Source organism: Cupressus sempervirens, chromosome 5 (assembly GCF_028749045.1).
Source record: "Cupressus sempervirens isolate cs-2001-9-10 chromosome 5, ASM2874904v1, whole genome shotgun sequence".
In the NCBI taxonomy this organism is placed as follows: Eukaryota; Viridiplantae; Streptophyta; class Pinopsida; order Cupressales; family Cupressaceae; genus Cupressus; species Cupressus sempervirens.
The window spans coordinates 692,400,005-692,472,093 of record NC_143122.1 but is presented as its reverse complement, the minus strand read 5'-3'; positions in this window follow the sequence as shown (position 1 = coordinate 692,472,093).

The window sequence follows — 72,089 nt, the reverse complement described above, 5'->3', positions numbered from 1 at the left end:
TTGTCCAAGCTTTACTTCTTCAACTCCTCCTTCTTCCTCCTTCATTGAAGAGAGTCAAAGATGTTTGTCCATGACCCAAATAGAGGCAACAGATAGATGAGATTGAGGAAATACCTTCTAATTCTACATCTTCTTCAACTAGACCAAAATGGGCTCAATAGACATTAGATGCAATAGGATCATTGATAGGGAATCCTTCAGATATTAGGAGGACAAGATCCCAACACAACTCACTCCCTCATGCTTATATTGCAGTTGCTTTCGATCCTCAATCATTCAAAGAAGATTCTATAATTCTAGCATGGGATTAAGCAATGGAGCAAGAATACAATTCTCTTATGAGAAACAACACATGGGACTTAGTCTCTCTTCCTAAGAGAAGAAAATTAGTTTGGTTTAAGTCGATCTATTGGACCAAGTTTGTAGTGAATGGAAGTATTGATAAGTATAAGGCAAGACTTGTTGCAAAAAGTTTCTCTTAGGCGCCTAGTATTGACTACACTGAGACCTTTGCCCCAGTTACAAAAATGAACTCCATTCATTTGACACTAGCTATAGTTGCAGCTCAGAGATGGATTGTTCATCAAATGGATGTGAAGAGTGCATTCTTTAATAGTGATCTTTATGAGAAGATTGATATGGAGTAGCCATAGGGTTTCGTTCAGGATTCTACTTTGGTTTGCAAGTTGAAAAAGTTTATCTATGGATTAAAACAAGGTCCAAGAGCTTGGTATGCCAAGATGAATTCTTTCCTTCTCTCAGCAGGGTTCACTAGACGTCATTTAGATTTGAATATCTACATTCTTCATAGGGATGATTCTCACTGGCTACTTGTGCTTTATGTTGATGAATTAATCATTACAAGGCATACAACATCCATCATTGATAGTGTCAAGTCTACTTTTCAGGACAAATTTTCCATGACAAACTTGGGTCTACTTCATTATTTCCTTGGTATTGAGATACAACAATCTTCATCAGGGATCACATTATATCAACCCAAGTAGGTTCTTGATCTACTTGCTCAATTTCGCATGAGTGAATGCAAGGCTGCATCTACTCCATTTCTTTTAGGTGTTAAGTTAGAAAAAAAGTGTTCCACTCCACTTGTTGATGCTACTATAAATAGTTGGTTGGAAGTCTCATCTAGTTGACACATGCATTGACATATCCTTTGCAGTTGGCATGGTCTCTCACTTCATGCAAGAGCCACATGAACTTTACTCGAAGGCAACCAAACACATCTTACACTATATCCAAGGTACACAGACATATGGGATATGTTATGCAGTGGGTATAGGACTACAGTTAGTGGGTTATACAAACTTAGACTATGCAAGAGATCTTGATTCTCATAAAAGCACTTCATGATACATGTTTTATCTTGGTTCTGACCTCATTTGTTGGCAAAGTAAAAAGCAGAACACTATTGCTCTTTCATCTATTGAGGCCAAGTATCAAGGAGTTATCATTGTTGCTACAAAAGCTATTTGGTTACAACATATTCTAAATGAGTTTGGTTTTGACATACCTAGACACACAATCATACATTGTGATAATCAGAGTGCCATTAAAGTCTCAAAACATCTAGTGCAACATCAACACACAAAACACATAGAGGTTCATATGCACTACATTAGAGAGTTGATTCATGAGTAGGTCATTGTGTTCCAGTATTGTCCTATAGAACAACAAATTTCAGATATCTTCACCAAGCCCTTCACTGAGATCAAGTATCTTCATTTGCGAGATCTCTTGGGGGTGCGAGATTTTTCACTAGGGGGGTCACATGACCCTTCTCTTCTTTATTGTACTTATCTCTCTTTTTGGAGGAGGTTTTCCCTCTTTCTCCATTTTTAGAGAGATTGCATTGCATGTAGAGCATTGCATTTGTACATGGGTACCTAACATGGCCTAGTAGCTGGGACGCACATTGCATCTTGCATTTACCTTTGTGAGCTTAAGTGCATTTCCCTAAGTTGCACTTAAGGGGGGGGGGGGGGGGGTGTTAGTGTAAATAATTAATTATTATTACACTTTACTTAAGTTTACTTAGGAATATGCAGTCATATGAGTTGTCTTATTGACAACACAGGAATTAACAATTTATTTGAGCACATGGTGTCTACAACATCTCTTTATGAGATACACCTATGTAAACTTATCCTCTCATCATCGCACAAACTCTTGTGCTCAATGGAGGATTATCCATCTTTGGTGGACATGTGTTGAGTTGTAATCCTTATCTCTTGTGTGACTTCTAGACATATCGGTTGCCCTTATATACAGACACCCTCTATGATGTATTTATCCATTATCAAATATTCTCATTATAGTTATCATCTATTATTGGTCCATATTGTGCTTGTGCTTGAGCTTCTTAGTCTTGGCATCATTTTTCCCCAAGGAAAATTCTTACAAGTTTGTTGATGACACTATGCTTTATGGACAAAGTAGCGTTGAGGAGGCAAAATCATAAAAAATATTATTAAGTGAATATGCCAATGCATCAAACCAAGAGATTAACCTTGAGAAGTCAAAAATATTTTTCTTGAATACCCATCCTAATCTAGAGCAATAAATTTACCAAATTTTGAATTTCAAAAGAGGAAGTTTACCTTGTAAATACCTGGGTCTCCCTTTAGACAAAGAAGCATCTTCGACAAAATAACAAAAAATATCAAAACAAAAAATGGATTCCTATTAAGGAAAATAGCTCTCGTATGTGAGTAGAGCAATGATGATACAATCTATCCTTTTAGCACAACCTATTTATTAATTGTCTTGTATTGATCTCTAGCAAAAAAATAGGGAAGAAATCAATAGACTCCTTAGAACTTTCTTTTGGCAGGGAACATGGGAAAAAAATGGTAGCTTGGAACAAGGTATGCAAACCAAAAGATGAGGGAGGTGTAAGGATCAAGGACATCAAAATCTAAGGTAAAAATTTAGGAGCTAAACTAGTATGGAGAATGTACATGAATCCACACCTCAAGTGGGAAAAGATCTTAATAAAAAAATAACTGAGCAATACTTATCTGATCAACATATTTAGGCAGAAATCACAACCTAGAGGATCAAGAATTTGGAACTTCATGATGGATTCTAGATCATCCATCCAAGATAGACTAACATGGAACTTGGGGAAGGGGGAAGAAGCACTCTTATGGCAAGATTCTTGGGGATGATAAGGCACTTTAGAAAAGGATGGTAAACTAGCCCAATTAAGACTGGCACTTGAAGTTAGATAGGGTAAAAGAGTTATAAATTATGTGATCTTGGAGGAAGGAGGAAAAGGTTGGAAATGGAAGAATATTAAGGATATGAACCTCCCACCTAAGGAAGCATGAGATCTAAAAAGAACCTTCTCAATCAGGAAACTAACTTCAATTTTGGCAAAGGAAAAATTGATGTGGAATGGAAGCAAGAGTGGGGAATACAACTTGAAGGAAATGTATGAAGTCCACAAGTCTTTCTAGATGAGCACAAAGGATTCCCTCCCTACAAAATTATGTTAGAATAAATATTGTCTACCTAAGGTGGGTTTTTTCACCTAGTTAGTTTTAAATAGAAAGGTCTTGACCTCAAAAACATTTAAGAAAATGGGATACCAAGGCCCAAGTAGATGTCCTTTATGCAAAAATGAGGAAGAATCCTTTGACCACCTTTTTTTGCATTGCCCTTATTTGAATCAATGTTGGAAATGGTTTTGTTCATAATTAGGGTGGGTATCAACATTTCCAAGTACTATGATGAATATGCTACAGGCTTGACCCCTCCTTAGAAAGAATAGTATTTATAGCATTTTATGGATATCTACACCTTCCATAGTCCTATGGGAATTATGGAAGAAACACAATCAAATAATTTTTCAATATAAGAAGATGAATGTAGAACAACTTCTAATTAAAAAATTGAGACTTATTTCATTGAACTTGCCAATAGTCGCATATTGAATCAATAAAAGAAGGATGTTTTTATGTCTCATTGGGATAACAAAATGAGAGGCCTAAAATCAACCACCCCCCTCCTCTCCTTTATAGGATTAGGGGGAACTTCAAAAAGAATACTAGAGACGTGTCAATGACAACCACCCAAGGAGGGATTATTTAAGCACACTTTTGAAGGAGCTTCAAGAGGAAATCTAGGCAAAGTAGGCATTGGATGCAATATCCATAACTTAAAATGCATGGAAATAGCAATATTAGCAAGATATATAGGAATGGAAACTAATAACTAAGCAAAATCGACAACTTTAGTTAAAGGATTAAAACTGTGTAAACCTTTAGTAAGTATGTAGAGATTGAAGGATATTCTTCAATTCTAATAAATGTTATAAGGAAAGGATCCATTATTAATTGAAGACTAGACTCAATTTTATTGAGAGCCCTCTCACTATATTATACCTTTGACAAGATCACAATCAATCATATATATCGAGAGGGAAATCAAAGAGCATAGGAATTAGCTAATATAGGTATAGAAGAAGGTCAGACACAAGAAGTCAAAAATTCAATATAGGGACTCCTTCTAAATTAAGGATGGTTCAGAGTTTTTATAATTTCATCCATATTTTACATCTCACTATCTCGAGGAAGATTATGGGGTCTTTTCTTTAGCTTTTACCCACTGCATATATCTCACATTCCAAGAAGTTATGATTGGATAGAAAAATTTGTTAAAGAGGGTAGTGGTGGACCTAGGAAATGAGTTTGAGACAAAGTCAAAGGTTGTAGAATCATCTAGTTTGGATTTGATGGACATTCAAAATATCGTGGAACCTCATTTCTCCCTTTTTGAGACAATAGAGTAACATAGGTTTATTACTATTATATTTAATGTAAGTAAGCCAACATGATACCCTTTGGAGTAACCAAATGATGATCGTGTTGCTTAAGATATGCTTTCTCAGATGAGGGATGACTACTTCACTCTACTAGATGTATTTTTTGATGATTTAGATCAGTATTTTATTTTTGTTTAAGAAAATATTTTTATCACTTCACATTTCATTTCTATGTCCTTTTTGTATTCATATCCCTTGACTTTTTAGATATTTATCCCTAACATAAGTGGACGATGTAGAGATTAGAGTATACAGATCCTAATTGAAGGCAAAAGAAGAAGGGGAGGATGAAGAACAACCTAGAAGGAAGGTGGAAAAATGTAACTTGGGACTAAAATTTGATTGCCCAAACGTATCTATCTTATGATGTATCAAGGCTTGGGCCATTTATCTATCAAAAAAAACATTAAGAAATACAAATGTTCGATACATTAATTAATATGACCAATGGAAACTTGTGAAATGAATTTTAGTGCCAAAAATTAAATTTTCTCCATAAAATTCTCTCTTAAATCAAAAAGTTAAAAATCTATGTGTTTTACATTATGAAATATCATAATGTGATATTATAATTAAATAATACATTTTGATAGACTAATATTGAAAATTTTAATCACCAGTTAAGTTTGTGTCATTGTCTATAGCTCTAGGCCTGTCGTAGGAATCAAAATAATGCAAGGTTACCACATTATAAAGGATAAGACGAATTCATGGAATGGATATCCTTGGGTTCTTAGTTATTAGTATTTTTTGTAGGAATATACTATTATAATCAATTAAGTTAACTAGTTATTAATAAAACTTATTTTCAGCCAATCATCATTAATTATTTTTCTTTTTAAGAACTTAAAAAAAAAATTAAACATGTACAATATTTAAGTGTAAATTAATCAAAATCATTTTTTAGGATTGTGATTGGCTAATCAATTTGGGGTCTTAATAATGGATTTTACAGAAGCACTATCCCTATTGCATATTTTAAGGAAAAAAATTCAGGCACCATTTCTTCCACTTGTTTTCTTTTTAAAATTTTAAAATTTAATTTTACCAGGTCATGAGATTAATGGTTGATATATAATACATTGTAAAGCTCATTTGTTATTTTTGTATCATTGTAAAGTTGATTTCTTTTTATTAATTTGATAAATAAATGACCCAAGCCTTGATACATCATAAAGTACATAGATACATCTAGATTATCAACTATTAAATTTTATTATTCTCCACATTCCTTCTAGGTTGTTTCGCATCCTTTCCTTCTTCTAGCTCTAACCAGGATCTACATATAATCTAAGCATTATATCTTGTATTTATGTTAAGGGTAAAGCTCTAAAAATTCATAGAACATGAATAAAAAAGGGCATAAAAATAAAATGTAAAGTTATAAAAGCATTTAGAAAAATAAAATATACATCAAAATCATTAGAAAATACATATAATACAGTGAAGTATTCATTTCTTGGCTAACAAAACATATCTTAAGTAGTGTAATTATTAGTTTGTTACATCAAAGGGTGTTTTGTTGGTTAAGTTATATAAAACACAATGGTAACAAACCTATGTTACTCTACTAGCATAAAATGCAAGCAAAGAGACTTGTATCTTTCTGAATGTCCATCATGTCCAAATTAGATGATTCCAAAACCTCCAAATTCACCTCAAACTTATTTTCCAAGGCTCCACCACCATCTTTCTCAATGAATATGTATCTTGTCTTGGGATGTGAAATGTAGGTAGTGGGTAAAAGCTAAATAAATGCCCTAAATCCTCCCCAAGATAATGAGATGTAAACTATGGTTGAAATTATTAAAAACCTAAACCATCCCTAATTTAAATGGATTCCCTATATTGAAATTTTGACTCTTATGTCTGACCTGCTTCTATACCTATATTAGTTAATTCATCCACTCTTTGATTGCCCTCCTAGTATTTGTGATTAATTGTGATTTTGTCAAAGGTCTAATATAGTGAGGGAGCTCTTAATAAAATTGAGTACAGTCTCCAATTAATGAGGGATTTTTTCCTTATTGAATTTATTATAATTGAAGAATCTCCTTCAATCTCCACATTCTTGCAACCAAGAGTTTTTCATTATTCTAGTCCTTCAACTGAAGTCATTAAATTTGCCTAATTATTAGTTTATATTCCTCTGTATCTTGTTAACTTTGCTGTCTTTTTTGTCTTCTAAGTTATGGATATTACACCCAATGCACACTCTGCCCAGATTCCCTCTTGAAGCTCTGTAAAAATTGAGTTTAAACCAACCCTTCTTGGGTGGTTGTCATTGACACATCTCCCATTTTCTTTTTTAAGTTCCCCCTACTCCTATAAATGATAATAATTTTAGACCTATCCACTTATGTCTTATTTTCTCATCCCAATGAGACATTATATCTTCCTTCTTTTATTTATTCAAAACCTTACTATTGGTAAGTTCAATGACAATAGTCTCAATTTTGATTAGAATTTGCTTCACATTCATCTTCTTATCTTAGAAAATTCTTTAGTTGCATTCCTTCCATAATTCCCATAGGACTATGGAAGGTGTAGATATCCATAAAGAGATATGAATATTATCCTTTCTAAGGAGGGGCCAATCATGTAGCATATCCATTATAGTTCTTGGAAATGTTGATATCCACCCCAATTGTGAATATAGGCATTTTCAACAAAGGTGGTTGATAAATTCTTCCTCATTTTCACATAAAGGACATCTACCTAGGCATTGATGTCTCATTTTCTTAAATCACTCTAAGATTGAGACCTTCCTATTTAAAATCACAAAGGTAAAAAAACCCACCCTGAGCAAATAAGCTTTATTCTAGCATAATGTTGTAGGGAGGGAGTCCTTCGTACTCATTTAGAAATACCTGAGGAGTTTATACCACTTCTTCAAGTTGCATTCTCCACTCTTTCTTCCATCTCCAATCAATTTGTACTTGCCAAAATTGAAAGTTACTTTCTTGTTCAAGAAGGTTCTTTTTAGACCTTCCACTTCCTTAGATGGGAGGTTCATGTCCTTGAAATCCTTCCATTTCCAACTTTTTCCTCCATCCTCAAAGGTTACATAATCTATATCTCTTTTTTCCATCTAGCTTCAAGTGTCATTCTTAATTGGGCTTGTTTTCCATCCTTTTCCAAAGCACGATATCCTCCTTAAGAGACTTTCCAAAAGAGAGCTTCTTCCCTCTTCCCTTGGTTCCATGTTAGTCTATCCTGGATGGAGGATGTTCAATCCATCATGAAGTTCCAAATTCCTTATCTTCTAGGTGGCGATTTCTCCCTAAATATGTTGATCAAACCATAATTGCTCAGTTTTTTTTAATTAGAATCTTTTCCCACTTTAGGTATGGATTCATGTACATTATCAATACTAGTTTAGCTCATAAAGCTTTACCTTGGATTTTAATGTCTCTGATCCCTACACCTCCTTAATCTTTTGGTCTGCATACCAAAGAATTTCTTTCCTTTTCTCCTATTCTCTACCAAAAGAAAGTCCTAAGGAACCTATTGATTTCATCCCAATTTCTTTTGGGGAGCTCAATACAAGATAAGGGAGAAGCCATAGTAATCGTTCCCACTTTTCATCATGAAGAAATTGAATGAAAAGTGAGAAATCCTTATTTTAGAGGCTTCATTTGAAGCCAAGGTTTTGAATGGAGCCTCCCAATGGCTTTGAACAAAGCCATGTGTAGGGACGCGGGAAACTTGTTGGCCCACACAACCACTAGGGTTTTGAGAGAAGCCTTACAACTTCGAATGAAGCTCCCAAGGCTAATGAGAGGCTAAAACATGGACCAAGGGGCTTCATTCAAAGGCCCCCTAGGGCCACAAAAATTACCCCTAGGGGGATTTGAATGAATCCCCTTTGTTCGAAGCCTCTCCAAGGGATTCATTTGAATCCCTCTTCATTCAAAGGTCCCAAAATAGGATTTTTTACAAACTTCTTAAAATTTCTATCAAAATATACCCTTTTGAGGGCACAAAAAGGGGCTAAATAGGTCCATATTTTGATACTAAATATAGAAAATTGTTGTACTCTAAATAAGCTTTCCAATGACTATATTTTTAGTATATATTGTGTTTATCACTGTAATCACCCAAAAATGGTCATCTAAACTATGAGCCCCCTTTCTAGCATTTTTGCTTAATTTATCCATTGGTTATTCTTGATCAAATCATCAATTTTCTATTTATTCAATTATAACCTATGATTTGACCACCTTATCCTACGTCTTTTATTAAATTGAACAAGCTTGCTCCCTTTTGATTAAATAAAGTCCCCAAAATCCCACTTATCATAAGTGTGCACACATAAAGCATTATTCCTATTTTTAAAAATAAGAGGAAAATGTATTTTTGTCTACACATGAATGCACAATTTTCTATGTTAGAGGAATCTTCTATTTTTAAAATAACTTTTATTCTCATCAACACATTTTTTGCTTCTAAAATTTTATAGTCAATTTTGATTAAGTGAGATACTTGTGCACATGGATCACTCAAGATGTATTCTCCACCCTTGATTAGCCCTCTCTTTCCTCTTAATCTCAACCATCCATTTATCTTTAAAAGGGTGGGCTCTCTCCTCATTCTCCATTCTTACACTCTCATGCTAGCATTATGATGTAGGATTTTTAGGTACTTTTGGAGCTTTGAGGACTTGGAGCATTCTTGTATTTTGGAATTTTAACTTATCTCTCATTCTAGTTGAATTATGTCATTCTGAGCTTAGTTTTCTTTATGCTCTAGAGTAGCCCAAATAGTTTATGTAGGAAGGCTTGTAACTCTTCATATTTGATCAGCTTAGCATGCATCTTGCATTTCATGTTAGTATAGCTTACATTGCATTGCACTTGCATTGTGATTCTTGGATGCTAGCAATCTTTCTCCCATATTTGAATCTCTTGTTCTATAGTGCACCTTGCAAGGGTTGCATAGCTAGGCTCATTTATGAGCCACCATACTTCTATTTGCATCTTTGCAAATCATAGATAGAGAGCCATAAGTCATATCTTGAGATGATTTCTTTCATCTGTACTCTCAATAATAAGGGTTTGTAGAAGTATGCCTCATTTTTGGAACCCATTGTGGGGCTGGACAACCATGTCTAGTTCTTTATTTTGTATTTTTGTCATTTTTAAAGTTAATTTTTGTTTGTTTTTGTTTTACAAATAAAAATATCATGTGATACTTTACTAGTATCATGTGATATTTTCTATAATAGTGATAGAATACATTGCCAATTTTGTTATCATACTGGTTTTTCCACTTTGTCACACTGTTGTTCTACAAACTATCGCACTATCTTATATAGGGTATTACACCAGACAAAATTATCATCTAGGTATTCAGGGAAGTATCATACAATAGTGTTGCAGATAGAAGTATCATCCAGTGTGTTACACTTGGCTAATTTGGTTTTTATTTTGCATTTTTGTCTTTAAAGTTTTGTGTTTCAGATTTCTAATTTTCTAACAGCTCCTAACAAGTGGTTTTGTAGGGTATTTTTTAGACTTTACAAATTCTTTTGTGCCCTAACCCTTGTTGTTTGTGGGTGCTCTTGTTTGCTCATTTTCTAAGGAAACATTAATAAATCAAAAGGGCCACACATTGTTGCAAGGCTACCCAAGAAAAAAGAAATAAAAAAGTGTTTTCATTGTGTCTTCTTTTCATTCCAAGTGGGACATATTACTAGTTTTTCATTTCATAGGGACATAAAACTCACAAGTAAGGGTTCATTATTGGTAGGAGAGTATGCTTTTCACCTTTTAGGTGGATCAAATTCTTGACCCTTTATTGAATCAATAAAGTGGGTGAGATACTCCACTCTTTAGTGGTTTTCATTAACTTGTTTGACGTGTTTGGGGGAAACATTAAGGAGTAGGAGAGTATGCTCTTCACCTTTTAGGTGAATCATAAATCTTGACCTCCTTGGTGCGGATCCATTTTGATAATCTCCTAGTGAGATTCATACCTTTAGAGGGCCTGCTATTGGTGGAAAGATACCAATAGGAATTACCTGAAGTTGGAACAAGCAAAACCTAGCTATCCCAACCCACTATAATCAAAAACCCCTTGACAAAGGCCAAAGCTTTGGGGGGCATAACACATGACTTCACTTAGTCAGATTACTTGTGGGATTGGGAGCATGATGAAATCACTAGGTGGGTATTCTTAAGGTACCCTTGTGGCCACAAGGTCTATTATTAAGTCCTACATTGGGAACAAGGGGGGTGTTGCGAATGAGATCCTTACTAGCCACTCTAAGATTTAGAGGCCACCCTTTTTAGCTTCTCAATATCTTGGTGCAAGGATCGGTCTTAGTGGACTACCCAGACCACCCCAAGATTTACACTCACCATATGTGTCTATTTGTTTGTGTTAATAACACTTCCACGATAAAGCCAATAACTATTGTGGGAAACCACTTTGTGTAAGGCGAGAGGGCATAAATTTGTGGGCTAAGGTATTGAGTAATGAATTGTTACCTTTAGGTAGATATTTCTTGGCATGTCTTCAATTTGTGCTAGACCCATGGAAATGTATTGAACATACACATGACGGTAGTTTTCATAGAATTTTTTCTTTTAAAAATCTCCCAAGTGTTTGTATTGGCAAGATTGCTTTGTCCCTTGTACAATTGCTTGAAAATATGTGTTTGTGCCACAGATTGCTTTCATAATGTTATATTGTTATTATAAATTGGAAAAACACTCTACTATAACTGTCACATTACTCAAACTAGTGAAAAATTGAAGTCAAACATAGTTCTCATAGGAAAAAGTAACAAAAAATAGTTGTTGTTGAATTTGTATCACACTGCTTATTTGAAAAGTATCATACTATACTTCTAGACCACAAAAAGTATCACATTGTCATTCTATCGTACTATTAGTCTACATTCTTTCGTACAACCTATTGGAAATTGTCGCCTTGGTATTCTAAGAAATATCATATGAAATTCTTTGTTCAACTTGTATTGCCTTAGCTTCTAAACTCTATAGCCTAGGTCTGCTATTTACAAAACCTAATCTTTGATTGCATTGTAGTTGAATAGTGGTTGTCCACACTTGATCTTATTGTGTCCCTGATCTAAAACTTACATGTTTGGCTATGTTCTAGGCTTAAAATATTAGTTTGGCTTCTTGGATACAAACTTGATTTCATAGACTGTTCACTTGTCAAACTTGTTTATTCCACCTCTTTGGCCATTTTCTATTGGGCTTCTTGCCTAGCTCCTAGCTTGAGTCACTAGTGTCGTAAGTTTCTTGGACACTTTTGACAAGCTATTATCATTGCTACATTTATTAACAAGTGAACATCTTAACTTTTCAAGTTATTGATACTAAATGCTTTATGTCATCTTATTTAGCTAAAAACTTGCTATCACATGTCGGTTACAACTAGGATACAATTTGGTCAAGGATGTTGTCCTTCAATTTTCTTTGAATAATTAGCTTCTCCAACTAGGCATCCATGTAAGCAAAATTTTGAGGGTGAGGAGAGACTCCACCAACTAGATGAGTTCTTTCACATTAGGAGAGAGGAAATTGAAAGAGGGAAAAAGGTTGCTCAAGATGAATAAGCTAGGCTAGAACAAGAGAGACTTGAACAAGCATAACACATAGCATCTAGAATAGCTACACATACTCATGAAGAAAATGATGCTCATAAGAACAAAACTCAAGGCTTTGGGAACACTTACACATATACCTTTGAGAATAAGAATACTAATGTTGTCTTTTGCAACCCCTTTGCAAATCATGCACACTTTGGAAACAACGGTAATAATGCCCCTCCAAGATCTTCAAGATCACATGTTGAGGGATACACATCACCACATCAATTCCCATAATCTTTGCATCATAAGAGTGAAGTGTACAATAAAGTTAGTAGTGAAGACCTCATTGGGATCCAACAAGATGAACATCTATGAAGAATAATGCTTAAGGCATTAGAACAAAATGGAGACCAATATTTTGTCAACATGACAAATAGAGGTTGGAGAATACACCATGACTTTGACATCTAAAGAATTATCCAAAAGAGAGAACCAACCAAAAGAGAACTCATAAAGAAAGAATTCCAAGAGTTATGAAACCAACTTGGACAAATGAAAATGGAAAAAGAAAAATCTAAGACCTCATTTGTTCAGACCATATGTGCTCTTCCTCTTGAAAAAAGTCTTTACATGATACCATTTCCAAGGGATATAGAGGTTCCTAAATATGAAAAATATGATGGTAATGGTGACCCACATGGTCATGTTAGACAATTTTTATGCTCTTAGCATGGATTTTATGCATGAAGACAAATATCTCATGAGGCTCTTTCCTTGAAGCTTCAATGGACAAGCCATGGAGTAGTTTACTTAACTCTCCCCTCCTCTTAAGACATTTGATGAGCTTGCACAAAGGTTTATCCATAATTACTCATACAACATACTGTAGACACCTAAAAACCTTTAGAAAATAAAGTATTTTTATTTTCTGAAAAAGTTCTGATGACATCATCATTAATTAATTAATTAATTAATTAATTTTTATGCCATTAAATCCCTTTATCTTAATTAAAAATATTTAATTAAGGAATCCCTCCCAAAAATGTTTAAATCTTATTTAAACATTATTTCCTTATTTATTAATTATTTAATTAATAAATTGACCAAAAATCCTAAAATAAATAAAAAATTTATTTTTTGCCCAAAACTTGGCCAATTTCCTTATGACCAATAACCTCTTCCAAAATTTTCTAATCCTTCTTTAATTTCGATTAAAGGCTAATCTCATCATTTCCTACCCCTAACCCCAACTCAAAATATTTAATTAAAATTAAATATTAACCCTCATGTTTATTAAAAAAGTTTTAATAAATATCTCCTCAACCCAAACCCTTGAAATAAATAAAACTTTATTTATTTCCTAAAAATCTAATTTATCCTCATCCTAAGAAGTTCTAGACTCTTCTAGAAAGTCTTCATCCTCATCCTAAGAAATTCTAGACTATTCTAGAAAGTCTTTATCCTCATCCAAAATCTAGACTCTTCTAGAAGATGTCTTTAAACCTAATCCTAATCCCCTCCTAACCTTGTCACATTCCCTAAACATGGGTTAAAACTTACTAACCCAAGCCAAAGTTAACAAATATCTCCACCTTCACCCACCCTCATTAAATGCCATCCACTTGCCTATCCCTAAGCTAATCCTAAACCATCCTAATCCATCCTCTAATCATTTGCACAAGCCTAAACAAGCTTAAAACCTTCCTAATCAAGTCCAAGTTGAAATTGCTCTCATCACCCTCAAAATATCTCAACCATAAAACTTTATGAAGTCCACTAGGTCATAAATGACTCTTACAAGCCCTTTTATTGCTCTTACAAGTCATTATGAGGGTCTTTATGAGAATTATATCCCTTGAGCCTCCTTTGTTGACTCATCCTTCCCCTTTCCTCCATCCTCTCACCATGTGACATGTGTCACTCCTTGATTGGCTATAAGGAAGCACAATCCATGTGCTCTCCTCTCATGCAATCTGAGCCCTCCATAAGCTTTTTCCCATCCTTGCATCTTAGCCCTCAAACCCTCAAGCCTCTTGCCTATAAATTGGATCCTTCCCCTTTGCAAAATAACACAATCCATGAAGTAAAGTTATAATGCTATTTTGAGAGCCAAATCCATACTAAAGCCATCTATCCACACCAAAAATCCACAATCATCCATTGAAGCCTTTGGAAGCATATTGAGCATACATCCTATCCATTTAGATAAAGCTACTCAACAAGAGAGCTTCTTATTGAGAGAGTCCATTAATGGCTCATATTCTCAATTGAGAGCTCATCTTAGTCTATCTTGAAATTTATGAATTTTGTTTAGTTTGTAGAAGCTTTATTTAAATTTGGTTTCTATTAGCATACTAACATTGCTCATATACATTTTGGCACGCCCGGTGGGACCCCGCATGGGTCATCTTCATTAGCTTTTTTAGTCAAGTTTTGTATGTCATTTGCTGATTTTGGCTAATTTTGCTTATTTTTGTGATTGGTAGGATTGTATAAATTGGTTTTGTAGGTCCACATGAGCATGAAGAAGACAAAGAAACTCATAGTCTATCTCATAGTATTTGCAGATTTTTCAAGCTTATAGGTGGACAAAGAACTTGAAATTATTCTTCCTCTTCTTGTCTATATTCTTCTTATTCCATCTACTTATTCTTCTTCTTCTTGTGGGAGATCTTGGCCATTTTTTTTTAAGGAAGCAAAATCATACACACTTCTTTTTAGTGCTTAAAATGAACCCCCAAATCATACTTAAATCCATTGAAAAATTAAAAATTTGCAAGAAAGAAAAAATCTTTTAACAAGTGAAACTAAACCAATCTAATCATTTGCATCCTTGCAACATCAAGGTTTTAGATGCATTCATGCAAAATTAGGAACACTTCATTTTTGGGAATTTAAAAAGAACTTCAAGTTTCCATTTCAAAAGGTTCAAAATCAACACTAAGTGCACACTAAAGTTCTTTTAAAAAATCTCATGAAAACTAAGAGTCCTAAATGGTTGCCAAAAATTGTCCTAAAAGCTTTGTTATTTGTTCCAAACAAATGTCTTATTGCAAAATCTTGAATGTTTCTTAGGATTTTCATGCATCAAAACAATCTAAGAATATCATTTTTGGGCTTAAAATATGCAAACTAGAACACAAAATCTTGAATGAAAATCAAAGTCCAAAGAGTCATTTTCACTTTTGAGTCCAAAATAATCTTGAATGATCTAAGGTTAAAACAAAGCACTTCAAAGTTCTTAAAACAACACACAAAATCTCAATCTTGAATGCTCAAAAGAAAACACTTGAATGTTTAACCACTTTTCTTTGAATGCATGTTGCTAAAATCACTCTTGAATGCCATGGATTAAAATCAAATTTTTTTTGAATGCATGATTAAAAAAACAAATCCAATCTTGAATTCTAAGGATCAATTAACCATTGCAATATCAAACACTTCATTTGGAGCTTCTAAAAATTGAACAAAACAAATCTCTTTTTCACATGCAATCTAGGTAAAGTTTGATTTTTGGACATTTAAGAAACCTTGTTAAGTTAAAATACAAATTTGCAAAAATCAATTTGAGTAGTTCCTTGGACTCACCTCTTTTCTAATCACCCATCAAATATTAACCATTGGTTGCAATTTCAGCACCATTTATGGGGATGGGTCTACTTGAAAAAGGTGTTAAATGTTCCACAATCTAACTCACTCACTTGGTCTTTGAACGTTTGCTTTAACTTTATCAAAATTCTTAAATGATAAAAACTCTAGATTAAATCAATCACACTTCAAGTTTGGGCACTAAAATTGAACAACAACTGACGTGGAGAGCTTCCGAGCACGCGCTTGAAATCGAATCTCACACACTTTTGTTTTGGGCTTAAAACAAACTCACACTCAATCTTGAATGCCTTAAAGAAAATTAATCGATACTTGACGTGGAGGGCCTCTGGGCATGCGAGTTTGCTTTTGTTAACCCTAACTCTTCTTATTGTTTGCATTCTTCGATCGATTTACTTTTGTTGGCGCTTCAAGTTGGAATTGAACATTGTCTCTTAAACATGAGTGCTTGCAAAGTCTAGATTAGCACACATAAGAGTCAGTTGGTAAAAGAACAAGCGTGTTTTTTAGCCCAAGGTCATCCAAGTCTTCTCTCCCCTTGTCGTCTTTCGAGGCCATCTTGGGTGCATAAGATTAGGATCCAAAACCTTGTTTCTTTTTAGGAGGCCTGCTTGGGGATTTCATCACCCCTTGGACGACCTCAACTCCAGCGTTCTGGTGGAGTATAAGAATTGGGAGGTGAATCGAAAGACACCTCTCTTGGGATCAAGATTTTGTCACTCAGGCTAAGCCTCAAGGAACTTTATACCCTTGAGAAGTGAAAGAGGAGAAGTGGGTTACCGCTCCTCTCAGCTGTGTGACATCTTTTTGGTCTCATCTACGGATTCGGGCCTCACGTACCTTGGGTATATCGAGGACTCCTTAGCTAAACCAACTGTCAACCTTATAGACAACCATCCAGGATGTTAATGTGTTTGAGGTGACTGATCGAAACATTTGTAGAACATACACACTCCTTGGCGCAAGTATCACTTTCTGAGAATCAAAAACTTCTATCTGGTTGTTTCTATCTATTGCTTGATCTTTTATTTGTTGAATGAATGTTTGCCAAACTTGGTCAATCCTAGCTTAGGGCATACTTAGCGTAGTCACTGCCTATTCCAGAAGTTGAATGAGTTGAAGCAAAACAACCAAGATCTCTCAAAGCCAAGCAGATTCAAAAATTGATGTCAGAGCAACCCAAACCCAAACAGAAGTTCCACAAAGTTAAACTCAAACCATCTCTAGCATACCAAGAACTTTCAGCCAAGAGAAAAGAAATAACACCAAGCCCACGAATTGCCAAACTCCACAAAGCAGAGGACAAAGCTACCGACGAAGCACTTCAAGAGGCCTGGTTAGAGTGCACCATCAAATTTAGCCAACATCCAGGAGTTAATCCTGCTTATGCCTTACCAACTAGGCATGATTTCTATGATTAGACACCCTTGTTTCTCCACATCTTCTTGGATTAGCTTCACTTTAGAGTCATCTTTGTAGAAAAGCCAGCCATCTTAGGTTATCCCCTTAAGCATTATTAGCTCATCCATCTCATTTAGAATCAAACCATCTAGCCAGCAATCAAAACCTCACATCCAAGCCTTCAAAATTGTTGTCACTTTTGCCAAAAGTTTGCCACTCCTAAAATCTTCCAAATCCATCAATCTCACCAAGGTTATCCCTTTGACAGAGCTTTGTCTAGGGTAATCCAGCTTTGTCACTTGTTATCCCTCATCACCTTGAGCTAAAGGTTGGGATCCACAAGTGGTCAATCTCGTGTTCTTCCTAAAGGATCATCAGTCTATCCTTAAGTTGACACAATCACCACCAAGCTTGCACATAGGAAAGCAGACCTTTCATGCTTTGGCAACATATCTTTGAAGTTAGAATCTCCAACCCAATCCTCCTTAGGTTTTGTCATATAGCTTTGCCTTAACCTAGGAAATCATTTGCATAGAGAAGCCTTCCCTCTTTTGCATCCATCAGCATTATTGCATCTCATCCCTAGGAGCATTTTTCATGCCACCCGTCACTCGCTTAGCCAAGAAGAAAGAAACAATGGAGCCCTATCATTTGGATCGAACAACCTCACCCCCCTTGAGCACTCAGCCATCCTTCAGCCCAGAGAAAGCTATGCCATCATGTACTGACATTGAAGCTTTCATGAACCAACCAGGAAATGCAGTATTGGTAAATGCCATTATAGACAAGAACAAAGAGACAATCATGGCTAATTTTTGAAGGGAAAATGTAGGAACCTTTGACTTTGGAAGACCCCCTCCATTATCAAATCCATCTCACCCATTGTTTGGGCAGCTACCACCACCCATAGGCTCTTATGATCCAAATTATCCTCAATATATGCCAAAAGAAGAGCCTCCAGCCAATCCATATGATCCAACAGACCCAAACATACCATCATCCACCCAAGTTGAAATCTCCATGCCGCAAGCCAACCCATCCACCACCACTCCATCCTTGGTTCATACCTCTCCGCTCCAAACCCCCTTTACCCAAAACAGCTCACCGTTCATCCCCTTCACTATTGCTGCTGCTGCTCCCCAACCCAGCCTTCCAAATCCACCCATCTCCCAAATCAGTGCTAGCATCTTTGGCCAACCTCAGCAATATACAACAGGGATGCCACCCATGGGGCCAAGTAATCAACCTTTCATCACCCCCAGCTTGTTCACTACAGCCCAAAGCACAATCCCATCATTTCCATTAGGTCTTGGGAGCTCAATACCATTAGCCACAAATCTACAAGCTACTACCCTCACTCCACAAAGCTATCAAATACCACAAGCTACTACCAATTTTCTACCAAACTCCCAAGTGACTCCAGCCCCTGCCACCACTCTACCAAGCTTCCAAATCCAACCACAAAGCTATCAAACCCCATCAGTTCCATTCCCAAGCTTTCAATTCCCACCACCTCCACCACCAACTAATCCATTACCTCCAATTACCAACTACTTTTCAATGCCACTTCTAGGAGGTAATCCACCACCCCAGCCAACCACCAATTATTTGCAGATACCATCCCAAATGGGGGCACAACCCACATATATTGGTCAAACCCCACAAGCCCCCCGATCCTTTCCCCAAGCCTCTCAACCATCTTATACCTTACCTCCACAAAGAAATCCATTTATCCCACAGCCAGCTTATGTTCCTCAATCCCAACCTCAAATCCCATATCAACAGCAAGCCTCGCAACACATGCAGCAATATGCACCACCTCCCCCTCAGCAACTTGTCATCCACCATGCAGCTGCCCAAACAATGTACAATCCCTATCAGCAAATCCCTCATAGCCATCCATATTCAGTGGCCCCATCCAGCACATACCTACCTCAAGACACTCCTACATTGGGGGCACCCCAGCCATCACCTATCAATTTAGAATGGGAGCAAATGAAGATAGCTCTGAAAGCCATCCAAGAAGGGAATGATCATAAGACATTCAAGTTTGAGAATGTGTGTCCTTACCCAGTTGACAGAGCCATTACCATGACACCATTTCCCAAACACTTTGAGGTACCCAAATTTGACAAATTCAGAGGAAAAGGAGACCCTGTCACACATATCAAAGAATTTTACATGCACTGCTAGGACATAGCATACAATGATGTCTTCCTCTTGTGCCTTTTTCCCAAAAGCTTAGCTGGACCAGCTCTTGAATGGTTTTATAGAATCCCCTATGGCACAATTAAAAACTTTGCTGAATTATCTAAGGCATTTGTAGCCCAATATGCCCATCTTGTTGAAACAGAGCTATCAATAGTTGATCTTGTCCACACCAAGCAAAAAGGTGGAGAAGGCCTTGCCGAATACCTACAAAGATGGCAAACCCTTACCACCCGCATATCCTACACCTTGCCAGAAAGCCATGTGGTGAAAATGTTTATTGATAATGCCCATCCTAGCTTGGCTCACCACATGACCATGAACTGTTTGCAAACCTACAAAGATATCAAAGAGAAAGGAATGATCCTTGAGCAAGGAGTCATTAAAGATGGTGTGGTCAAGATTTACAAGGAAGCCAACCAAAATCAATCACATTCCAATGACAAGTCTAGGTATTGGAACAAAAACAAGCACGTTGCAACAGATGGCGTCACTGACACTAGACATGTGAATATTGTTGGTCCTTCTCACAACCAGTCCAACCCACCATATCAACCAAAAAATCAACAAGCTATCAAATACCAACAACAGAATAACCAAAGCTATCAAAACCACAATCCAAGACCCAACTTCCAAGGGTCTAGCAATCAAGCTAATGTAATCAATGTAGCTGCAGGACAAAAGCCTAGATTCCAACCTACACCTAGAAACTATACACCCCTTGGTGAGCCATTGGATGTCATTTGTGAGAAATTAGTCAAAGAAAACCTCATCAAATTTCCTCCTACCCAGCAAATTGACCCAAGCCAATCCAAAGCTGCATGGTACAAAGATAATGAGTACTGATAATTTCATAGGGTAAAAGGTCACACTACCCTCAGATGCATGAAACTGAAAGACTATGTGCAGGACCTCATTGATCGGAAGGAAATCATTGTTGGTGCCCAAACCTCTCCCAATGCAGGCTTACAGATCTATCAAAATGCTTTTCCTCCACACCACAACCAAAATCCTGGAAAAGCACCTATCCAAACCAACAACAACAACACCAACAACTGTCAGCCAAACCAACAGCATGGGAAGAATAATGACCACACTTCATCCTATATAGACTATGGTAGCCTTATAGGTTGTATATCCGAGAAAGAGCCTTCCGTCAATGTTATCAATATCCAAGGACCAAACAATGAGTGTGCAGTCACCATTCGAAGAGCGCGATTTAACATCGCAGGCCCACCTGTTACACCAACACCATCAGCTCCATCAAAAAGCCAGTACAATATCTTGGAACACCTTGGGAACATGCCAGCCCAAATCTCCATTTTAGACCTTCTTCGCACTAGTCTTGTGTACAAGAACATCCTTGACAGTGCTCTCATAGAATCTCGTGTCCCTTCTGATATCAATGCTACTGATTTTCGTAATCTTGTCGGACACCTCTCATCCTCATGTGCCCTATCGTTCAAACCCACCGACATACCCGTGGTCGAGCCAGATCACACCCTTCCGCTTCGCATAGCCATCATGGTATCCAACTTTGCTGTAAAAAGAGTAATGATAGATAATGGATCAGCCTTGAATATTTGCACCCTAAAATTCATAAAACAAGCTGGGTATACTGAGGCAGATATCATCAGTGAGGTTATCACCATCAAAGCTTATGACAACTTGGAAAGAACCACAGAAGGAACTATTTTGCTGCCAATCAAGGTTGGGCCAGTCATCCAAGAGACACTCTGCCATGTTATTGATCTAAACCTACCATTTAACATCCTCCTCGGTCGCCCATGGATTCATGCCATGAAAGCCGTTCCATCCACTTACCATCAGTGCATCAAATTTTTGCATCAAGGCACTAAGGTAACCATCCATGCCGATCCAGAACCCTTTGCTTACTGAAATGCGATTGAAGCTTCATATACAAACCATTGCCCTGGAATTGATATCGGCACATCCATCGCCAGCTCATCCCACACTTATAATGACCCAGAAACCATCCTCGCCTCTACCCTGTCTACCGTGAAGATCAATAACAAAGGTTGTGGAGAGTATAGTCTGTCAGATGCATTTGCTGTCGGGGCACTCCCACTTGATCCACATGCTCATGGACGATCGACATATCACAAAGCTAAGGAGGTCCACCTCCTCGATACAAACAGTTTGGTCCAACAACCTTTGTATCCTCAAAAATCCCTCTTCATGAGGAGCTCACTCCAGATATCAACAAATGGTTACATAAGGATGCACCTCAAAGAAATCATGCACGCCTTGATCACTTCAGCCAAAAGTATGCCCAAGAACATAAGCTCATCACTGACAAATGGAACTATCAAGGTGGTGGTCTAGGACCAGAAGAAAGAGGCATGCAGTGCCCCATCGACGCACACAAGTGGGAATCGAAGTCAGGTCTTGGCTTTGGCATACCCAGAAGTGGGGGCACCAATGAGAATGGTCACGCTTTTTTAAACATTCACCACAACCTTGTCGAAATCAAAGACATTCCTGAGGAAGTTGAAAAGAGAGCCTACGACGATATCCTAGACCAAACCTCCCTCGGAGACTCTGTTCTCCAAGAACTATCCATCCACCTCATTGACCTACCACTCACCCATCCACAACTCATAGATTGGGACCAACCAAGTGTCATACACATCGATGAGTTCACATCAGAGGAGGCACTTCTAAGATTCATGGGAGCTAAAACTCCTCACAAGAAAACAAAGCCAGATTCTACCTATATCTACAAGCTAGATCCCAAGGGGTATTTTGGAGAAAATCCCCAACCTAGTTCCGATACACCCAAAACTGGAACTAAGGTGAATCTAAGACTAGCTAAGGCAATGAAGAGAACCCCTCAGCAAGAAAATCCAGAAGAACATGAGGATTTAGCATTACCTCCTCAAGATAATAGACCAGAGGTGTCTTCTATTCTAATTGAGGATACTCGAGAAGTCAACATTGGTTCATCAGAGATCCCCAGACTTGTTCACATTGCTGGATCCCTATCACAAGACCAAGCTGACCTCCTCTTTGAGGTCTTAAGAGAGAACATTGGCCGATTTGCATGGTCATATCAGGACATGCCAGGACTTGATCCAAAGATCAAGCCCGTCAGACAAAAGCTTAGAAAAATGCACCCCAAGGTGGCATTATTGGTCAAAGCTGAATTAGAAAGAATGTTAGCTGCTAAGGTTATCCGACCTATCGACTACTCAGAGTGGATCTCCAACATGGTCCTTGTCACTAAACCTTCCGATGACATCAGAATCTGCACTGATTTTAGAGATCTTAACAAAGCTTGTCCAAAAGATGATTTTCCCTTGCCCAACATAGATATGATTGTAGATCTTACAGCTGGACATGAAATTTTGTCCCTCATGGATGGATTTTCTGGGTATAATCAAATCAAGATTGCAGAAGAGGATCAGCATAAGACAGCATTCACTACCCCTTGGGGAACCTTTTGCTACAACATGATGCCTTTTGGCCTAAAGAATGCTGGGGCTACCTATCAAAGAGCTATGATAGCCATTTTTCATGATCTCATCCATAGCATTTTGGAGGATTATGTGGATGATATCTTGGTCAAGTCTCATACCTTCATGGATCATCTTGCTGACCTGGAGAAACTCTTTGATAGGTTAGCCAAATATCATCTCATGCTGAATCCCAAGAAATGTGTCTTTGGGGTCACATCTGGCAAGCTTCTAGGTTTCATAGTTTCTAAACGAGGTATAGAGATTGACCCCAAGAAGGTCAAGGCTATCTTAGACATGCCTCCTCCCCAGACACTGCGACAGCTTCACTCTCTTCAAGGAAAGCTCCAATCTGTTTGGCGCTTCATCTCCCAGCTTGTAGATAACTGTACACCATTTTCACATTTACTGAAGAAGGATGAGAACTTCAAGTGGGATCCTTTATGTCAGTGCAGCTTCGACCATCTCAAGCAGTATCTCATCAATCCCCCTATCTTGGTTCCACCAATTCCTGGTCATCCCCTAATTTTGTACATATCAGCAACACCTACTGCTCTAGGGGCACTTCTAGCACAGCTTGATGACTACAATAGAGAAAGAGCCATCTACTACATCAGTAGAACCCTAGTTGGTTATGAACTCAATTACACTCCTATGGAAAAAGCTTGTTTGGCAGTTGTTTTCTCAACTCAAAAGCTTCGCCATTACATGCTAAGTCATACCATCCAACTAGTCTCCAAGATTGACCCTCTCAAGTATATGCTCTCTAGAACAACACTTATAGGCCGTTTGGCCAAATGGGTTATGCTCCTTAGTGAATTTGACATCCAGTATGTGGATAGAAAGGCAATCAAAGGGCAAGCTATAGCAGATCACCTAGCTGATGCACCTCTAATAGATGCTTATCCATTGATCACAGAATTTCCAGATGAGCATATCTGTCTAATTGAAGAACAACCCCCATGGAAACTTTATTTTGATGGCTCATACACATCTCATGGATCAGGGGCAGGAATATTGTTGGTCACACCTCAAGGAGATTACATTCCAAAAGCCTTCAAGCTACAATTCCCTAGCACCAACAATATAGCTGAATATGAGGCCCTCATAGCAGGATTAAAGATAGCTGCAGAATGGAACATTGTTGAGCTACAAATCTTTGGCGATTCTCAGCTCATCATCAAGCAAGCCCTAAATGAATATCAAACCAAAGATGAAAAGCTATTACCCTACAAAGAGCTGGTTGATCAGCTAACCCAACATTTTACAAAGCTTCAGTTTACACAAGTGCCTTGAATACAGAACAAAGCAGCAGATGCTATGACTACTATAGGCTCACTCTTGGAAATTCCCCAAGCAGCTACACAGTATGAGTTTTTAGTGGAGCAACTCCTCACACCCGCCTATGCGAATGAGGATTCAAACAGTGTTTGTATCTTGGTTGGTCCCCAATCCCCTTGGTACCATGAGATTCACGCTTACCTTAACGATGGTATCATATCCCCTCACCTCACATGTACCCAACGCCAGAACCTCATCCAAAAATCATCCCGCTATGTTATCATAGCCAATACCCTATATCGTCAGGGTTATCACGATACTCTCTCTCGATGTTTAGACCAAAATGAGGCCGCGATGGTGTTAAAGGAAGTACACTCTGGACTTTGCGGTGCCCACACGAGTGGTATTGTCCTAGCGTGACAAATCCTTAGAGCAGGCTACTATTGGCCTACCATTGAAGAAGACTCCTGTGACTTTGTCAGAATGTGTCTCCCATGTCAGCAGCATGCAAATCTTGTGCACGCTCTGGCACAGGATCTACAACCTATTGCACCACCTTGGCCTTTCGCTTGTTGGGGCCTTGATCTAGTTGGAACTATCACACCCCTCTCATCTGATGGACATAAATGGATAATAACAGCTACAAACTATTTCACTAAATGGGTGGAAGCAGTCCCCCTAGTCTCAGCTACAGGAGTTTAGGTCTCCAAGTTCATCTTGTACCACATTGTTTGCCGCTTCGGCATCCCATCCACCATCTTCACCGACCACAGAGGTAACTTTGAAAATCTCAACATGGAAGAATTATGCACTTCCCTCTGCATCCATCACCACTTTTCTAGCCCATATTTCCCACAAGGTAACGGCCAGGCAGAGGCAACTAACAAAACCCTCCTCAAAATTCTAAAGAAAGTTGTCAATGATTCCGGCCGTGATTGGCACCTACAAATAAATCCAGCCCTATGGGCCTATCGAACTTCCTTCCGTACATCCACAGGAACAACTCCATACTCCCTAGTCTATGGTGCCGAAGCGGTACCACCATAGAGGTTGAACTTCCCTCCTTGCGCATATCTTTGCAAGGGCAAATATTAGATGAAGAATATAGAGTAGCTCGACTCACCCAGCTAGATCTCTTAGACGAGAAGCGGCAACAAGCCTATGATCATCTCACAGTCTATCAAACTCGTCTCAAAAGAAATTTCAACAAGAAGGTGCTTCCTCGACACTTTCAGCCAGGTGACATGCTCCTCAAAGAAAACATGAAAGTCTAAGTAGATCGAGAAAAGAAAGGCAAGTTTGAACCTACATGGCTTGGTCCTTATGTTGTCACTACTTCCTTTGGCTCTGGAGCTTATCAGCTATCTACACCAGAAGGAGAACTCTTGAATGATCCTACTAACATCATTCATCTCAAGAAGTTCTATGCTTGAAGATCCTTGGTATACCAGGCTTTTGAAAAATACAAAAGAAAAAAATAGTAAAGAGAAATAAGCATCCAATGGTGAAAACTTTGAAATTCAAGCACCTTGGATAGGTACCTTGGTGAAAACCTGGTAATTCAAGCACCTTGTGTACTAAAGACTAATCCATTATCTATCACTATCCTATCCCTCATCCATTTACCCACCATCCCATAAGACACACTTGCTTGTTCCCTTGGTGTTCCAACCAAATATCCAAAATCTGATGAAGCTTGTAAATACCTCTTGTACAGCTTGTAAATCTTGTACCAAAGCTTGTATTATACCTTGTAAATCTTGTACCATACCTTGTCTATCCGAATCTTGTCCAAGGTTTGTACCATATTCCAGCCTATAAATAATCTTGTATCCTAGCTTGTATACTATCACGTGCACACACAAAACCCCATTTTCACTTAATCTTTTCGCAAACCATCTACCTATCCACCTATCACCTATTATAGACATCCCATCCTTCACAAACATTTCCATCTCACAAAAACCAAAACATGAAAAAACTTGTACATTTGTAACATATCTTGGTCCATCAGCTTGTACATCCTCTTTAACTTAGTACCATTGTATCTATCTAGCGTTCGTGTCAGTTCGTCCTTGGTCAACATCTTGCACACATCGCACACGTTGGTTAGATATTCCAATGCATCCTTTAGCTAGATTTCCTATCACCAAAGTGTTATCTTTCTTAGTTCAACTTGCCAGACGCATCACTCATCCAAATCCACCAGCTTAGGTGCTCTCCGATAGGTCCTTGCAGGATATAGCTTTCCTCATGTCTGATCTTGGTCCGTTAGTACCTCGTCCTACCCATCTCGTTGGCAAATGGTTCTCTTTTGGATTTTTTCTTTCTTTTGATTTGGAATCTTCCCTTTTGGGTCTTGAAGTATCTTTTCCAAGCAATCTCCTTGTTCCCTCCTCAAGGTTGCCACGATCTTCCATATCATGGTATGCTGTGAATGGGGCAATTAGAGCGTAAGGTCTTGATCAGGTCTTTCGTTTGTTTTTTTTTTCTGCTTGTGGGTTCTCCAATATCGTTTCCACGCTGCTTCCTCTAGGATTCATGTGTGATGTTGGGGCAATCCTTGCGTGTTTGTTTTGAGTTAGTTTGTCAATCCTTTGGACGGTTGGTGAAAAGGCCTTGACGTTCTTGGTAACCTTGGCAATTAACCAACAGTCCTATAGCAAATCTAGTGCTCAATTACATGGTGGTACTTCTCTTTGAAGTATCCCCCCGCTCAAAAAGCTTCAATGGTTTTCCTTCATCTCCATTATCCCCCATCCATATCCAGCATCCATCTCTCCTACCCCAGCTTATGAATCAGTATCTCTTTGAATCACTCATCACTCTTAGCTTTAGGGATCCACAATCCTAGTCTTAGGGATCCACCAATCTAAATCAATCCACCAAGCCTCATCTTTTGAGATCCACAATCCTAGTCCTAGGGATCTCCGAAACCCATCTTCCACTAATTTGACTCTTTGAAATCCTATTGCATCAAGCTTTATAATCCCCTCATCCATCTCCCTATCCTGGATTCCTTTTTATAGCACTCCGCTCCTTCATCCTCCACCTTCCCTAAGGTCTTAAGCTTGCTTCCTCTTGTGCATCTGATTCTCCTTTATCATTCTCCCATAGTGAGAGTTTGAGCTAATTCAACCCCTTCTCTTTGCCAATCTGAGTCTCCTTGCTCATCTCGGATTCTTGTACTTTTCAAGAAGCCATCGAGCCTCGCTTTCTCTCCTCGCTACCTTCTTGAGGGGGCATCTCACAGTCCATTCTCTCCTCTTCTGCTCTAGCCTTGGGCATCTTATTTTCTTATCTTTGATGCCATGCCACTTGCGGCATCACATCAAAGAGGGGCAAAATGTAGACACCTAAAAACCTTTAGAAAATAAAGTATTTTTATTTTCTGAAAAAGTCCTGATGACATCATCATTTATTAATTAATTAATTAATTAATTAATTATTTAATTGATTAATTAATTAATTAATTAATTATTTAATTAATTAATTAATTTTTATGCCATTAAATCCCTTTATCTTAATTAAAAATATTTAATTAAGGAATCCCTCCCAAAAATGTTTAAATCTTATTTAAACATTATTTCCTTATTTATTAATTATTTAATTAATAAATTGACCAAAAATCCTAAAATAAATAAAAAATTTATTTTTTGCCCAAAACTTGGCCAATTTCCTTATGACCAATAACCTCTTCCAAAATCTTCTAATCCTTCTTTAATTTCGATTAAAGGCTAATCTCATCATTTCCTACCCCTAACCCCAACTCAAAATATTTAATTAAAATTAAATATTAACCCTCATGTTTATTAAAAAAGTTTTAATAAATATCTCCTCAACCCAAACCCTTGAAATAAATAAAACTTTATTTATTTCTTAAAAATCTAATTTATCCTCATCCTAAGAAGTTCTAGACTCTTCTAGAAAGTCTTCATCCTCATCCTAGGAAATTCTAAACTATTCTAGAAAGTCTTTATCCTCATCCAAAATCTAGACTCTTCTAGAAGATGTCTTTAATCCTAATCCTAATCCCCTCCTAACCTTGTCACATTCCCTAAACATGGGTTAAAACTTACTAACCCAAGCCAAAGTTAACAAATATATCCTCCTTCACCCACCCTCATTAAATGCCATCCACTTGCCTATCCCTAAGCTAATCCTAAACCATCCTAATCCATCCTCTAATCATTTGCACAAGCCTAAACAAGCTTAAAACCTTCCTAATCAAGTCCAAGTCGAAATTGCTCTCATCACCCTCAAAATATCTCAACCATAAAACTTTATGAAGTCCACTAGGTCATAAATGACTCTTACAAGCCCTTTTATTGCTCTTACAAGTCATTATGAGGGTCTTTATGAAGATTTTATCCCTTGAGCCTCCTTTGTTGACTCATCCTTCCCCTTTCCTCCATCCTCTCACCATGTGACATGTGTCACTCCTTGATTGGCTATAAGGAAGCACAATCCATGTGCTCTCCTCTCATGCAATCTGAGCCCTCCATAAGCTTTTTCCCATCCTTGCATCTTAGCCCTCAAACCCTCAAGCCTCTTGCCTATAAATTGGATCCTTCCCCTTTGCAAAATAACACAATCCATGAAGTAAAGTTATAATGCTATTTTGAGAGCCAAATCCATACTAAAGCCATCTATCCACACCAAAAATCCACAATCATCCATTGAAGCCTTTGGAAGCATATTGAGCATACATCCTATCCATTTAGATAAAGCTACTCAACAAGAGAGCTTCTTATTGAGAGAGTCCATTAATGGCTCATATTCTCAATTGAGAGCTCATCTTAGTCTATCTTGAAGTTTATGAATTTTGTTTAGTTTGTAGAAGCTTTATTTAAATTTGGTTTCTATTAGCATACTAACATTGCTCATATACACATACAACACCCTATTACCATGCTAGACCTATGCAATATCAATAAAAAACCAAGGGGAACCTTTGTTACATACTTACAAAGATGGAGAATATTACACTCTAGGCACCCCTAGCAAATCTCCTAAAATGACAAGATTGATATCTTTGTTAACACTCTTGTAGTTGAGCTATACTATAATCTTACAAAACAAGTGTTCACCACATTCAATGACATGATTAAGTGTTCTTATCCTGTTGAAGATGTTGCTATTAAGAAGGGGGATATCATCCTAAATAAAGATAAAAATGGCAATGGGAATGGTAAGGACAAAGGAAAACCCTAGAATAAGATTAAGTATGTTGTTAATGTGCATAAGACCAAGGAACCTAATTTCAACTTGGATAATTCTATCCTTTCTTCCAAATAATAAGATGCAATAAGAACAAATTACTCCAACAAGTTCAAAACCTATGACAAGCCTAAGTTCACAAAATCTTATAAGCCTAAGCATAACTTCACTCCATTGGTTGATTCATATGATGCAATCTTAAAGAGATTGCTTGCTAACAAGTTCATTGTGTTGTCTAATAATTCAAGGTCCTATGATCCCACTGTCAAGCCTCCTTCATGGATAGATGATCATTTTTGTAAATAACATATAAATAAGGGTCATAACATGGATAATTGTCTTGAGCTCAAGGATGTAATAAACAATCTCATTGATGAAGGGAAAGCTTCCATTGATGGGTTGGTTAAGAAATTTGATCAAAGAGCTTTCAAGGACCCTATCCCAAAATATGATAAAGGAAAAGCTTCAAAAGAAAACAAGAAAAAAAATGATGCAAAATTAACTATACATACACCAACACCAATAATGTCATAAACATGCTCAAACCTATTGAGGAAAGTGTTTACGTGATGGGACCTAAATTTGATGAGGAACCTAACTATGATAATGATGATGAAATGCCTAAGGTGATATTGAAGACTTTTGATTCCTACCAATGCTTTGAAAACCAAAGACCTATGGTTTCACTCAGGGTTGCAAATTCCTCTTCCTCCTATGGTGAAAGACTAAATGATGTTACCATGGGACAATCTAAAGTTTTTATTAAGGTTACAGATAAGCCAAACATGGTAATGCTAAATAAGAAGGGTCTTCCTCAAGTTCTATGCCCACCCATGATCTTGTAAACCAATTACAATGCACTCCCACTTATATTTCTATTTTTGAGTTGTTATCTCCTTTGTACAAGGAGATCCTAGAAAAGGCTTTACATGCAACTAGTGTCCTTACCAACATTGATGCAAATAAATTCCAAGCTATAGTTAACCACATTTCTTCCCAAAATTACCTAACATTTTGGGAAGAAGATGATAAATGAGTGTTGATAGACAATGGTGCATAGTTAAATATTGTCTCTTTCAATGTTGTTCAATAATTAGGTTTCTTAGAATTTTCTATTAACCCTAGATGCAATATTACAATCAAAACTTATGATGAAGTTGAACACTCCACCAAGGGTCTTACTGTGCTTCTTTTACAAGTTGGTCTTGTGGAAAAGGATGTGGTATTCCAAGTTCTTGATATTCCAGTTACATACAACACTTTTTTAGGGAGACCTATGATACATGACATGCAAGTTGTGCCATCAAATTGTCATCAATGCATTAAGTTCCCCTTCCATGGTACTAAAGTCTTAATTCTTGGGGATAATTCCATGTCAATAAACACACTCACTATTATCGAATCTCTAGTTCTAAATAATACAATTACTAATGAAGCTAGATCCCCACTTGTTGAATGTGAGCAAAAGCTCAAAATAATGAGCATTGGTCTAGGAGAATAAACCTTAGATCAAGGGTAGGGATTGAATTTCAACATAATCCATGTGCAAGATCATTTCCACCAATGAGAAAGAGTTGAATTTTGCATCTCCATGTGAGATGAAAAGTCTTTTGTTATATTTTTAGATTGGGGAAAATGTTTTATGTGTGCAACTTAGGATAAGAGGATGAAATGGGTCTTTTATTTAATTAAAGGGGGACATGTTCCTTTTAATTAAATACGAACTTAGGATATAGTGGTCAAACTATAGGATAAAATCAAATAAATTGATTTTTAAGATTTGATCTAAGAAAAAAATTAAATGACTTAGCCAAAATCCTGAGAAGGGAGCTAATAGTCTAAGTGACCATTTTTGGGTGATTACATTTTCCCCTCTTTGACTATTGTGTGATCAGTTCAGGAATACACTATGCTAAAAAATGAAGAAGACAAGAAGACAACAATAGATAGAGAGGTCTAATTCCAAAGAACGAAATGTAGATTGAGATAACAAGTGCTGAATGTATAGCCAGGTAGCAATAGCACTAAATACTACAAGAGATAGACAATATCAGTTTTCAAGAAGAGTACTAACATCAAGAAAAGTAGATATATCAAGAGAAACTAGAAAGGTCAAGCATATGCTCCTGAGAAATAGATAGTCATAGCAAGCAATCAATGATGATAGAATATTCTTCTTGCCCCCTCAAGATTGAAATCAAAATGAGGTAAAGGAGATGTAGAAATGAGAAAAATGTGATCAAATCAAGATAAAGCAAGATCCATGATGACACATAAGTGATTAAAACCAAGATTGGCCACTGAAGAAGTGACAGAATACCCTAGTTTGACTAGATTTGACCAAGAAAGATAAGGCATAAAAATTAGGTCAAATCAAGTAAAAGGATGATATAATAGTGAAATGAAATAAATTAGATGTGGAAATGATGAAAAAATGAAGAAATAATGATGCCCCAACAAGATTTGAAGATTAGGCCTCAAAAGGGTCATCCAACTATATAGAAGAAGAAGAAATTTAAAATTTTCATTTTGACTATCAAGATGAACTCAGATTTCAATTTTAAACCCGAGAATGGGTCCAAGATGTTGAAATTAGCTAGGAGTGCAATTTTTGCACAATTTTGAGGACTTCAAAAAATAGGTAAAAATAAGGTTGGAAGACTATATAAGGGGTCCAAGTGTGAATTTCAATTCATTTATCTTTTAGTGATTTTGAGAGAGATAGCAATGGAATAGGCAGAGATTCTAACCGAGCAACATAATTTTGAGCACAGTCGGTTGCATAATTGACCTACTAACTATGGTGCCCTAGTAGGTTTTAACCTTTTTTCACATGTTTTAGATCATTTTGTTGATTTTTTTAGCCATTTCCATAGGTTTTTATAGGTTTTGTGCAAAATATTGTGCGATACATTAAAAATATCACACAGTAGTGCACAAAAATTACATGATACAATAAAGTATCGCATGGCTATAGGAACCTCTATCATGCAAGGGGTACCCAAATGTCGCATGGAATGGTGCAAAATATCATACTAGAAAAATGTGTTGCACAATTTTTGATAAAGTATCACACAATACAAAACAACATAAAGTATTACCTGCTTGTAGTAAGAAATATCGCATGGTGTGTCTTGGAGCATTTTTTTGATGTTTTTGGTCATGTAGTTGAGTTTTTGTTCTTGTATGAAAGAGTATAAGAATTTATGATCTTGTTGCTATATATTATGATAGGTATTGGCATGTCTTTACTTTGTCTTGTTTGCACAGATAGTGTTCCTGGGTCCCCAAGGTGGTGTGGCAATGGTTAGTGCGACATTTGAGCCATGAGTAGAGGAGATCATTGGTAACCATGGGGTTTGGGTGGTTTCTATAGATGCCTCATATCTTGGCAAACCACAAACTCTTGACAATGCTCATAGAGAGGTGGCACAACTAGCATAACACCTTCCATCTACCTTTTGGAGAGGTGACTATCACTTTAGAGGATGTGTATCCCATATTCCAGGTACCTTGCCATAGAGACCCGATAAGTGTGATGAGCATGTTTTGATGTTTATCTTTTGCTTTGTTCTGATTATTATCATGAGTATTGACATGATTTTTTGTGTGCCACTGGTATATTATGATTAAACCCTGATAAAGGGGAGGGTTGCAGTACATGAGCTTTTTAAGAATGTTACCATACTAGACCATCATTTGAGCTAGGAGAGGTTAATAGATGAGTATGGGGATTGACATCTTATAGCCTGTATAGTATGTCCTTTAGTTGCACAACCCTTGGTCACAAATAGAAGCCAAAAGGGCTTCCTATTGGGCTAGGGATGATTGATGATGGATCTGGTGGGACACCCAAGGCAGATAACATGGGGGCTAATGATCTTAGCCAATATGTATCATGAGCTCCATGAGATCGCTCACTGGGAGGGATAGACATGGGCATGTGGGGCTATGTTGGCACATATATGGGCTTGGCATCATGATGCAATGATCTAACCAAGGGTTCAATTGAGGGAGCATAGGTATCCCTATATATAGATGTATTCAGGCTTCATCCCTCAGCCTCATAGTAGGGATGTGACATATTACTAATGACTATTTGATGAGCTTTTAGGATTTGAGTGGAGGCCATACATGTTGTATGAGGCATGGCAAGAGGTTATTGATGAGTTGGGATACATGATTTGCAATAGGCCATTGTTAACCTGACATTCTGAGATAATGGAGTGTTTTGTCATCACATGAGTGTGGAGAAAGATTAGATGATGGAAGATGGTATCTACTAAGACTACTGCATATGCCATGTTTAGGGGTGAGGAGAGCCTTGGATGGCTTCCTATGCTAGATTACAGGGTAGTCGCAGAGGAGACAACAACATTATAGTGGGACTATCTCCCAGGGGTAGATCTAGGTTATGCATGGGAGATACAAAGATATCCATTCCTATGGTTCATAGCACCAGATGCATTACCTTAGGGGGACAAGAGGGAGTGTAGAGGAGAGAGAGGGGTGGCATCTCCTCAAGTGCATCTAGTAGCAAGACTCAAGCAGAGTCATGAGTGGAGATGGAGGAGGCCGAGGAGGAGGAGAGATTGGCTAGGAGACCATGAGTAGAGAGACAACAACCAAAGCAGGAGGAGAGGAAAGCACCACTTGCCCCAGTCAAATGAGGGGATGATCCAAGAGATCAACGGATCAAGGATTTAGAGGGGGAGCTTCAGTAGACATGAATCGCCATAGTGGTCTGTGATCAATAACTCATACATCAACAGGTGTAGAGTGAGTAGCTAAGGTAGGAGAGAGACAAAACTAGATGAAAGTCTGAGCATCATGGAGTACGAGAAACCTACTACTATGTGGCATATAGAGGTGTAGTGCCTTTGGGACAGGGATTACTGGACTATTTAGAGAGAGCTAGGAGGTTAGAGAGGGCAGTACAACGACTAGAAAAGACTCATGTGTTGCTACTAAAACCTCCTCCCACACAAGAGAGGTGTAGCCAGTCGTAGGTCTAGGGTTAGATCTAGATTTTTATGCACTTATGGCATATCAATGTATATTATTGACATAGCTATCTAGATTTTAAATCTCACATTAGATTTGTACTTGATTCGTTATGATATATATGAGATATTGGATTTGATTGATTGCATTGTGTACTTTTGTCTCTTTTCTTGCTCATATTATGGATGTTTCAACACTTGTTCTTATGTTTCCATGTGATGTTTTCATGTATGCTCAAGTTTATATATATGCTCATGTTTTATGTTTATATGCTCATGGATGTATCTCTCTCATAATTTTTTTTAGCTCTCATGTTTATGATATAGAATCATGATTTGAAAATGTGATACTTGGATAGATTAGATATGATGATGACATTAACCCTTTGTGATGACATAAAATAGAAGCATTATGTTGATACAACTAATGAGGAGTGGAAGACATGATCAAGAGGTAGTGAGAAAAGTGTTGATCTCATATTAGTTTTGACAGTTGAGTGTCAACACACTTAAGTTATTTACTAAGTTCATGCCAAGCTAGTGATATATGCCAAGTATAATATGTATAGATGCCGAGTCATAATGAGTGCCGAGTCACTCAAGTGCCAAGCAGATAGACCATGCCAAGTGATTCAAGTGTCAAGTAAGCAGTTGATGCCGAGCAATTTTAGGTGTCAAGCTAGATAGAATTACAGTAAGTGTCGAGCATCAATATTATCACGTGCCGAGTAACATAGAATGGATCTAGTTGTTTGTAATGGCACAAACAACTATGTAAACCATTTTTATACCGACTTATGGATAGATCTCAAAGATTTGAAGATAAGGATGAATCTATTTGGATTCCCTATGCAATCAACATGCAACCAATCAAAAAATTGTGGATGAATCTCAGCCATAGCTTCATACCTAACCCTATGCCACCAAAGTCTTTATAAGGAAGACAAAGCCCCATAATTCAAGAGAGGTAATATAGTATGCAAGCAAAAAGTAGAAGGGAGATAAGGGGTGAATTGATCAGTGATCATTCAAGGTGACTTAACAGAGTGAAAGAATTATAGAATTAGTTTGTAGAACAAAGGATCAAGGATAAAACATTTACATATCATATTAGAAAGGATCAAGTTGGACAAAATTGAGATATGAAATCAGCAAGACAAAGTTGTAAGTCATCAGATCAAACATTCTAATGTTACTTTCTAATAATTATATCAACAAAATTAAATCCTTTGGACTAAGGTTGACTTAACAGTCATTGTGAAATCCTTTAATAGGGTGACATTCCAAGTGAATATTCAAAAATCCTTTAAACAAGCACACTTCTAACAGGGTGTTAAAATCCTTTAACAAGGTGTGAATTAACAATCTCTTGTAAGCCTTTAATAAGGCAGGCCTTTCATAGGGTAGATCATGTTTCATGGTCAAACTTTGTAATCTTAACAAGTTACACTTTATTGCTGCAGTAGTGAAGAATTGTGGGTGTCATCCCTACCCAGTTTTACCTTCTCATTGGAGGTTTTCTGGGTAATCATATCTGGTGTTAAGTGTTTATGTGGATGCATTCACTTTACATGTTATTTCAATATATTAATGCATGTGATGTTTGGAATTAAAAGTTTTATTGGTTAACGATTAGGACTTCTGATTCACACCCCCCCCCCACAAAAAGTATATGTTTCCCATTTGTAATTCCAACAATTAGTATCAGAGCTAAGTTCTCATTAGGAGAAGCCTTATAGCTTAGAGAAAGATCTTGAGATGGAGATCTACAAACTGGGAAAGATCATTGAGAACCAAGTAATTGAGATCCAGCTCATTTTGCATTCACTGGACGAAGCTAGAGAGGAACTAAGGAAATCCTTAAAGAGAAGAAAAGAGATTGCCATTGTAGAAAATCACACATAGTACAAAGAGATTGACACCATCAAGTTCTTTGCTAATGGAGACTCAAATGAGTTTGATGCAACAATTGCAAATCTGATGGAAAGGAATAGAGTACAGGCAGAAGAGATCAGAAATCTCAAAATTGAGCAAGAATCACAAGCCATGATGCTGTGTGAAGTGATTAAACAAAAGAAGAGAGCCATAGAAAAGGTCATGATTGAAGAAGACAAGAGAAACCTAGCAAACAAACTGGAAGAGAAGTCAACTGAGCTTGCCAAAGTCTCCAACATGCAATTGGATACCCTCAGTCAGATGATGAATACTCATCATGAGTTGAATGCCAAAGACATTGTGATAATAGCATTGAAGTTGCAAAATGAACAACTACAAAATGATCCAAGGAGAGAGAGAGAGAGAGAGAGAGAGAGAGAGAGAGAGAGAGAGAGAGAGAGAGAGAGAGAGAGATTGCTAAAAGCTTTAACAAGCCAAATGAAGCCATCAAGTACTTTGAGAAACTACTAAAATCCCCTAGATCCAGCAATGATACATTAGGACTAGGCTACACAAGCAATGAAGAAGGAGAATCATCCAAGACTACTGAAGAAAGGAATTACAAAGGTAAGAACTCCAAACCCACTTGTCATTTTTGTGGTAAGAAGGGACATACTGCTAATGTGTGCAGGAGCAAGAATGCAAATCAACATGTCAAACCAAAGAACATGGGTCACTATCATAAGTGTAATAAGAAAGACATCATGCGCATGAATGCAAAAATAGAACCATGCATACACCAAGATTTGAAGATTACTATGACAACTGTCAGAAGTATGGACACTGAGCCTTTCAGTGCAAATCCAAATCCATGTGGTCACCAAACAAGTCAACAAAAGAAAGAAGTCATGGAAACTTCTATAACTGGGATTACAATACTAGGAAAAGCTATCACTACTATCAAGAGTATGGACACATCCCTGAGAATTACATTAGAACACACTTCAGTGGTAACTACAACAGATGGTTGAGTCAAACAACATGCTTTAGCTATTTGAAGATTGGTCATATCAGTAAGCATTTCCCAACAAGGTCAAAGGCACCTAATTTTGAGTTCAACAAAGGAAAAAGAAAGGTACATGTTGAACACACTAGAGGAGAGATGAACAAAACATGGAAGAAAAGAGATGGAAACAACACATCAAATTGAGGGATCACTTCACCTAATAGGTCAAGTGGTCACACCTCATCAAATTAAGAAAAAAGAGGAATGTGGGACAGATACTTAAAATGCTTTATCATACATTGGTTCCAAAAGAAGTTAGTGCTAAAAAGGATATATTAGCATAAAGAAAGATGCAAGAAAATGAGGAAAATCCAGGGTCAAATCTTCAAGTTTTCACATTATTACCGAGTGTGAAAAGTCCTCTTCAGATGCTGAGTAAAATATTAGTAAGTGTCGAGTTGTTAGCCAAAGTCAGTTGGAGCCGAGTCAGTAGTAGATGCCAAGCAAAAGCAATACCAATAGTTGTTGAGTGATGATAATCAAAGGATGCCGAGTGAAACAGAATAGTGTTAGTTTCGAGTTTACAACTGTACATGCACCATGCAATAAATGTGATGTTTTGAAGGGTATAAGGTTGGATTTCACCCTTTTTTTGTCAATACAAATTCAAAGCAAGATTGAGCAGAGTGAAGAACCAATTTACAAGCCAAATCAAAGCATTTTCATGGATCATAGTAAAGATCAAGCACTAGATTATTGATTTTTAAGGTATTCTTCATCTACCGAGCTACACAATTTCATATTTATAAAACCCTAGTTTCACGGTATGGCATCTAGTTCAAATAATGTGAAGGAGAAAGAGAATTTTGAAGTCCAATTAGTTAGTAATGAAGTTAAACAAACCAATTTTAAGGCTATACTAGACATTGCGTACAAGCAAGACCCATCAGGCGTGCTATCTATGATTTTTCCTAAAGTAATAATGGTACAAGATGTAAGAAAGTGCTATAACTGCAAGACAGGAGGCATTAGAGACATGGAAATAAGACAAGCGTATGAGAAGTTGTGTGATAATGGTTTATTGAAGGAGGAATTCAAAATTGTAAAGAGGAAGGGCTTAACCCATGCCCTAGAATTCCCAATAGTTTTCGAAATGGAGTGGATCAAAATAGTTTTAAGCAGAATACATGATGGATGTCTATGGTTAGAGGTAGCACCTGTTAAAATTTTGAAGAGAATTTTTCATAGGGTTACTAGTTATCCAACCCTAGATCGGCCCAAGACATTGAGAAGCGACTCTAAAGAGGTAATTGAGAAAAACACAGGTGCTAAGTGGAACAAGCGTGGAATGACTATTGATACTATTATAGATCCAATTGATTTTTTTATAAGAGTCATATCACATAAATTATATCAGTCAAGCAAGCTAAACAATGTTCCCTACATAACTATTGATGTGGGTTATAAAATTGTTAAAAAGGATCATACTTATGATCTTGCAGAACTCCAAATGCAACAGATAATGGAGAACCTAGGAGCAATAAGAAAGTCAAAGAGTGCTCAATGCAGGTTTGGATCAATAATAGTATGCATATTCTTCTATGTACAAAATGAGTTCCCATATTTTGGAAAAGTAGGATGGAGGACCAATAGGTCAATTTCTATTCAAATAAATGAGTATATTAAGAAAATGGGAGAGAATTTTGAATCAGTGATGACAAGTTATTTTGAAGGCTTTAAGAAGTCTATGAAACAAAGGTTAAGGATTCCTATTTCTCTAGTTGAGAAATACTGCAATGAAATTTTTTTCCTTGTAGATATTGATTACACTTACATCAGGCTGCAGTACCTAGAGTTAGATGGTTAAGGCCCCTAGGATATGAAATTAATGTTGATGAAGCCTCAACTACTATCACTGCACTCCTTGTTGAAGAAGTTGATAAAAGTGCCAAAATGTTTGGTAATTATGATGTTGTGAAGTTAAAGGTTGAGATGAAACTGAAGACAACCTCAACTTTGAAAAAGAAGGACAAAATGGTAGGGAAATTAAAGGCCAACTTTGGAGAAGGTGTAGGTGATGATGAAGAAGATGAAGAGGAAGAAGAGGTGCAAGGTCAAGAACCTTTATATTTGACCCAAGGCATGGGAGGGGACCTAGAGGAAGAAGGTTTTGAGGAAGAAGAAGTCAAGGAAGCACCAGCAAAGCCAAAACCTAAGAAGAGGAAGGCTAAGATGCAACTTGTAGCCAAACCAAAAGCAAAAAGGGCTACCAAGCCAAGCACAACAAAGCCAACTGCTCCAAGAACAAGGGCTAGAACAAGGGCCACTACACAAAAGGTAAAAGAGTAGGCAAAGGAGAAATCAAAAGCCACTGAATAGAAGGGCCCAGTTCAAAAGAAACAAAGAAGAAAATACATTACTCAGCTTGAAACAAATGATGAAAAGATAGAGTCTTAAGATACAAGTAAGTTTAGAGTGGTAAGTCATACACCTAAATCTAATATTGAAAATATCTATGATAATGTTAAAGATAATGCCAATTTGATAGGTTTAAAGAGCATTGATTTTATAAAACATAGTAGAGAAGAACAAAACTAGCTAGAAGAATCAATGTATGCTATGATGTCTAAGTTCAAGAATACTCCACTTGAATTAGACCATATAATGCCAAAAGAGCGATACACCATTGTAGAGAATAAGTGGAATTATTGCTTAAATGTTGAAAAAGAAGAAGAGAAACAACAGTAGCCTAGGTGATGCCTGAACTGACAAAAGGGAAAATTGTCAAGAAAAATAAGAAATATGGTAGTAGATTTTCACCAAAATATAGGGCATTCAACATCCTTCAAAACAACATTGACGATGTTGTAAAGAAATTCACTCAAATGTGGAAATTAATATATGGCTTGACTAATATTGAAGTAGGAGAAGAGGATCCCTTTGAGGGAAGAAATAATGGAGAAGAAGAGGAAGACAAGGAAGAGGAGATAGGAAAAGAAAAAGAGGATACCACTATGGAGGAGACTCAAGAGAAAACAACATAAATGGCAACAACCAGAGAGTGACAAATAGAATAGAGTGTGCAAGACACACAAATGCTAACCACAAGCCCTCCACATGACACAAGCACACTTGCAAAAATCATAACAGTAAAGGATTTTCCTGAGAGCTCACCTCAAAACATCAATCCATTAATTGTAGAGGACCTTAAGAAGATCCTTGACCAATCCACACTACAAGCTAGATTGTGTGAGAATCCTGTATTGGTCAATGTGGATGAACTTTAGAAGCAGTAGCTGATATAACAAGGGATAAGGTGAATACACAAGAACTACCTTCTGCCATCCCTCTAGCTACTAGTGTTCAACCTCTAGTGTAAACATTAGCTGATACATCTACAAACATTGACACAACTGTCAAAGTTGTCATGGTTGAACAACAAAATCAGACTGCTCAAGAGGAGAAGACTGCAGAACCATAAATAGGATAGGCAAAGGTATCTGTACCTAATATACAAGCACAAGGAGCAAGTCAAATAATAGTTATTGACCAAGGTAGAAGTGAAGAAAAGGACATACCAAAGGAGAAGGAGTAAGAAGCCATACAAACATTGGTAAATCTACCAACATCTAGCTCTCCAAAAAAAGTCCTTCAGAGATCGAGCACTAATGCAATACCACTGCAAATTTCAGCACCAGTCTCTAGCTCATCCAAGGTTGCCAAGGTATTTCACTATGGAGATGCAATTTTAGATGAATAAATAGTCATACCTAAATATGATTATGCAACTATGACACTAGAACAAATAGGTATAATGCACAAAGCCTTGGAGAAGAAGAAATAACAAGAAATACTTAGAAATGAGTATAAACAAAGGCAAGCATTACAAGATATTAAAGACATCTTTTTAGATGCCTTTAGCTTGCAAACACCTAATGAATCAAAACCAATATTAGAGCAATTATCAAAAATTGTGGAATAGGTGAATGATGCAGACCAGGAAAACAATGTTAAACTTATGGAATGGTTTGAGAGAAAGTTTCAAGGGAAAGTCAATGAGAAGATATTCGATGATATTGCACTATCACAAGTTGAATTGGCTACTAAATTTGAGAAAGTGAAGAAGGTACTTGAGAACATATTCTCATTGTACACAAAATTGTGTGATCCCACACTCTTCACATAGGAAACAAGCCATAAAATTATGAGTCTGGAGAACAATTTGAAACTATCAGGTATGCAATTACCTAAGAACCCAACTCTAAGTGAGAAGCATTTCCATTCATTGCTTCAAGTACAAAATCAACTAGCTGTGTTAACAGTAGAAGAGGCTAATATAAGAGCCAAGTTGATTAACATTCAAGCCTCCCTTACCCCTCATATGGAGATACTCCACAAGGAACTAGGATATGAAAAAACAATGTTAAAGAAAGATCCTAATCTTTCAACATTAGATGGACTAGTTCACCTTGAAATAGAGATTGCCATCCAAATAAAATCATTGGATGTTGCATTAAACAATTGGGATGCTGCTCTGAAAATAATAATTTTTTGGACAATTACACAACCAATGTATAGAACCTTTGACATTAGTGTAAAAAAGAGGGGGATAAATATGCAAGGGGGAGATAAAGAGTAAGAGGGAGATAACCTAAAGGGGAAGAGCACACAAAAGGGGGAGCATACAACAAAACAACAAAAGAGCAGAAAAAGAGTATATATCAGATAAAGAGTATTAGTATTTTTAATAAATAGTATCAGTATTTTTGGAGCCAAAGAATATTAGCAAGAGAATAGATTTTGGATACAAAACAAGCACATTAACTCAGGTGGAGTTACAAAATTTTGAGGTATATAAGTCTATTATAGAATCTTTGAAGTTTTGTACATATGCTAAACTGTGAATGTATTATACTTGAGGAGATTAGATGTGTCATATATAATTAAGTGTTTTTGACACTCATGTCAAAGGGGGAGATTGTTGATCTTAGATTGGTTTTGATAATTGAGTGTCAACACACTTAAGTTATTTACTAAGTTCATGCCAAGCTAGTAATACATGCTGAGAATAATATGTATAGATGCCAAGTTATAATGAGTGCCGAGTCACTCATATGCTGAGTCACTCAAGTGCCAAGTAGATAGACCATGCTGAGTGATTCAAGTGCCAAGTAAGTAGTTGATGCCAAGCAAGTTCAGGTGCCGAGCCAGACAAAATTACAGTAAGTGTCGAGCATCAATATTATCAAGTGTTGAGTAACACAGAATGAACCTAGTTATTTGTAATGGCACAAACAACTATGTAAACCATTTTTATGTCGACTTATGGATAGATCTCGAAGCTTTGAAGATAAGGATGAATCTATTTGGATTTCTTATGCAATCAACATGCAACCAATCAAAAAATTGGAAGGAGTTAAGTGACAAAATGGATGAATCTAAGCCATAGATTCATACCTAACCCTAAGCCACCAAAGTCTTTATAAGGAAGACAAAGTCCCATAATTCAAGAGAGGTAATATAGTATGTGAGTGAAAAATAGAAGGGAGATAAGGGGTGAATTGATCAATGATCATTCAAGGTGACTTAACAGAGTGAAAGAATTGCAGAATCAGTTTGTAGAACAAATGATAGAGGATACAATATTTACATATTAGATTAGAAAGGATCAAGTTGGACAGAATTGAGATCTGAAATCAGCAAGACAAAGTTGTAAGTTATCAGATCAAACATTCTACTATTACTTTCTAACAACTATATCAACATAATGAAATCCTTTGGACTAAGGTTAACTTAATAGTCATTGTGAAATCCTTTAACAGGGTGACATTCCAAGTGAATGTTTAGAAATCCTTTAAATAGGTACACTTCTAACATGGTGTTAAAATGCTTTAATAGGGTGGGACTTAACAATCTCTTGTAAGCCTTTAAAAGGGCAAGCCTTTCATAAGGCAAATCATGATTCATGGTCAAACTTGGTAACCTTAACAAGTTACACTTTATTGCTACAGTAGTGAAGAATTAAGGGTGCCATCCCCCCCCAGTTTTACCTCCTCATTGGAGAGTTTTTGGTAATCATATCTGGTGTCAAGTGTTTATGTGGATGCATTTACTTTACATGCTATTTCAATATATTAATGCATGTGATGATTGAAATTAAAAGTTTTATTGGTTAAAGATTAGGACTTTTGATTCACCCCCCCTCTCAAAAGTATATGTTTCCCATTTGTAATTCCAACAAAAAGGTGAATACAGTTAGCTAACGTGTCTATGAAAAATGAAGAGAGAGCTCTCTCTGTATGTAAGATGCAAGGCTAAGCTAGAATAATACTTAAAATGAAAACTAATGTGCAAAAGGTTTGATCACAAGGGACACGTAATTTTTAGACTCTAACTTTCATCATTAATGTTTATTAGGGACATCAGAAAGACATATAAGTCAAGATGATTAATGTAGTAAGGCTCCCTAAGTTTGATATAGCAAGGCTACACTTGTATCAAGGTATAAGCACTAGGATAACCCTTGAAGGTGGTCTTTAAAAAAAGACAAGGATGATACATTGTCAACCCAAAATATCAAGTAGGACAAGCATGAATTCTCATAACACTTTAGATCAACAAAGTATACCTACAAGAAGAAGAAAATTAAAGCATGCCCCCAATTTTCTAGTCCATGACATCTGTGAGAGACTATTAGGGAGGGAATACTCAACAAAGAAATCATCACAGACAGAACACAAAGAAAGTAAAGTCAATCTAGTCTCAACAAGTTTTATGTTTGAGTGTGTTTATGTCTATTGCAAGGTTTTCACTAAGATGATCCTTTTTTCAAGGCAATTTCTATTTTTTAATGATTTTTTCAGCATCATATATGATTTTTTAGGATTTCTTAGAATGTTTTAGAGATCACTAGTTCTCAAGCAAGATCACATCACTTTGTTCCATTGTTGAGAAAGGTTTAGGACATGATGGAGCAGAAAGCTAGTGGATAAGCAGATATAGATAAGGAGTATCAAGCACGTGAAAGTGGTCATCAAGGAATGACTCCTCAAGAGTACCCAAACTAGAGAAAGCATAAAATAGCCATATTAAGTACATTTTTGACAAGCAAAGAAAGCCATGAAAGGAGCTAACATGTAGGATAAGTAGTTAAAACCAATAAGGGAGATAACATATAGGATAATCAGTGGAAGCCAATTCATAGGATATCATATAAGATAAGCAGTGGTAGCCAATAAGAAAGATGACATATATGATAAGTAGTGGAAGCTAATAAGAGAGATAGCATATGGGATAAGAAATATAAAACAATAAGCAAGATAACTTGAAATCATGTAATCCAAAAGAGTAGATGAGTCAAGAGGCCTAAGAACCATGTTTTTATTTATTATGATTAAGACCAAGGGGTAAAATGGATAGGATGGTGATGAGGTAGAGAAATAAGAATGAAGCTAGATATAAAGGCTATGAATGAATAAGAAAGCACAATAGGGAAGTTGATGGATAAAATAGCCAATACACAAGGATAACTCAACATCATCAAGATCAAAGAGGAAATATGGAACATGTGGATTATGGAAGAATTATGCATGACACTTGTTTGCTAGGCTATCAACATGGTACTTGTCCAAGGTGCCACAAGAAATGGTTTACACCAAGGCACATTTTTTTTTTCTTTCTTTTTTTTCAATTTTTCTTTTTTTCTTTTTCCTTTTTGGGTTTTTAGAAATAGGTCAAGTTTTTTCAAGTTAGATAGTGCTCTGATAGGAATGATAAGTCACGATAAGCCAAGACCAAATATAAGTATGCTCAAAGATGATGATATGGTGAAGGAAGAGAGATGGTAGTAGGATAAGTATATGGAGGATAAGAGTTCATGCCTTCAAAGGATCGTAGCAGTATGGATAGTAGGTAAGTGCAACTTTGAAAAGATTGCATAAGGGTAGGTAAGAAAGTGGGGAATATCAACATTGACACACACCTTGCAGGATTTTGGAATGATGGAGGAAATAGATTGAGGTTTAGATGTAATGTCCCCGTTTTGGTTGACATCGTTTTGCATGCTGAATAAGTTTATCACATACTCTCGTAGACTGGTGGTTGTGATGAGAGGGTCATTCTGACATTTATTTGAGGATTGGATGGCTTATTATGCCCTTGGAGATATTATTTTATCATTATTTGTTTATATGTGGCCTACATGTTATAATATTAAGTTGAGTTGCACTTTTTATTTTATAAAGTTATTTAATTATAAAAGTGCATTATAATGAGTTTTTATAATGGATGCTTCTAGAAGTTCTTAGTAAATTCTTAGAAAAGTGAATAAATAGAGGGCTTGGCCTCTCATTTTCATAGACAGGATTTGATGATTCTTCTACCTTTTCGCTATGAGCATTTGTGGTACCATCTAGGTCTACAAATTTTGGTCTTTGGGAATGATACCTCTCAGTAGATCACATAACTAAGGAAGTGAAAGATCTTCTGAAGGGTTGCACTTTGGAGATAGTATTCAGCTATCTCAAGCTGAGCATAACTGTGGCCAAGGGCCAAAATCTAGAGGATTTGTTTGAAGGAATTTTTATTGCATATTTGGAGGAAGTTTCTACTTCAGTTCAGAAGGGTTTGATCGTGCAATATTCAGCTGGGCAAAATTGGAGTTTCTAGTTGCATTTTCACAGTCAACTATATGCAAGATTTCATCATTCTATGGAGGAGAAGGAAGCAATAAGAAGGGTTTGATTTGGTGGCAAAGAGGAAGGGATTCATGCTCATTTTTTACATCATCTGGGAAGCAATTTTTGAAGAAGGGTTTTTAGCAGGAATTCTGAGTTTTGTACTTGTAGCAAAAACCATTTCTTTGTTTGAAACTCCTTGCTAGGGCCACATTTTTGCTTAGTGTTAGTTTGGTGGCTCTCCTACAACCTAGGCACTGCTAATTCATGAATTTTCATCACCAATTTGGAAGGGAGAAAAAAATTATTAATTTTCATAGGTTGTAGACTATATGTTTCAGGTGAAGCCTGGCGCTAATTTACTAACTTGTTTGGGCATCAGTTCTGAGTGTTTTACTTGAAGGATATTTGAGAAGATTTTAGGGGATCAAACCAATCCAAAAAAGATGAATTTTGGCACTGTTTAAAGACAGGAAAATATTTTTTTTATAAGAAAAATCACAAGGTTTGTAGTGACTTCGCACTCAATCTGGGGTTAAAATTCGCAGTCATAAATAAGGGTTTTGCAGGGATTTTTATAGCTGGAAATCATGGGGTGATTTTACTATAGAAGTGTAGAAGTTTTAGCAATGAATCACATAATGATTGGAGGGAAAATAAAGGGTTAAAGTGGGACGAAATTGTTGCTAGAGCAGTCAGTTCATATTCAGCCTAAGCAATAAATTCTGAAACAAAACTTGAAGGTCTATAAATCATGAAATTAAATTGCAGTCTTTTGATTGAGGGGTGGCTCAGTTGGTAGATGTATTGACATCAATAAAACACACATTTGCAGGCCCAGGTACAGGTCCAGATAGTACGACAGATCCTTAATTCATTCTCCAACTATTAAGAAACTTCATTCTCAGCTTGTGGCATCTACATAATTCCAGGTTCTGCCATTTGGTTTTCATTTGAAAATTATTAGTTTATTTAGCTAAGTATAAATGCTTTTCAAATGTACTGAAAGTCTGAAGGGGGAAAAGATATTATATATTAAAGGTTGCTGGGAATGATAGCTGGGAGTAAACGAATGTATTCTAGAAATACCACAGTAATAATATTTTAGCTTGAGTCATTTCTCTTGACATTGAAAGCTTGTTAGCTCTTATGGTGAACATACTTCAATGGAAAATGCATGATCCGTTTACACACATGGCATTATTTTAGTTGGTACTTGTCTATTCATTGGAATTTTATATCAGCATTCTATATTCACTGTATGCCAAGTGTTTGACGAAATTTCAGTTCAGTATTAGTGGTTTTTAGTGGCCTATTTGGTAAGGGTCATTACAGTGGTATCAAAGCTATAAGTCCTACCATCCTATGGAGGTCTTATAGGGAATTTGGAACAATCGGATAGAGGGGAAAGTGTTTGACGAAATGTCAAAACAATAAAAACAACACATTTATGTTTGAGCATGTGATAGGGGCCTTATAATTTCCGCAATACCAGAGCAAGACAAAATAGGATTTCAGACCTGCAGAGTGAACAATCTAGTTCATCCGTGCAGGTGGACATGGAATTCAGTCATACAGACATAGAGGAGGTATTCTTTGATCAAGACAGCAATATGGGTGACCAAGATGACAGGAATATAGGATTAGGCAGAGGCTAGAATATCGGTCCAAATCGGGGAGAGGAAATATTCTTACAGTTATTAGACACCTTGGCACAAGGACATTGATTAGCAGAGTAGAGAGCACATGAACAAAGTCAGAGATTAGAGCTTATGATGCAGATGATGGCTCGTCAAATGGGGTTGAATGCTAATGTGGGTGGAGGAAATAATCAGAATGGTAATAATCACGATGGGAACAATTTTGGTCATGCACCCCAACAAACTAGGATAGTGAGTTCACGACCCATGATTCCCACATTTCCTCCTAGAGCTCCAGAGCAGCCCGTACTAGAGCCCTAGATCACTAATATATAGGACCAGCTGAGGAGAGATTGGGAAGCTGGAGGTCCAGATTTTATTGCTACAATTACCTTTAGAGAGTATATAGATGTGTGGATGAAGCATATGCCATGTGGACATGACAGGAACCAGAGCTATGAGCTACGGAAGAAAGTAGGGAAACTTCAGTTACCATATTATGATGGCTCAGGGAAGTCTACAGCAAGAGCTTAGGTTTAAAAGCTTGACACATACTTTCAAATGAACCTTATGCCTGAGGAAGAAGCTATTAAGTATGTAGCAATTCACTTGGATGGGTTAGCACATGAGTAGTGGCATCATGGTATGGTCACTATGGGTCTTGCACACATTACCTCATATGTAGAGTTTACAGAGAGACTGATTGAACGTTTTGATAGGCCTAAGGATCGTACCTTCCCTATGATAGGCAGAAACTTGTATGAGGAGTTTAACAGACATGTTGATTTGATATAGGGAGACATTAGCACATCTTTAGGTAATGGTTTATCTGCATCATCTTCACAGGCAGAAGGGGTTACAGATGTTGTGCAGGTTGAGCCATTAGCATCAGAAGGTGATATCACAAGCACACCAGATTCTGTGATTGACACAGATAGCGATTCTAGTACAGTTGGGCTGGATGAAGTTACAATAGTTGAGGATACTGTCATGTTTGAGGATAGTACAGTTGATCAAAAAGTGAGCATTCAAGACTTTGTAGAAAATGAGTATCAAGCACAGTTGGATGCTTCTTCACATGAGATAGAGGCTAGTAGCTCTTTACTTGGTTTGGCAAGCTAGCTAAAGACAAGGGACAAGAATATTTTCACGGCTTTATCTCATCATGATAGGATACATGGATTGATTGAGAATCACATTTGGATGATTCAACTACAGGAGAGACAGAAATGAGTCACAACAGGTTCTTCTTGTGACAACTTACAATAGATCAAGGAAGGCATGGAGGCAATGAAGGTAAGTTACATATACCTACTTTCAGATTGCGATCATCTCCTTAATCTTGCAGGGATCTATTTAGATGCATTAAAGAAGAAGGAGGAGGAGGTTGACCAACTTTCTCACGAGCTGGAGGATACTCAAAATTCCTTGGTGTGTATTCAGTTAGTTCTCTAGGATTCTGAGAGACATGTGGATGAGCTTTGTCTTGAGGTGAGCTCAGTTTGGGAGTTAGCGTGTATAGCAGGGACTCAATTTTATTTTACAGTTAGGTCACATGTTGATGATTTCTCAGATATGACAGAGTTTATAGGAGAGTCCCAGGATCTGAGTATTACAGATGATAGCTATTCTGAGGTTACTCCTTTGGATGGTGTACCAGGGATAGAGTATAGGAGTTTGACCAGTAGACACAATCATGTGTCTAGTCAGCTAAGAGTTGGCGAGCGAGACATTTCTATCGCTTGTGAGCATTTCGATGCTATTTGTTAGTTGTTAGCAATTTATGGATGGGGTTCTCCTACTAGTGATGAGCAGGAAGGCAGTTATCTTTCCTTGACAGAGATCCACTCTTTATGGGAGACTATTTAGATTTTGAGATAGGATTATGTGCAGTTGGTAGTTGACAGATATTATCTTATGGAGTAGGGTAGTACAACATATGACGCGTTATTGGTCAAGGAAGATGAGGTGAGTGAGCTTACTCAGCAGCTCAAGGTGACTTCTGAGTTTCTTGAGAGTACACAGTTGGCTTTCAAGGAGTCACAGTTTCATTTAGCTAAGGTGACCATGGAGTTAGAATGACTTTAGTCTTTATGGAATTTTGTACTATCATGGACCGTGGTGTTTGGTGATCCGAGGATGTCCATGGTCGAGGTTGATAGAGGCAGTGGAGACGAGGATATATCTGTCCATGACACTAGTATTGGCATATTTGGTCCGTTTTTACTAGAGGTAGGTTCAGCTAAGTTAGGTGTTGCAGTTGAGCATTGTGGTATGTTTGAATTGAAGGGCACAGAGACTAGTGATGTTGTTGATTTTGCGCCCTTCGCTATATCATCATCTGACTTAGTTGATGATCAGTCACAGTTGGTCGTATCACGTTTACAGGATGAGTCTTTGACTAGGATTGGTTCTTTTTACCAGCATTATACTGCAGGATATGTTCATCGATTTTCTTTTGATCCATGTGTTGAGGAGTTGATGGAAGACAAGTTTGGACTAGGCTCTCATTTTTGCTATCTACTGTGTAATTACTATTCACCATCAATAGTGCATGGGTGTTATGGTTATGAGACAGTGGCCAATAATTTGCAGAGTTGTGTTAACTGCAGTAGATGTACAATGTGTGGATGATCTGTATTTGGTGCAGTTTCATGTGGGAGTGGTCACCATTGTAGCAGAGTTGGAGTGTGCATTCTGCATAACACGGTGGGTTGTGTGGATGGTGTTTATTATGTTGACAGTTTGGGTGATCTACTCTATTTGGGGTCTGATATTTTGAGATTTTGTGCCTCGTGAGTTCCTGACTGTAACAATAGTGGATTTGGAGTTCAGTTGCATCATGATTCACGATTCATTCATGGATTCCTCTTGCTTATATTTCAGAGGTTGTTGTAGGAGCCTATGTTGACTAACAACAATATAGTTCATGACTACATTTGGGATCCAGGTGGAGCGATTAGTTTGTTGTTCAACCATTGCTTAGGGACAAGCAATTTTAGGAAGGGTAGAATGCAATGTCCCCATTTTGGTTGACATCATTTTGCATGCTAAATCAGTCTATCACGGACTCTCGTAGACTATTGGTTGTGATGAGAGGGTCATTCTGACATTTATTTGAGGATTGGATGGCTTATTATGCCCTTGGAGATATTATTTTATCATTACTTTTTTATATGCGACCTACATGTTATAATTTTAAGTTGAGTTGTACTTTTTATTTTATAAAGTTATTTAATTATAAAAGTGCATTATAATGAGTTTTTCTAATGGATGCTTCTAGAAGTTCTTAGTAACTTCTTAGAAAAGTGAATAAATAGAGGGCTTGGCATCTCATTTGCATAGATAGGATTTGATGATTCTACTACCTTTTCTCTATGAGCATTTGTGGTACCATCTAAGTCTACAAATTTTCAATTGGTCTTTGGGAACGATACCTCCCAGTAGATTGCATAACTAAGGAAGTGAAAGGTCTTCTGAAGGGTTTCATTTTGGAGATAGTATTCAACTATCTCAAGCTGAGCATAACTGTGGCCAAGGGCCAACATCTAGAGGATTTGTTTAAAGGAATTTTTATTGCATATCTGGAGGAAGTTTACTTCAGTTCAGAAGGGTTTGATCGTGCAATATTCAGCTGGGCAAAGTTGGAGTTTCTAGTTGCATTTTCACAGCCAGCTATATGCAAGATTTCATCATTCTATGGAGGAGAAGGAAGCAATAAGAAGGGTTTGATTCGGTGGCAAAGAGGAAGGGATTCATGCTCAGTTTTTACATCATCTTGGAAGCAATTTTTGAAGAAGGGTTTTTAGCAGGAATTCTGAGTTTTGTACTTGTAGCAAAAACCATTTCTTTGTTCGAAACTCCCTGCTAGGGCCACATTTTTGCTTAGTGTTGGTTTGGTGGCTCTCCTACAACCTAGGAACTACTAATTCATGCATTTTCGTCACCAATTTGGAAGGGAGAAAAAAATTATTAATTTTTGTAGGTTGCAGACTCTGTGTTTCAGGTGAAGCCTGGTGCTAATTTATTAACCTGTTTGGGCATCAGTTCTGAGTGTTTTACTTGAAGGATATTTGAGAAGATTTTAGGGGATCAAACCAATCCAAAAAAGGTGAATTTTGGCACTGTTTAAAGACAGGAAAATATTTTTTTTTATAAGAAAAATCGCAGGGTTTGCAGTGACTTCGCACTCAGTTTGGGGTTTAAATTCACAGTCATAAATAAGGGTTTTGCAGGGATTTTTATAGCTGGAAATCATGGGGTGATTTTATTATATAAGTGTAGAAGTTTTAGCAACAAATCACAAAATTATTGGAGGGAAAAGAAGGGGTTAAAGTGGGATGAAATTGTTGCTAGAGCAGTCAGTTCATATTCAGCCTAAGCAATAAATTCTGAAACAAAAATTGAAGGTCTGTAAATCATGAAATTAAATTGCAGTCTTTTGATTGAGGGGTGGCTTAGTTGGTAGATGTATTGGCATCAATACAAACACACATTTGCAGGCCCAGGTACAGGCCCAAACAGTACGACAGATCCTTAATTCATTCTCTAGCTATTAAGAAACTTCATTCTCAGCTTGTGGCATCTGCATAATTCCAGGTTCTACCATTTAGTTTTCATTTTCAAATTGTTAGTTTATTTAGCTAAGTATAAATTCTTTTCAAATGTATTGAAATTATGAAGGGGGAAAAGATATTATATATCAAAGGTTGCTAGGAATGATAGTTGGGAGTAAATGAATGTATTCTAGAAATACCATAGTAATAATATTTCAGCTTGAGTCATTTCTCTTGACATTGAAAGCTTGTTAGCTCTTATGGTGAACATACTTAAATGGAAAATGCATGATCCATTTACACACATGACATTATTTTAGTTGGCACTTGTCTATTCATTGGAATTTTATATCAGCATTCTATATTCACTGTATGCCAAGTGTTTGATGAAATTTCACAGTTCAGTATTAGTGGTTTTTAGTGGCCTATTTGGTAAGGGTCATTACATTAGATGTATGAGGTTGTAGGATAATTTTAGAAGAAGATGGAGTGGAAGCCTTTGGAAGCTTAAATGTCAACTTAGGATTATGTTCAATAATCAAGTCTTTCAAGAGAGACTTGGGAATCCATGTAGCTTTAGATTTTCCTTTGGATACTTTAAACACATTTCTTCAATAATGGGTTTAGGAAACCATATTTTCTTTGATATAGCTCTTTGAGTAGTGGACCTTTTTGGTCTCTTGAATAATTGTTGTTTATTTTTATTCACATGTCGATTAGATAGAACATAGTGATATTCATTTGTAAATGGATTGTTGTGTTTATTATTAAGTTGATCATCCAAATTGCTTCTAAAAGACTTATATTTGTGGATGAATAAGGATGATACAAATGGTTTATATGGATATATAGATGGAAATGATTGAAGGATGAGTATCTTTGTTGATCTTGAGGCATAATGGGAGATTTAGGAGTGGGAAATGTAAGAGATGAAGGAACATAAGGTCCCAATATGGAAAGAAGGATGGAAGGATTTATCTTAGATGGATAAGGACCAAGGATATATATAGGAGATGTAAATGGATAATGAATAGGGACATAAACATCTTTAGAGTGAGCAACATGGCCAAGACCATCAATAGACTCATGAATAGATTTGATAGGAGCAACAAATTTAGTAGGAGTATTTGAAGCTTCAACATAGTTTTGAAGTGGATATGGAGAAGTAGAGAGAGAGGGGATACTCTTATGTTGACAAATTTCTTTGGATAGAATAAGCATAGTCATTTTTTCTTGATCTTCAAGCTCAATGGAAGTAGTGGATCTTGATCTTTCTTGACATTTATATCTTTAGATTGTTTAGATTCCTCTTGGAATTGAGAAACTTCTAAGGACAAAGGATTAAGTGGGGTTTGCATGGTAGGATCTTGAAGAGGGAATGGAGGATAATTTGGATTAGAAATAGTAAGCATCGTATCACATAAAATTTGATGATCTTTAGTCTTAGTTGTATGGAAAATGTTTTTAGCCAAGCGAAGATTAGGTTGAGTTTCTTTTAGAGGTAGCCCTTAAGGATAGGCATAGTCAACATGGAAAGAATTATGTTCTTTATTTGATGGAGGAATGTTGGAAAGCTTTGAAGTTTTAAGAGGTTCATCAGTGTTGGAAGAAGTAGGGGTGTCAAGGATACCATCACTAGGCATAGGTTCATCAAAATGATCTTGCTCAAGAGAATTAAACTCATCACATGAGTCATCATAGGTATCAACAATCCTATCATCAATAAGATCTTGGACAGTATGCCTCAACTCAATGCAATATGAAGTACTATGCTCATTATATTGATGATTAAAATAATAGATATCCAACAATGGGTTTCCATATGAGCTAGACTTAGGAAATGTGATGAGCTTAATTCCAATAAGTGTCTGTAGGATAGCAATATAAGAATCTTCCAAGGGAGTAAAAGTTCTCTCAAGAGTATATCTATGATTTTCTTGTTGTTCATCAAATGCATAGGATGCATCAATATCTTCATCAAAGATAGGTTTACATTGAAATCTTTGCATAAGATCAAAGGAGGTATAACTTGATTTCTCTCTAAGGAGGCCTTTAGATCTAATAAATGAAGTCAATTGATATCTTGGAGAGACAGAGTGTGTATACTTAGAAGAAGATGAATCATGTGCATATTGAGAGCTTAAGGGAAGCTCATGTGATGATTCCATTCTTTCCTCTAACGTTTTCTCAATTTTAGACTTCGCTTCTATCATGTGCCTAGTAAGATGAAGGTAAGAAAGATTTTATATTTATTCTAGTTCAGTAGCACAAGGTTTGAAGCCCATAGTAGTAGATAGAAAATCAAGCATGAAGGAGACTAGAGAAAGATAATAAGGTGACACAAGATAACTTGATGTCAAAACTAGAGAGGGAGATTGTTGACTTGTCAAAGAGAGGTAGATCAATGAATAAGTGACTTGTCAAGAAAAGTGTCCAAGCAACTTATGACACAAGTGACTCAAGTCAAGAGCTAGGCAAGAAGCCCAAATAACAGAGTAGATAAAGCAAGAGAGATGACAAGTGAAAAACTTTCCAAATCAAAGTGTGTAGTCAGTAGATCAAGGTAACCTTTTAGAAAAAGAGGGTCCTAGCAAGCGAACATACACCGAGAAGGTGGAAAAGACCAAGAGTGTTAAGACCAAGAGCCATTTTAAGCAAGTTCAAACACTAGAGACATAGAAAGCAAAGTCAAATGATAGAACTCCTTTTAATAAGAAACAAAAGAAAAATGCTTATACTTGATTTTTTGACTTAGCTGACAAAGTTTGACAATAGTGGATATCATAGCAAGTTTGATGTTCAAAAGAATATTTTTTCCAAGCAAGATAGTGAAACATGGAGTAGTCTTCAAGTAATCAAGCAAGGGACAAAGCAACCTTACATGATACAAGCAAATGTGAGGTCTCAAAAGAAAATCCCTAGAACTACTAGATGTGTATGTTCAAATGATTTTCATAAGTCTAGCACAAATGAAGACACATCAAGCAAATTCTACCTAAATGACATAACTCATTACTCAATACCTTGGCCCACAACTTGATGCTCCCTTTCCTCACACAAAGAGGTTTCCCACATCCAAAGGAACACATACAGTGAATCAAATTTTGGGTTGATCTAGGTAGTCCACTAGGATCGATCCTTGTACAAAGATATTGAGCATAAAAATAGGGTGGCCTCTAATCCTAAGGTGTCTAGTAAGGGTTCCATTCACAACAACCCCCTTGCTCTTGATACGAGACACTTTTTCACATGATAAGTAATGAACCTCGCAGCCACAAGAGTACCTTAAGCATTCTCACCTAGTGTTTTCCTCATGTTCACAATCCCACAGGTACTTCCACTAGATGAAGACAAGTGTTACACCCCCAAGGCTTTGGACTATGTTGAGGGATTTGTGATTATAGTGCATTGAATTAGCTGGGTTTTGCTTGCTGCCACTTTGGTCCATTCCTATTGGTATCTTTCCACTCATAGCAAGCTCTCTAAAGGTAAAATATCACTAGTAAGATTGATGAAATAGATCCCCACCTAGAAGTCAAGATTTTTGATTCACCTCAAGGGTGAAGAGCATACTCTCCTATTCCAAGTGTTTCCCCCAAACACACCAAGAAGATAAATTAAAACTGCTAAAAAGTGGAGTATACCACTCACTTTCAAGATATAATGATGGGTCAAGATTTCTAATTCACCTTAAAGGTGAAGAGCATACTTTCCTACCAAAAAAAGACCCTACTCCCAAGTTTTATGTATTGGAAATATAATGTAGACTAGGTCAATGAGAGAGTGGGGGGTGAATCAAGAACCAATTTAACTTATACTTTAATTCACCAATTATATCATCACCATATAATCTGATCTAATTGTATGCATGAAAGAATGAAATCAATAAAAAATTCATAACACTTTCACACAATATTTGATAGTCCAAAAAACTTCCAAATAGAAAGTAAAACTAGGATGGGGATGATACCCACCAGATTTATTATTGTAATATAAAGTTAGCCTACCTGTTAAAGATTACAATTGATCACTTCTGGTTATATACCTTGTTAGGAGAAATAGGGACTATTAGGCCCACCTTGTGAAAGGATTTACAATATACAATGAAGTATACACCCTATTAGGAGATTTGGAATATGACTATTAGGTCCACCTTGTTAGAGGATTTGACTGATGCACCTATTAGGATGAATTAGTGGGAGATCTCTGATTTGCAACTCAGTTTGCTGAATGAAATTCCTTTGATTAACAATGATCACCTTGTTGCGATAGATAAGTCTCTACTTTTCCTTATACTAGTTGTAGCCTTCTTTAATTCACACTCATGCTTCCTCTTCTTCTCAACTATAATTTTGGATATGATATAATGCATTACATATATATATATAAATAAAATTAATTTATCTCTGGAGTCAACTACAATACCAAATCCTAAAAATCTTCACTAATTCATCCCACTATTGCAACTCGGATCTTGAGGATAACTCTGGTGAAGTTTTGACACTCAAAAAACACTTTCAACACTTGAAAGACTCTAGCACTCGATTGACAATGAACCTCTGTACATATTGATCACTTGGAGTAACAAGAACTTGGTCAACACTAAATGACTCAGTGAGTACTGAAGAATTTTGTAGACACTGGATTACTCAGTTGACACTGCATGACTCGGTCAACAATGTTTCATTCACTTCATTAACGCTGCAAGCTTGATAGACTCTCCTACACTTGGTTAATACTAAACTTTCCTCTAAAGCTTGGTAGACATTGTAAAACTTGACAAACACTCTATTCTGTGTCAGATGCTTAGTAGAGACTATGAAGGTTGACATGAATTATAATTTGGTTGATTAGCTCAATAGCAATTGAAACACTTGGCTTACACTACTAGTAGTATGATAAGCTTGGTAGAAACTATAGGGTTTGGTAGTAACTGTAACCAACTAAGTGTTAAGTCACTAATAGATAAATGATTTGACCATAATGTCAACATTATGAGCCAATGGAAAATAAACAACTAGTGTATTCCCACACAGGGAAATGAAATAAAAAAAGTATGCTTGGTTGTTTGTTTTGCTTTGGGAAGCCTTGAAAACAAGAATTAGTAGCCCTTTTAGCATAGGATCTTTGACATGTGTTCTATTAAAAATAATCTTACAAGTAATTTTTAGGCAACGCTACAAAATAAACTAGTTAGTACAACAATAAAGGGTTAGCCAAAATCTATAAGAAACCTACAAGTCATTGGTTAGACAATGAAGAATGAAGAAAACTTGAAAATAGATCTTGCAATGACTCAAAATGCCAATGAAAACTAAAAGTTGACCTTTGCCCTGAACCAGATGATACTTTTCACTACACGAATGTCATGTGATACTTCCTTTTAAGGATATTTTAGGACCGCACAATACTTTGTATGTCTTGGAGGGAAATATAACCTACAATTTTTGTGTGATAGAATCTTGCACTGCGTACGATACTTTAATTGGTAAAGTATCACACTAGTATATAAAAAACTATCACACAATATTGCAAAAGTATTGCACAATAATTTCATCTGCGAAAAATAAAAAATTGTCTGTATCATCTTAAAATGGAAGCACTTCCATATTGATAGGTTTATCACCCTATTTTAGTACATTTATCATGATAGACTTTCATTTAGGACACATTATGCACTTGATTCCTTCATTATAGGTGAAATTAGGGCTAGGATCTCAAAGATTGCTCCTTAATTTCCCTCCTCTATGACTCTATTTTCTAGGTAAAACTTAGGCATAGGTCCTCTTGACCTTCATCATATTCATCATAGGATTTTGTGCCTATTTTTGGCATTTATTCCTATTCTAATATCATTTTTAGGTCTTCGAGTATCCTTAGGATCTCTTTTTTTCTATTTTTGTTGGATATGGACCCCTAAGTGAAGGTCAAGGTTGACTAGGTTGACCCTAACCTAGGTCAGGGTTGAGGTTGTCCTTGACTTCTTCGGGATTTGATCCCCCTTTTCAAATTTTGGTCTTGAAGGGGCCCAAAATCAATGTTGGGCTTTTGGATCCGAATGCAAAAGGGTTTTAATATGAAATTCATTTAATTCTTTTCCCTCATTAGTTGGTTATTGTGTTTGGAACATAATTCAAGGTGAAATTTGTTTTATGGGTCCTCACATTACTCTAGGAGCCTCACCTTGAAACCTCTATATAAAGACTGTCATTTACATTCATTTACAACTAGAACAAGAAAATGATAACAATAAGTCATGCGAAGCATACAAGTGATGGTGAAATTAAGATGCAAGATTGCTAGAGGATGATATAGAAGATCAATCCATTGTTGATAGCAAGCATTTTTGTGGACACACCATTGTGAATATCTATTTCAAGCAAGAGAGATCCTATGTTCCTTGATCCATCATTATCAATATTCAAGCATTCAAAGATACAATCATGGGGTAGCAATTACAAATTATGAGTTTGGTAGGAGTACTTTAGCCTTGGGGGCTTGGTATGCTTTCTTATCTTATTCAAATCTATGCATTACTTTCTCATACATATTCATGCTAGGGTTCAATTTAGTGGATTAGATCTTGGCATTACACATTCAATACACACACATATTCTATTACATCCAACTATTCGTGGAGGTGGAAATCACCAAAATGGGGGTTTGACTAAGGAAAAACCCTATATAGCCACCCCAAAATCCCATTTCCAGATATATGCAAGTGTTGTTTCAAGAATCAAAATATAGATTTGGATACCCTTTTCAACAAACTTTCGAGATCCATAAACACAATTTTCATTAGAGTAGTGCAGGTCAAGGTCAAATTTTTTGGGCACAATTGTGCCCCAAGGTAAGATTGTGCTTTGTTATCTAGGTCAAAGTTGACCTACCCTCAAAAGGATAAAGGTTTTTTGGGTTTTCTCTATCTCCACATTTCTAGTCAAGAGTAGGTTGTAGAATGTCTAGAACAGACATCAGAAAATAAGTACTTCTAGATTAGTTTCATCATGAGGTATGTATCTTATTTTGTCTAAATTCAAGAATCTCTAGATTTACATTACTTATTCCCTTTCAACTCCAAAAATAACAAACAAATAGTGCTGAATGTTATAAGCATAGTTAAAGCTCCCGTTTTATCCTATTCATCTTGCTGAACCCGTTTACGATATCTTTTTTTTTTGGTGTTAGATTTAAATCTTGCATTAGATTTCTTTAATTTACATTTCAAAAATACAAAAAAAATGCAAAATTTCATTAAAAATACAAAAACATTTACATTTTCATGTTTTTAGTATTTCAATATGTATGATTCTTGTTTGAAATACTTTGATGAGGCTTTTATTGTAAAAGAGGATAGATTCCCTAATGAGGTACTTGGTAGTGAGAATAAAAATGGTCCAAATAAGATCTCCATTAATCCTATTCCTATTTCACTCTCCTCCACAACCTCTCCAATTGAATTTTACCATAAGGTGTGTGCATGGTTACCTTCATGTTCCACTACATGCAACATTGATAAACCTAAAATGATATATCCTACACCTTTGATGATGGTAAAATGATGTCCTTGACTAACAATTAAGGGTAAACCTATAGATCCTTTGGATTTCTTTGATAACACTAATTTTGTTTCACATGCTTATCACACACAAAATAACCCTCAACCTATTGTTTTGGTTTCTTTACGATCTTCTCAACCTATGCTCCCTCAAGCTCTCAAGTTTCCTTCTAATTTTAAGGAGTATAACTTAGTTGATCAATTATGTGCTACTCCTGCTAAGATATCTTTATGGGAATTATTTCAAACTTCTCTAATGTATTATGAGGCATTGAAAAAAGATTTATCTACTCTTCCTACTTTGCCTCTTAATCAAGAGAACATTCATTCTATTTTAGATTGCTATACCTTCTGTGCCTCCTATTGGGCTTTTCAATAATGATTTACCTTCTCTTGAGATGCATAATCAATATGATGCTCTTATGGTTTTTTTTTTCTATTAATTAGAGTATCATTTGAAGAACATTAATTGATAATGGATATGGGCTTAATGTTTGTAGCATGGAAATGCTTAAATCAATTAAGGCTGATCTTACCACTATTCAACCTAATAATCTCCCTATACATGGATTTGATAATATTGCAAAGAGAACTTTGGGAATTATTACTTTTGTTGGATACAATTAAGTAATTGTGTATTGTCTTTGATGTTACACAAATGTCATATCAGTTATCAGACAGAGTCTACCGAGTTCTATCAACCAGAAAAACAGTTTACAGAGTCTACCGAGCTCAGTCGGTCAGTAAAAGCCTTTTGCAGTATATACCGAGCATTCCTGTATGTCACACGGTGAGTTAGTGTTAACCGAGTTCACTCGGTAAGCTAAGGAAAGTTTAGTTCTTACCGAGATCACTCGGGTATCAAAGGATTGTTTAGCGAACGGTTAGTGTTAACCGAGTTCGCACGGTAAGCTAAGGAAAGCCGAGTTTTCACCGAGCTCACTCGGTAGTCGAAGACAGCTTTTACCGAGTCCAGTCGGTTTCCAAAGGAAGTGGCAGGTTTATCAAATTCCTCGATAATTGTAGTTCTTACCGAGTTCTGCCGGTTAACACAGGAAGGAAGTTTTTGTTCTGTATTGACCAAGCATCGTCGGCCAGTGAAAGTTTTTAGTTCAAGCCGACTTTAGAATATGTTTAGTCAAGTTGTTTGGGCAAGCCGACTTTGGAATTGTATTAACAAGTTGGTTGGGCCAACCTGGTATTATGAATAATATATAAAGAGGTGCTCAAGAAAAAAAAAGATGGGAGAGAATGAACATACGAAAAGTGCAAGGAAGTGCAAGGAAGAGACTTGCATGTGCCTAAGTAGAATTGAGCAGAGGGAAATCATTGGAGCTGCAGAGATATATTTGATCAGTAAGGATCTTGTGGAGCAAAACTGAGATCTGTATTCAGCAAGATAAGTTGCATGTATTTTCAGATCATTCATTGTTGCTTTTTAACCATTGTAACAGTGATTCCAAAATCTCCTAACAGAGTTGGTTTGACAGCCATTTCATAAATCCTTTAACAGGGTGGCAATTCAGTTGAATTGTTCAAAAGACCTCTTACAAGGCCACTCCTAACAGGGTGATTAAATCCTCTAACAGGGTCACACCTAACAGTGTGTTTTGTAACCTTTAACAGGGTTGGCTCCTAACAGGGCTCACTTCAGAAGAGTGAAAATTGGTGACTAGTTGCTGGTGGTTTTTTCCATATTGGGGTTCCACGTAAATCTGGTGTCTACTGTGTTAATGATTACTTTCTTTTGCATAATCGCTTATTTTAGTAAATGCTTCATAAATTAACTAAACATCTATCAAGATTTAAGCAGTGATTTTTTGTAGCAGCAACAACTAAGTTTAAGGCATCTTTGGGACTTTTGAAAATGTTTTTGTGGTAACTGATTCACCCCTCCCCTCTCAGTTACACCATCTTCATTTTCCAACAATTGGTATCAGAGCTTTTGGTGCTTGCAGGAAAAGATTTCAAAGATCTAAGCCAAAGATCAAGATGTCTTATAAGAGGGAAATTTCAAGGCTTAACCAAAACAACTTCTCAGCATGGCAGGGATTAATGAGACTTCATCTAGCTTCCATTGGTGACACTGGTCTGAAATATCTTGATGAGAAATATGTAGAACCATCAGGTACATTATCAGTCAATGACATTGCTATAAAGAAGACTCATAACATTATGATGATTGATATTGCATCTGCCTTGAGTTATGAATAGTTTGATGATGTCAAGGACTACGCTACTACCTATGAAATGTGGGAAAGACTGAAAGAGATCTATGGTGGAGATGACAATGTCAGAAGAGCCAAAGCTGAAAGTCTGAGAGGACAGTTCGATCAGATGAAAATGAAAGAAGATGAAAATATTGCCAAATATGTTGAAAGAATTAAAGCATGTGCCAGTGCTACCAAAGCTTCTGGAGGAAGTATCAGTGAAGAGACAGTCATAAGTAAAGTTCTTAGAACTCTACTTCCAGTTTATGCCATCAGGGTATCATCCATTCAAGAAAGAAGGTGTGAGGCCAATCACAAGATAAACCTAGAGGCCATAGTTGGAAGATTGACAGCATTTGAATTAGATAATTTTGATAATTATGTTCCAACTGCAAAGAATATTGAGTCTGCATTTGAAGCCAAGCTCTCACTCAAGGACAAAGGCAAAAAGAAGAAGGAATCTCAGTCAGAGAGTGAAGATCAATCAGATCAGAGCTCTGACAGCGACCTTGAAGTAATTGAAGCCCTACTTGCAAAGAAATATTCAAGAGGAAGAGGTAAATACAGAGGTAAAGTACCCCTAATCTACTTTTCATGTGAAGAAGTCGGTCATATTGCTGCAAGATGTCCAAACAAGAAAGATAAAGATGAAAAGAAAGATAATAAATGGAATAGTAAGAAAGATTTCAAATCATTTAAAGATAAAAGTAAGAAATCATGTTTTATGGCTAAAGATTTTAATGATTCTAATGATGAAGAAGAGGATGAGATTGTTTACATTGCTGTAAAAGATGAATCTGACAATGAAGAAATGGCACTCATCTCTCACATAAGTAAGAATGATACATGGATCATTGATAGTGGCTGCTCACATCATATGACTGGAGATAAAACAAAGTTTGATCAATTTGAAGAGTATGATGGTGGCAGTGTAAGATTTGGAAACAACGAACCTTGTTGCATCAAAGGAAAAGGAAGAATTACTCTAACCCAGGAACTTGTATATGATAATGCTTATTGGGTAGAAGGACTAAAGCACAATTTATTGAGTGTGGCACAGTTACTCAACAATGGACTCAAAGTAGAATTCATCCAAGGCAAAGCAAGACTGCTGAACGATAAAGGAAAGCTGATTGGATCTGGTATTCAAACTAAAGGTAACTTGTTCTATCTTGAACTTGATGAAAATTCATGTTTTATTGTTCAAATAGAAGAGAGTTGGTTATGGCATAAAAGATTATGTCATGTGAATTTTGACAATCTAGTAAAGATAAGCAAATTCAAGAAAGTGAGAGGCATTCCTGATTTAAAGAAACCAGAGGTCGGTTTATGCAAGAATTGTCAAATTGGAAAGATGGGTAAGTCTAGTTTCAAAAGCAAAAATTATCAGTTTGAAGATTTATTAGAAATTGTGCATACTGACTTATGTGGACCTATTGAAACTGAAAGCTATACTGGTGAAAAATATTTCATTCTTTTTGTTGATGATTATTCAAGAATGATGACCATCATGTACCTAAGGAACAAATCAGAAGCATTTGAAAAGTTCAAATGGTATTTGGCAAGAGTAGAAAAAGAAACAGGGAAAAGATTGAAATGCCTAAGGTCAGACAGAGGTGGTGAATTTATTTCACATGAATTTAATAACTTTTGTATTGAAAGAGGAATCAAAAGACAGGTTTCAGCACCAGGTACACCTGAACAAAATGGCATAGCTGAAAGAAGGAACAGATCCATCATGGATTGTGCAAGAACCTTGATGATAGAAAAGAATGTTGCTATCAAATACTGGAAGGAGGCTATTAGTACAACAGTTCATACCTTAAACCGAGTACAGTTAAAAAAAGACTCATTCAAAACTCCCTACGAAATATGGTATGGCTATGAACCTAATGTAAGTTATCTGAAAGTATTTGGAAGCAAATGTTATATCTTGAAAGAATCTAGAAAAGGAAAATTTGATGTAAAAGGTGATGAAGGTATATTTCTTGGATACTCATGTAAGAGTAAAGCATATAGATGCTTAAACTTATCTACTCACAAAGTCATAGAAAGTATACATGTGAAAGTTGATGAATTTGCAGAAAAGACTGAAGAAGAAAGCAGAAAAGAACCAGAAGATTACAAAAGATTTGTCTTCAGTGATTCGGATATAATATCAATTGCATCTGAGAATCAGAAATCTTCTTCTACCGAGTCATCACTAACCGAGTTGTAGGAAACATCTACCGAGCCAACATCTACCGAATCAGAAAATACCGAGTTAGAGATTACCGAGTCTGAGGTAACCGAGCAGGTACATACCGTGCCAGTTGATACCGAGCCAGACCAAATCGAGCAAGGAGGAGAAATGCAAGAAGATAATGACAAAATTCAACCAAAAGAAAAAGAACCTGTTCTAGCCAAATATGTCAGGAGACATCATTCAGCAGATCAGATCATTGGAAATAAATCTGATGGAACCATCACAAGAAGTAAGTTGAAAGGTACTTGTTTACTTGCTGATTTTGAACCTAGAACTGTCAAAGATGCATTAGAAAATGATAATTGGATTGAAGCAATGAATGAAGAAATAGAGTAGATAGAGAAGAACAAAACATGGACTCTTATACCCAGGCCTAAAGACAAAAATGTAATTGGTACAAAGTGGATTTTTAGAAATAAGTTGGATGAAAATGGTAAAGTATCAAGAAACAAAGCTAGATTAGTGTGCAAAGGATATTCTCAAGAAGAAGGCATAGATTATGGAGAAACTTTTGCTCCTGTTGCTAGATTGGAAGGTGTTAGAACCTTATTAGCATATGCTGCCTACAAAGGATTTAAAGTTTATCAGATGGATGTCAAGTCAGCATTTCTAAATGGTATACTGGATGAAGAGGTCTACATTGAACAACCTGAAGGTTTTATTGATCCAGATAAAAAGAACATGGTTTGCAAATTACACAAGGCATTGTATGGTCTGAAACAAGCCCCTAGAGCATGGTATGAAAGATTGCATAGCTATCTTATTCAAATTGGATTTCAAAAAAATAATGATAACAGTAGTTTGTATATCAAGGAAGGACCAGAAAATAAGATTGTCTTGGCAGAAATATTTGTAGATGATACTATTTTTACAAGGAATGATGATCTTTGCGAAGAATTTTCAGAACAAATGAGCAAGGAATTTGAAATGTCAATGTTCAGTGAAATTAAATTCTTTGTGGGACTTCAAATTCAGCAGAACAAGAATGGCATCTACATCACTTAAGCAAAATATATCAAAGAGATATTGAAAAAGTTTGGTATGGAAGACTGTAAACCAGTTGGAACTCCCATGTGTACTGGACTAAAACTTACCAAAGAAGATGATTCAAAAGAAATAGATCAGACATTGTACAGATCTATAATTGGAAAGCTGCAATATGTAGTTCATACTAGGCCAGATATTGCTCTTGGAGTTGGAATTGTGGCAAGATTTTCAGCCAAACCAAGAGAAAATCACATGATGGCAATCAAGAGAATAATGAGATATCTGAAAGGAACTAAAGATTATGAATTATGGTATAAACTTGGAGGAAACCTAGACTTAAAAGTGTTTACTGATGCTGATTGGGCAGGAAACCTTAACGACAGAAAAAACACAAGTGGAGGTGCATTCTTTCTTGGAAAGAGGTTGGTTTCTTGGATAAGCAAAAAGCAAAATTGTACAGCTCAATCAACAGCAGAGGCAGAGTATGTTGCTGCAGCAGTAAACTGTTCTAATATTGTTTGGTTCAAACAATTGCTACAAGGCATGAAGATGGAAATCAAGGAACCAGTCGTCATGTTTTGTGATAATACAAGTGCAATCAATATATCTAAAAATCCAGTAATGCATTCTAAGACTAAGCACATTGCAATCAAGTATCACTTTGTCAGAGAATTGGTACAGGACAAAGAAATCAGATTGGAATATGTACATACAAAGGAACAGATTGCTGACATATTCACAAAGCCTTTACCTAAGGATGCATTTTTGTATCTCAGAGGTAAGTTAGGGGTTATTCCCCTATCTGAAGTTCACTAAAATAAGTTTTAGTGATGCATCAGCTCTTACAAAATTGAACAATCATCAGTTGATGCAACAAATCAAGGAAATATTGCATATGAATCAGTACTAAAGGTACAATAAAATTCATTTGAAATTAGATGGTCTTTGGCATGTGTTGTCAAAGAGGGAGAGTTTTACTGTCATATCTTTTCCGAAATCCAAAATTTGATTAAGTAATTTCTTCACAGAGGGAGATTATTGTAAGAGGGAGAGTTCTCTATCTTAGAGGGAGAATTCTTAATTGTGTTGTGTTGCAATAGACTTGCTTTCAAATTTCATTTCTGCTATGACATGTTGTGTTGCCATCAATGCCAAAGAGGGAGATTGTTGGATACAATTAAGTAATTGTGTATTGTCTTTGATGTTACACAAATGTCATATCAGTTATCAGACAGAGTCTACCGAGTTCTATCAACCAGGAAAACAGTTTACAGAGTCTACCGAGCTCAGTCGGTCAGTAAAAGCCTTTTGCAGTATATACCGAGAGTTCCTGTATGTCACACGGTGAGTTAGTGTTAACCGAGTTCACTCAGTAAGCTAAGAAAAGTTTAGTTCTTACCGAGATCACTCAGGTATCAAAGGATTGTTTAGTGAACAGTTAGTGTTAACCGAGTTCGCACGGTAAGCTAAGGAAAGCCGAGTTTTCACCGAGCTCACTCGGTAGTCGAAGACAGCTTTTACCAAGTCCAGTCGATTTCCAAAGGAAGTGGCAGGTTTACCGAATTCCCCGGTAATTGTAGTTCTTACCGAGTTCTACCGGTTAACACAGGAAGGAAGTTTTTGTTCTGTATTGACCGAGCAGCATCGGCCAGTGAAAGTTTTTAGTTCAAGCCGACTTTAGAATATGTTTAGTCAAGTTGTTTGGGCAAGCCGACTTTGGAATTATATTAACAAGTTGGTTGGGCCGACCTGGTATTATGAATAATATATAAAGAGGTGCTCAAGAAAAAAAAAGATGGGAGAGAATGAACATACGAAAAGTGCAAGGAAGTGCAAGGAAGAGACTTGCGTGTGCCTAAGTAGAATTGAGCAGAGGGAAATCATTGGAGCTGCAGAGATATATTTGATCAGTAAGGATCTTGTGGAGCAAAACTGAGATCTGTATTCAGCAAGATAAGTTGCATGTATTTTCAGATCATTCATTGTTGCTTTCTAACCATTGTAATAGTGATTCCAAAATCTCCTAGCAGAGTTGGTTTGACAGCCATTTCATAAATCCTTTAACAGGGTGGCAATTCAGTTGAATTGTTCAAAAGACCTCTTACAAGGCCACTCCTAACAGGGTGATTAAATCCTCTAACAGGGTCACACCTAACAGTGTGTTTTGTAACCTTTAACAGGGTTGGCTCCTAACAGGGCTCACTTCAGAAGAGTGAAAATTGGTGACTAGTTGCTGGTGGTTTTTCCCATATTGGGTTTCCACGTAAATCTGGTGTCTACTGTGTTAATGATTAATTTCTTTTGCATAATCGCTTATTTTAGTAAATGCTTCATAAATTAACTAAACATCTATCAAGATTTAAGCAGTGATTTTTCGTAGCAGCAGCAACTAAGTTTAAGGCATCTTTGGGACTTTTGAAAATGTTTTTGTGGTAATTGATTCACCCCTCCCCTCTCAGTTACACCATCTTCATTTTCCAACAACTTTAACTATTAAAGTTGCTCTAGTTATTCTACATATGCCTATTCATGTTATGCTTGGATCTCTCAATTATAACCTTCTTTTAGGAAGACCATGGTTACATACTATGCATGCAGTTCCTTCTAATCTTCATTGTAAGGTTAAGTTCATTTGTAACAACTTAATGTATACATTACATGCAATGATGTGCCAAATCCTTGCCTAAATGCTGAATATGCTAAAATCTTTGAGCCTCTTCACCTAAGTAAAGAGATTGAAAAGCAACCTGAGACACAACAACCTAAGATTCAACAACTGAAAGTTTCATCTTCTTCTTTAATTGAGGATGATTGGGGGGCGTTGGATTTTAATCCTACTTTCATTGGAGAATATAAGGTCTCTAATTTGGAATTCATGAAGAAACAAAGTGAATTTGAGAAACAAGTTTTTATTCCTTCTCCACTTTCTGAGAAATTAAAAAGTAATTTTGTGGCCGCTTTAGTAAATGAAATGATTGAAATGGTAAAACTTGATTGTTCTAATATTGTGACATATGCCACTCCTTGGACTCCATTGAAATGACTGATTGGTATGGTTTTTGTTATCCTTTTCTTAAGAAATCAAGATTTAATGGGAAAGGATGTGGTAAATATGTGCAAGGTATACAAGTACCTTTGGATAATGAAATTTATGATCATATGTATGGATTATGATTTAATCCATATAAACAACCATTGGCTTTTCCTCTTCATGTTAATCATATATGTGGTGGATAGTTGAAATTGGTTAACCCACTTCTCATTGATATGATTCAAGAACCTATTTTGGATATTTTTCCTGAAGATAAAACCTTAATGTATTTTTTAGGGGTTTATAAATATTTACCTAAGTTCTATTACAAATGAAGGAAGCCTTATGTTGACCTCTCCCATATATACTTCAACTTTCTTAGTTTGGGTATTCTTCCTTTATGGATGGATCCTCTGATTAGAAGTAATTTCTTAATAACTGAGACTGTTGATATTCAAATGAATGAGAATAATCTTTAAAAGATACTAAAGATTGGGAAATGTTTACATGATCAATTGGGTTCCCTTTTACTTGAATTCAAGGATATTTTTGCTTGGACATATTCAAATATGCCAAGTATAGATTCTAAGATTATTACTTATAATATTGTTTTAAGACCAAATATGAAACCTGTTAAGCAGAAATTTTGAAAGATGAATCCACAAATTGCTTTATTAGTCAAAAGCAAAATTGAAAAATTATTGGATTTTGAATTTATTTGTTCTATTGATTATTCAGATTGGATTTTATACATTGTGCCTATTTCAAAAGAAGAAAATAAGATAAAGATGTGTGTAATGATTTTAGAGATTTAAACTAGGCATCCTTAAAGGATGATTTCTCGTTACCCAATATTGATATGATTGTGAATTCAAAAGTGGGTCATGCTTTGTTATCTTTTATGGATGGTTTTTTTGAATATAATCAAATATTTATTCCTCCTAAAGATCAATTTAAAACTACATTTATCAAACCTTAGGAAGCATTTTATTGAGTCATTATGCCTTTTGGATTAAAGAATGTAGGAGCAACTTATTAACGATCTATGTCTTTGGTTTCTCATGATTACATCCATAAGATCCTTGAAAATTATTTGGATGATATCTTAGCAAAATATATACAAAGAGAAGATCATGTTGCTATTTTACGACAAATATTTGAACAGATTAGAAGTTAAAACATGAGATTGAATCCTAAGAAATGTTTTTTTGGAGTAGACTTTGGTAAATTATTATGATTTATAATCTCTAAGAGAGGCATAGAAGTAGATACTGACAAGATTGATGCTATTGTTAATATGCCTCCTCCTAAGAATGTTTCTTTGCTATGGAGTTTACAAGGAAAAATACAAGCTATTCATCACTTTGTTTCTAATTTAGCAAATCAAACTATTCCTTTTATTTCCTTGCTTAGAAATGATACCACTTTCTCTTGGAATTATGAATGCAACCTTTGAGAAATTTAAGGAGTACCTTGAAAATCCTCCTATCTTATAGCCATCTAAATTTGATAAGCCATTCATTTGTATACTTCAACAACTCCGAAAGTCATGAGTGCATTGTTAGCTCAAAATGATGATAATGGTAAGGAAAGCCCTGTGTATTACATTAGTCAGACTTTACTTGATTATGAAACAAGATACACAAGTTTGGAAAGACAATGTCAAGTTGTAGTTTATGCATGCCAGAAACTTAGACATTATCTTAAATAAATGTTGACGTCAATATGATTGTCAAGTTTGATCCTTTGAAACATATTTTCTCACAAATTGATCTCTCTAGCTATTTCGAAAAGTAGGTGATGTTACTTACATAATTTGATTTTAATTTCATTTCTCAGAAGTCTATTGAGGGACAAGTTTTAATGAATTATTTAGGTGAAGCTCCTTGTTCTCATTCAACTACATGGTCTACTTCAATGAAATTTCCTGATGATAATATTTTAGCTATTCAACAAGGTGATGTTTGGGAATTGTGTTTTGATGGATCTAAATGTAAGACATGTTCTGGTGTTGGTATTATTTTAATTCCTCCTACAAAAAATCCAATCCCTTTATCATACAAATTAACCTTTCTTTGTAATAATAACATTGCAGACTATGAAGCTCTTCTAGCTGGCTTACGAACAACTTCATCCCTTAGCGTCAAACACTTGCAAATTGTATACGTGAAAACCTAACCTGTGAGGAGCACACATGAACAAAAAAATTTTATTAGCATGTGCATATATCAAGATTCAAATCAAACAAAGAACTACTATCTATCCTTGCATTTTACTACACTAATACAACTGAAAGCAAAGACTCCCCATGCAACCTTGGAGTAGCTCAACAAGGACACCCATGTGAACCTTGTTGGTGTGCTCTAGTTAGAGGGATATGGATGTGCTCTCCCAAACACAATTATTTGAATCCCAAAATGATAAATGACAAATGAAACCAAGCTAAGATGAATTAAGAATACCTTCAAACAATGGCTATGGAAGAAACCATGTTTGAGAGCATTCAAGAATATGGAAGTGGATGTAAGAAGAAAATATAAGGTGCAATACTACCATGAATATGAAAAAAAATGCAAGAAGTAAACAACTACCAAAGGGTTAGTACTAAAATCTCTAAAATAACTAGAAAACTCTAAGCACAAACTAGCATGATAACAATGCAATGGAGGAGATAAGAAAATGTTTGAGACAAGGGCTCTATTTATAGGCTTGAGAGAGGCCTTGAGGAGGTGGCATCTATGTGGCATCCACATAGGTACCATAAGGGAGACACATGGGCTAAGGGGACAAGCCATGAAAAGGTCAACATAAGCCTTTTTGGTGAAAGGGATGACTCAAAGTTTTCTCACACATGTGTGAGCAACCTTAGAGAAAGGAAAGGGGGACAAGTTTGTAAGAGTTGTAAGAGACTTTGAATAAAATAATAAAATGGAAGCTTTCTTAGATCTTGAGTTTCTCACACATGTGTGCGCAAAGACTTAGGGACTAAAACGTGTTTAGAAAGTTGTTTAGGATTAATTAAGTGAGATTAATTAATGGGTAGGCTTAGAAGGATGAGAGTGATGGGTGTAGACTAGGTTTTAGGATGGGATTAGGATTAAATAAAATAGGATTTAACTTAATCACAGGATTAAAGAATTTGATAAAGTGAAGGGAATTAAATAAATTGAGATTTATTTAAAAGGGAATTAATGGAACACTATGCATTAAATAAATTTAACACATTTGAGGGGATGTATCTAAATTAGATTTAAATACATTAGAGAAATGAACCTATTTAATTAAATAAGTAGAAGAATATGAAAAATATAATTAATTAATTATAATGTCAAAGGAAATATTAAATAAATTAATATAGTGTTTGGGATGATTTTAAGCATCTACATTTTTCCCCTCTTTGATGTGATGTCGGGATGACATTATATCAAAGAAAAGAAAATATAGGTTGCCCTAGAGAGAAGAGGAGTCCTAGGAGTAGTGTTGTAGAGATGACAAGGGAGGATGGTACCCACTCAAGGAAATGAGGTGAAAAAGGAATATATTTTCCCATATATTATAGAAAATAGGTACCGAAAGGAAAAGGGAAGGAAAACGGCTTAAAAGAAGGCCTTGCATGACTTGTTGGTAAGACCGGAATGAAGCAAGGTGAAGTGGAGAATGATTTAACTAGATAATGAATCTAAATGCATCATAACTCC